The sequence below is a fragment of the Aplidium turbinatum genome, chromosome 11 (assembly GCF_918807975.1).
Source record: "Aplidium turbinatum chromosome 11, kaAplTurb1.1, whole genome shotgun sequence".
In the NCBI taxonomy this organism is placed as follows: Eukaryota; Metazoa; Chordata; class Ascidiacea; order Aplousobranchia; family Polyclinidae; genus Aplidium; species Aplidium turbinatum.
The window spans coordinates 16,633,759-16,705,847 of record NC_137482.1 but is presented as its reverse complement, the minus strand read 5'-3'; the positions used below and the strand labels follow the sequence as shown (position 1 = coordinate 16,705,847).

At 38.1% G+C, this 72,089-nt stretch overlaps 2 protein-coding genes and 1 long non-coding RNA gene across 4 annotated transcripts; 1 reads left to right on the top strand and 2 right to left on the bottom strand.

Moving 5' to 3' along the window:
• Window positions 1–24,630: 24,630 nt before the first annotated feature.
• LOC145779302 (putative oxidoreductase YjmC) lies at window positions 24,631–47,188 on the bottom strand. Of its 2 annotated transcripts, none has more exons than XM_082590849.1 (8): window positions 46,992–47,188; window positions 46,370–46,518; window positions 46,182–46,283; window positions 40,320–40,489; window positions 32,915–33,045; window positions 32,609–32,715; window positions 27,414–27,620; window positions 24,631–25,353 (listed from the first exon to the last, which is right to left on the bottom strand). In XM_082590849.1, the coding sequence occupies exons 1-8, from the start codon at window positions 47,158–47,160 to the stop codon at window positions 25,291–25,293; spliced, it is 1,098 nt and encodes a 365-aa protein (XP_082446975.1). In that variant the 5' UTR covers window positions 47,161–47,188; the 3' UTR covers window positions 24,631–25,290. The 2 variants fall into 2 exon arrangements, with proteins under 2 accessions (XP_082446975.1, XP_082446976.1); XM_082590850.1 differs by lacking the exon at window positions 40,320–40,489 and adding an exon at window positions 33,918–34,087.
• A 4-nt stretch (window positions 47,189–47,192) lies between these two features.
• LOC145779301 (glycosyltransferase 1 domain-containing protein 1-like) lies at window positions 47,193–50,794 on the bottom strand. The gene has a single exon (XM_082590847.1). The coding sequence runs from the start codon at window positions 50,265–50,267 to the stop codon at window positions 49,029–49,031; it is 1,239 nt and encodes a 412-aa protein (XP_082446973.1). The 5' UTR covers window positions 50,268–50,794; the 3' UTR covers window positions 47,193–49,028.
• A 9,476-nt stretch (window positions 50,795–60,270) lies between these two features.
• LOC145780018 (uncharacterized) lies at window positions 60,271–66,169 on the top strand. The gene is made up of 4 exons (XR_014290586.1): window positions 60,271–60,736; window positions 64,251–64,435; window positions 65,358–65,486; window positions 65,990–66,169. It is a non-coding gene; the product is annotated as an uncharacterized LOC145780018 (long non-coding RNA).
• Window positions 66,170–72,089: the final 5,920 nt, after the last annotated feature.

Below are 72,089 nucleotides of genomic sequence, written 5' to 3'. Positions count from 1 at the left end.
GTCTGAAAGTAGCTACTCTACAATACCTGACAACCCCTGAAAATGCTCGACAATCCCTGAAAATGTTCGGCAATGCCTGAAAATGTTCCATAATGACTGCCAAACCTGTCAAACACTGATATTGATCGACAATGCCTGGAAATCCTAGACAATGCCTGGAAATTCCCAACAATGCCTGAAAGTAGCTACTCTACAATGCCTGACAGCCCCTGAAAATGCTCGACAACCCCTGAATATGTTCGACAATGCCTCACAAGCCTGTCAACCACTGATAATGATCGACAATGTCTGTAAATCCTACACAATGCCTAGAAATTCCCAACAATGCCTGAAAGTAGTTAGCCTACTCTACAATACCTGAAACCCCTGAAAATGTTCGACAACCCCTGAAAATGCTCCACAACCCCCCAAAAAGCCGACAATGCCTGACAATGCCCGACAATGCCTACAATGCCAGACAATGGGTATTTAGAGGTACCCTCTGTGACTGTGATTTGTTTTCAATCGCCAGAATCTCCATAAAGCAGTCCATGCGGAACGAGAATGTGACGTCATCACAAGCAATCCATACGTCAACTTGAAAACGAAGAAAGTTTTATTTAAACAAAAACCAAAAAAATATATTAAAAATAAAGTTGTTTTGCTGTGCCAAGTTTGAAGTCAATGTATACAGCCATAGCTACGCTGTTAGCCTTCAAACATCGTTACGCACCACTGAGTTGCATATCTATATATAAGATATCTATGCTCTAACCCTCGCTGATCGCAGTTTCCGCAAACATTTTTCCGCAGTTTCCGCTAACCGCAGTTTCCGCTAACCCCAACCCTCGAGTTTGTTTCAAATTGTTTGGGGAAACTCCGATCAGCAACTTCTGCTTTTTTTTATTTTTTTCTTTCGATCTTTTCAGGGTACGAACTGACTGTACGAATGGTTCAAGGTACGAACTAGGTTGCACCCGTTGGGGATAAACAAACAAAAAGTACATACAAACTGAGTGTCTATCAGCACAACAGGATGGCAACGAAAGACCTGTAAGGTCATTTGACTGATTTGCTGTTTCACTACCACAAACTTACTACACTCAAAAGTCGTCTAATCTTGCATCTTTAAAACTACGTTTGCTAAAGTCGATAAACCAGACGTTTTTGCACCACCGTCATTCCACTTCCAGTGCAGCTCTGCTGCTTTCGCCTTTCATGTCCAGGGTTGTCAGACAGCTTTTGAGAAAAAGAGCCAAACAATGTCGAAAAAAGGGCCAAACTGGGTAAAAAACAGCCAAATTGTTCAATAACGTTAATAACGTTGTTAATAATACATAATAACGTTAACAACGTCAGTAACTTTACAACATTACAACAACATATATATTCATAATATATAATTATTCATAATAACATAATATATTCAAAAAAATAAATTGAATATATTGAAACATGGTTTACATTCTATTATATAAGAACAATTCCAAATCTTCATCTTCTACAGTGTTTCCACTCGAAACTTTGGCATTGGCATAAACATTGTCAGCTAAACACTGTCTAAAAAAGCATAATAGATGCAACCTAGTTCGTACCTTGAACAGTTTGTACCCTCAGTTCGTATCCTGAAAAGATCGAGAAAAAAAATTAAAAAAAGCGGAAGTCGCTGATTGCAGTTTCCGCAAACATTTTAAAATTTTCCCCCTGAAAAGATCGAAAACAAGCAAGCATAAAACCGAAGTTGCTGATGGCAGTTTCTGCTAACCGTAACCCTCACCCTAACGCTAACCCTCACTGATCGCAGTTTCCGTAAACATTTTTCTGCACTTTCCGTCCGGCTTTCCGCTAACCCTAACTCTAACCATAGACTAATCTATGCTCTAGCCCTAACCCTCGCTGATTGCAGTTTTCGCAAACATTTTTCCGTAGTTTCCGCTAACCGTAGATTCCGCTAACCCAACCTTAGAGTAATCTTTGCTCTAACCCTAACCCTCGCTGATCGCAGTTTCCTCAAACATTTTCCGCAGCTTCCGCTAACCCTTACCCAGAGATATCTAAGCTATCTAAGAGATATATAAGAGCTTTTGTTTATCGTAAATAATCTGTGATTATCTTAAAACGACAATTGGCACCGATAGTAGTTTAATAAATCTTGTTATGATAACTTGCATTGCGCTATTAAGGGTGCAACCTAGTTCGTACCCTGAACAGTTCGTACCCTCAGTTCGTACCCTGAAAAGATCGAGAGAAAAAATTAAAAAAGCCGAAGTCGCTGATCGCAGTTTAATAGCACAAAACCGAACTCGCTGATCGGAGTTTGCGCAAACAAACTCTAGGGTTAGGGTTACCGGAAACTGCGGAAAAATAAAACTGCGGAAAAATATTTGCGGAAACTGCAATCAGCGAGGGTTAGGATTAGAGCATAGATTACTCTATGGTTAGGGTAAAGGTTAGCGAAAACTGTGCAAAAATATTTGCGGAGACTGCGATCAGCGAGAGTTATAGGGCTAGAGCATAGATTACTCTATGGTTAGGGTAAAGGTTAGCGAAAACTGCGGAAAAATATTTGCGGAAACTGCGGTCAGCGAGGGTTAGAGTTAGAGCATAGATTACTCTATGGTTAGGGTAAAGGTTAGCGAAAACTGTGCAAAAATGTTTGCGGAGACTGCGATCAGCGAGAGTTATAGGGTTAGAGCATAGATTACTCTATGGTTAGGGTAAAGGTTAGCGAAAACTGCGGAAAAATATTTGCGGAAACTGCGGTCAGCGAGGGTTAGGGTTAGAGCATAGATCACTCTATGGTTAGGGTAAGGGTTAGCAGAAACTACGGAAAATGTTAGGGGAAACTGCGATCAGTGAAGGTTAGGGTTAGAGCATAGATTAGTCTATGGTTAGGGTTAGCGGAAACTGCGATCAGCGACTTCGGCTTTGTGCTACTGTATCTTTCTCTCAATCTTTTCAGGGGGAAAATTTTAAAATGTTTGCGGAAACTGCGATCAGCGACTTCCGCTTTTTTTAATTTTTTTTCTCGATCTTTTCAGGGTACGAACTGTTCAGGGTACGAACTAGGTTGCATCCCGCTATTAACATCAGGCCTGATATTCACAGCATGCTCGTGGTTGCTTGTTAATTCAACTACCCATATACTTGCTTTACATCTAGCCTCCTGCAAAGGCTTTGTTATAAAAAACAGCTTACTGGTAACTTTTCGACTGTCTTTGTAAACAAGTATTCTTTAAATATACTCTACGTAACATTTGCTAACTGTCTTCTGTAGCTCATTGTACCAGCTGCACTACAAACTTCCTACGATTTTAAAAAGAACCACATGTTTAAAGCACTACAAACTACCGCCCTGCTAGTGTCATGAGAATAAGGCAATCACTGCGAGCCTTCATATCCCCTTCTCTAGATATCCCTGCCCTAACCATAGAGTAATCTATGCTCTAACCCTAACCCTCGCTGATCGCAGTTTCCGCAAACCTTTTTCCGCAGTTTCCGCTAACCCTAACCCTCGAGTTGTTTGCGGAAACTTCGATCAGCGACTTCGGCTTTGTGCTATTAAACTGCGATCAGCGACTTCGGCTTTTTTATTTTTTTTTCTTGATATTTTCAGGGTACGAACTGTTCAGGGTACGAACTAGGTTGCACCCAGCGTAATAATGTTTTTTTTTTTTTTTATAATAATGTTATGGTTTTATTTATTGTCACTCTACAACAGCTAAGGTCTTTTAGCGACAGGGCTCATGTTTAATTTTTATATCAGGTTTACGATGTTATCACATTATTATCCGATTTATTCTAACTGCGTAATGCAAGAAAGAACACAATCGGTACCGTTTTTAAAGTCTTCGGTTTGACCCGACCTGGAATCGATCTCAGATCTATCAGCACCAGAGCCGAAGGTGAAACCACTCGGCCACTGAGACTGACGAGACCGGGAGGTCGAAACGATGTGCACTGTCTGCAGTTATATATATATATATACATAGCCTATACATCGACTAAACTCAGCGTAATAACGCTTTTCAGTCTCAATTTCTGAAAGATATTTATTTAAATAGCTACGGTAGTTTGATAGTATGTGCCAACTGTTTCCAAAAAGAGCTAAATATTGAAAACATGACTATGAAAGCTAGTACAGTAGGCTAAAGTACATGGCGAGGAGACATCAAAAAACAGCTACAATTATTTCGGCATTATGATGCTGTGCGTGTACCGTGACGAGAGACCATTCTGACGAGTTAGTCTAGCCGCTCTAGCGAATGTTCGCATTGACGTCACTGGGAAAGCAAGTCTCACCATAACACATCTGATTGGCTAAGCAGCTGGTGACGTTTTGCAAAACGAGTAAGGATTGGATAAAACGAAGGCGTTTTTTAACATTTTTGAATCTGGGGAAAGCAAGTTTGATAGTTGCTTCCCTGGAGCCTCAGTGATTGTTTCTGACAGAAGCGTTTGCGTTAATTGGCATTTATTGGCAAGACATGCGGTTGCAATAACAATGCAAGACAACACAAGCGTTACGAGTAAATCTAGTCACGAATACAGTAATTTTCAAGTTAAAATAGACGTGATAAAAATAATAAGAAGTTAAACCTAGAATTCAGCCATTATATTTTGCATAGTTTTCGCTCAGATAAGCACTGCTTTCCTTGCTTTCCCTCACCGATCGTCACTGCTAACTACTGCTATATAGCCTACTACATAATTTTTCATTCAAGCACGTTTTGAACCTTTCAAGGTTTGCCACCTTTTCCCGTTCGTTAACGTGCTGGTAGGTTTATATCGATTTTTGTAGCTAGTATCTTTTTCGTCCCGGACGCGTTAATGACGAAAAATAAAATGATTGATTGATTGATGTTCCATGCAAGATGTCTATGGTTCCATGATACTTCTATCAGTGTTGCCAACAGGGTTGCCAGATTAAATTTAGCAAGGAGACAACTGCTTGATCAAAAAAGGCTAAAAATAGCCAGCTTCTAAAACAAGAGGCCAAAAAACGGCCAACTCAATTTTTAAGTACAAAGAAGCAATTTCAATGAATTATCAACACATCCTTAGCAATATTGCTACATATTTGACGTTAAAAAAATAATTATATTAATTTATTTATTAATATAGCCTATAATTAATATGATCATCATGATCATTGGCCATGCCTGAATAAAGCGTCGGCTACCGTGAGTCTCCACAATGATCGATTGTCCATACTTCTAATTGGGTTTTCAAAATTTTGGTTTGTCCATGTTGAAACATTTTTGATGATTTACAAACGTGGACGCCCTCGGTGCCTCTGACCAGGAACTAGGGTAATGCTTTTCACACAAAATGTTGTATTGAACAGAAAAATATATTGTTTTGCTAATGCGCATGCATTTATTTGTTGTTGGTCATAGCTTCCGTGAGTGAAGCTGCTTAAACCGGCAATGCTTTTCACACAAAATGTTATATTGAACAAAAAAAAATATATTGTTTTTTTAATGCGCGTGTTCGGCATTTATTTGTTGTACAAATGTAGGCCTACTCATGATTGTGTCAGTAAAAATGCTAGGCTGAAAAACATGCATGGCGCCATATGAGACCTTTTAAACCAGCTATAGTCAGGGGATCTTTAAACCAATGATCAACAAGACGAAGAAATCCTTTCTTAAGAACACAAACATATTGTATTATTGCTAACTAAAACGTTATGATACAAATTTTATGACACGCAATTTTATCAGTTTAGACTGATTTGATGCTACAAGAAGCAATTCTATGTTTAAAATATTGTTTGCATTGTATTTAAACTTAACTATGACTATCTTCTAGTTCTCCATCTATTGCGAATTGGATTTCACCAAAGTGGCTTAAAGATCCCACACGGGTGGTTTGAAGGTCCTACCCCCAGGGTATGGGATGGAATGGAAGACGTTTTTTCCATCTTCCATCCTGAGATTTTTTTCCATTTCATCTTAGAAATCTTCCACTACATCTTCCATTCCATCTCAGAAATCTCTTCCATCTTCACATTTTGTGATCTCGGCGTTGAATATGCCACAAATAAACCTAAAAACTAGAACACAAGTTTCGTATGATGGAATGCTGTCAAACGTCAAAAAGTTTCCTCCTCTTGGGAGAAGTGTGAATCGTTTATTGCTTTCTGATTGGTCTATTCTGCCTAACGACAATAGATTTGACAAATACGCGTCAGGCAACAGTCCCGTTGGTTTAATACGAACTGAAAATCGAATTATTTCAGCAAGCAACGTAATATTTTGCATGTCTTGATAAAGCGTTAGAAAGTGATGGAATTGGGATGGAATGATGGAAGATTGTCTTCCATTCCTTTCCATCCCTAACATTTTCCATCTTTCTTTATTAGGCTACAAAAATACATGGAAAATCAGCAGAGCCCTATTGACATAATTTATGCATTTTGTTCTAACTATAGAGCATCATTAGTGTCTTATTCAAATAGAATTTCAATATTCTACTTGAATTTTGAATAAGGCACTCTACTCTAAAGCAGGGGTGTGCAACGTGCGGCCCGCGGGCCAAATGCGGCCCGCGAAGAAAAATTGTGCGGCCCGCAAAGCTGTGCCAATTTTGAATTGTGTGCGGCCCGCGAAACGTGTTTATAATTTAGTTTAGTCTGGTACGTGTGAACAATTCATTGTGGAGTGAATTATTATAGATTTCGCACCTTCTGTTAACCATTTTAGAAATCTCCCAGCGGCCACCGCTAATCCATTGTGTTTAATTATCTGAAACGTAAAATGTATGGTCACATAAAAGGCTTTATGAACTAATTACGACTTTGGAAAGCTCACCTACAGATAGGAAATCTTTTCCACTTTCCAATTTTGAGAGACTACGGAATGCATTCTGAGAAGAAACCTAAATTAAAAAATTGTTGTATGAATTTTTGGCTCTTCAAGGACTTCAAATCTCATGAACATTTGTTTGACATATTCTCTTCGCCATGCAACACAGACATTGACAAAGCACCAGCTGATATCCAACTTGAACTGATTGATCTTCAAGAGAAAACGGATTTGAAAGCAAAGTATTCAGAAATGAATCTTGGCGATTTTTACCGAAAACATCTCAACCAAGATGACTTTCCACATTGGAAAAATCCATTGCTTCAAAAATGGCTCTTTTTGGCTCAACGTATTTGTGTGAAGATTTTTTTTTCTAAAATGGGCGTCATGAAATCTCCCTATCGATCGGTTCTGACAGACGAAGACTTGGAAAGTAGACTTCGAATTGCCAGCACTTCCATTAAAGTAAATTTGGAAAAAGCCGTCGGGAAAAGAAGCCAGCTGCAAACTTCTCACTGAACTCGGTTAAAGACGGTTTAATAATAAATTGGAATAACAGTTTTCTTCAGAAATTTATGCGTCTTAACTTATTATTTCTGTTAGGAGATAACCCCTAATAATGCCAAAAGAATAACATGAATAACAAAAAAACTACTTTTTTGTGCCTGCAACTACTAGAAAGCATATGTTAAATAAACGTGCGGCCCGCGGTTTCACCCAGATATTTATATCTGGCCCTCCTGTAATAAAGGTTGCACACCCCTGCTCTAAAGCATTCACTCTAAGGCATTCTATTTGAATAAGGCACTAATAATGCTCTATAGTTAGAGCGAAATGCATATGTCAATAGGGCACTGCTGATTTTCCATGTATTTTTGTAATAAAGATTGATTAATTGATAGACTACTTGATGGAAAATCGCTGGCCTGCTGCTTCTTAGTCAGGAGATCCCCTAGCCTATCCTTAATGGAAATCAATATATGCATTTTCCATCTTCCATCCCAAAATCTGTCTTCCATTCCATCACATCACATTCCCTGCCTACCCCAATGGGACCTTCAAACAAGTTTTCTTAAAATCCTTGCAAATTCAATATAAAAGTAGAAAAAAATGTTCAACTGGCTAATGCTTAGGATACTATTGCTACTTATATTGTTGTGTGAATGATTTTTAGAAATTGCTTGAAAAGTAGGCTAAAATTTTAGCTTTGAAAAACCTCCTTTTAGTTTAAAGACCCCACATCTTTCCTATATACAAGGTAGGCCTATAAGTTTTCACCCAACTGGTGTGAAATAAATTATTATTAGGCTATGTTTAATTTCGTATCTTTGTTACCACCAGTAGGCTATAAGTACCGGTACGGTAACGATACCAGTAATTTATATGTTAACTTAATTTACTTGCGTGAGCAATGTTTATAAAGACATATGCCCAAATTCCTACTTCGTAAATCGGCTGCTGGTTTTAAAACAAGAGTAGGCCTACAGCCTACCTTTGCCTTATGCCCCCGGTTAGTTGCCATTCCGTCTAACACAATGTGATTGAGCACACGAGCGTGCCAGAAAATTTATAAGCTTTTTCACTTGGAGTTGGATCCGCCACTTGTTAGGATTCCGCAGCAACAAAAATCATCGAACAACTTTTGACTTGTTCAACAATTCCTGATCAACAAGGCCACTTGTATGGCGCCCTTCGGCTATAGCAGGGAAGCGATTTCATCATAAACAGTCGTTGCCATAAACAATACGGTAGTGATGTTGCCTCTTCGCTTCACTTCACATGTGAAATTTTTGTCGACAGTTTCAGTAGCCCAAGTATGAAATTTTAGAAGTACCTTAATCCGAGTCTGCAAGCTTAACCAAGTGCCCACCTCCTTTCCATAGATCCGCTACTCTACTGCATGCTGGATATCGTTCTCCAACTTGATACGATATCGATACAGGGCCTCTGAGAGAGATTTTCACTGGGAGTACGAACAGTCATTCCGGGCCCCCCTCTCACTCCGGGCCCCCTTTGTCTTGGGCAGAACGCTTGATGTTTGCTTAGGCAATTGCACACCATACAACATTTTACTGCAGAATTGGACGTCTGTGCACAATAATAGTATCAGGCTGCAATAAAACTATTATTATTTAGTGTTTTGTGTTGTGCATATCATGTGATCTGTCCCTCGCCAATTTGTGTAGCCTACTGTTCGTTGGAATGAGATGCTGCAAGTAAGGCAAACCGGGGCTTGTTGTCACAGCAACTTTTTTGTACTTTCACTGACTGCTTCGAGTCTATATTTGTAGCACGTGCTTCGTTAAGAGTTATCTTCATTTTGAGGTTAGCAAAGTTAAGAAAAGATAGCAGGTTTAGCTTAAATTAAATTATTATCAAAAATGTGGTCATCGATTTAAATTTCACTAACTTCTCAAAATTGTGCGACGCTTTCGTAAGAGCAGTCTGATCGCAAGTATGAAATCAGTTTTATAGTTTATTATGTTAAGAGTATAGCTGACACTTTAGAAGTTATATAGCGTGCTTTTTCTAGTCGCCATTAAAACTTTTGTCCGACTGCGTACGTTGGGGCGAGTTGTCACAGCTGTGATGATGGTCACAGCTTATAAGAAGCAAAAGCAAAATTTGGCATAAACTACCGAACCCTTGGTTGATATGTGAAGGCAAGGAAACAAGACCCAAAGCAGTTGTTGAATTAATTTCAACTTGTTTATAAGTGTAAATTCCACGTAATAAAATTTGATTTTGTAACGCAAACCGGGGCGTGTTGTCACAGGTTTGGGGTTTTTCGATTTGTGCTTTTGCTATATACAATGCAAGTTATTTGGTTATATCATTCGTATGCTGTCCACTTACACTTCCTTTTGCCACTAGTTAAACTTTTTAATCGCAAAAGAATTTCAAGAAAATCAAATTTTTGTAAAAAAAAACAAATATTGTGACAACACGCCCCATGCTTTGTGACAACACGCCACGTGCTGGGGCGTGTTGTCACAATTTTTTTTTACAACAATTTGATTTTCTTGAAATCCTTTTGCAATTAAAAAGTTTAACTAGTGGCAAAAGGAAGTGTAAGTTGGCAGCGTACGAATGATATAACCAAATCACTTGCATTGTATATAGCAAAAGCACAAATCGAAAAATCCCAAACCTGTGACAACACGCCCCGGTTTGCCTTACAGCTTTTCGTGGTGAATTTATACATATATGACCAATGACCATTCCACTTTTACATAGTCATTTCATTTCCATTTGTATGACGGTAAATTGTACACGGTATGCCAAGGTCTCCTACAAAATAAGATATTTTATTCTCACCTAAGCAGCCACTAAATAAAAGTTGGTGTCCGACGTTTTCTTCGTAAACAGTTTTTCGTAAAACAATTGTTTGTAAGCAATTGTTCGTAAAATCAATTCTTCGTAAAGCAATTCTTCGTAAAGCAATTCTTCGGGCATGCAATTGACCGTAATACTAATTGTTCGTAAACAAATGTTCATAAAAGTTAGGCTACAGCTGTTTTTAAAAACAACAGTTACAATTGTTTACGAACAATCAATTAGGGTAGCCTATATGCTAGAGATGTGCTAATTGTGCTTAAAGTCGTGCTGTACCTGTAGAGCAGTGTTTCCCAAACTTTTTTTTAATAGCGCCCCCTAGACAACGAACAGAGTATCAAACGCCCCCTTCGACAAAAATAGTAAAACCAAAGCTATTTTCGATTCATCACAGCTTAAAGTCCAACTTCATTGAGACGGATGAGGTTTGTGCAATGTCATCAACCTCTTGACATCGTGTTTTAGTTTAGATAGGAACAATCTTAAGTCTCACCGTGTAACTATGTCGACGGTTTCTTTTGTGATCCAGAAGCGTTGTCACGGCACTGAAAGCATGCTCCACCAAGTATGAGTTGGGAAAGGCAGTGATAAAACTTTGACCAGATTCCACACGTGAGGATATTTCTCTTTGATTTGGTTCTGTAGCAAGAACGATTGATGCGAGATATTGAACTTCGGTTTGAGTGCAAAATCGCTTTGCAATGTTATCAGTTCCTCCTCAAGAATTCCAAGTTCGGAAATATCACAGATGGGATTGATTATCCAGTCAGAGATTTTGGAATCGAACTCCCGCGTCGGTGTACTTCTTGAAGATGATTGCTGTACGTCTCTACAGCAACATCAGATATGCCTCTGTCACTGGTATAAAGTTGATGCAAGCTTGAGAATTGGAAAAATTCTCATCTAGCTAAATTGCGTTGATACAACACGAGCTGATGACTCAACCCAGACAGTGGCGATTTCACCTTGATTAGATTTACTTCGTTACCCTGAAGGGATAAATTCAATTCATTAAATTTGGAAAATATGTCTGACAAGTAGACGATATCATTTCTCACAACCAGGACGTCATTCGCAAGGCCAGGGTCACAACTCAGTAGAAATTCCACGACAGTTTCAAACAGAGAATAAAATCGTGCAAGGCAGTTTCCCTTGAAAAGCAATTGTACTTCGGTGTGGAGTAGTAAGCGCTCAAAAGCTTCATCATTCTCATTGTATACTCGTTTGAACCATGTAGCCTACTTCCAGAAGTAGCCTACATGGTTTGAACAAGCGTGTGTTCAGAGCGTGCGCTTTAATTTTATTCACTGCTTTGATGACAGTCTTCAAAGATAGATTAAGACGAACACTCAACCAAAATACACTCGGATTTGGGTAATCGCAGTGCTTCAAAGTAAGTCATGGTTACTTACGACCTCAACAAACTTGTAAGGCATTGCGAAGCGATGTTGCCAACATAATTGCCACAATATCTGCAACAGAGCTCTTATAGTCACCCTCTTCTTTTGTATTTCTTTGAAGAGAAACATGACAAAAATGCTTTGCAATCCTCTTCTTGTAACTGCCCCGATTTACTCTCAGCGCCCCCCAACCGCCCACTTTATAGCCAGCGCCCCCTTCATGGTCGCAAACGCCCCCAGGGGGGCGCTGGCGCCCACTTTGGGAACCACTGCTGTAGAGTGTAGACGAGCAGACAGAGTGTAGAGTCCCTGATTCAGAATGGCATTACAGTTTGTGAGCAGCGAAAAAGGAAAGCCAAAACTTTTGTATAGTGGCCACCTTTATTACAAAGATTATAGTGCATTTAACGCACAAGGGCAAGAAACTACTTATTGGAAATGTGAGCATTTTAATAAGAAATGTCCTGCACGAGTAACAACTGCTATGACAGCCATTGTACAATCCAGAGGTGAGCACAATCATGCTGGAGATGCTGGTCATGTCGAAGCAGCAAAGGTTATGGAAAATATTCGTTGTGCAGCAAAAGACAGTCGTGATGCCCCAAGTTACCTCGTCTCAGCAAAAACTATTGGACTCAGTCAAGCCACGGCAGCAAAACTGCCAAGTGTGCAGAGCATGAAAAAGGCAGTCACCCAAGTGCGATTGAAGGAAAATGCAGGCCCGGAAATCCCACATTCTCTCCGTGACATTGTGCTTCCAGTAGAGTACAAGCAAACGTTTGCTGGTGTAACATTCTTGGCCTATGATTCTGGCCCTGGAGATAACCGTATGGTCCTCTTTGCCACTGAAAGAAATCTGCAGCTCCTTGCCTGTTCAAAGCACTGGTATGCTGACGGCACCTTCAAGACAGTGCCTTCAATGTTTGAACAGCTTTACACAATACACGGACTGAAGGAAAACACTTCAGTGCCTCTGGTGTATGCCCTGCTGGGGGACAAAAGGAGAGGGACATACATTCATCTGCTGCAAAAGATCAAGGAGTTGTTACCTGCTGTTGCTGTTCCAGAGACAATCATGACTGACTTTGAGATGGCCATGGTCAATGCAGTAAGCAGAGAGTACCCACTTTCAACTCACCGTGGCTGTTTCTTCCATTTGTGCCAGTGCATTTGGAGAAAGACGCAATCAAGTGGCCTGAAGGAGCAGTACGAGACAAGTGCAGAGTTTGCTCTGAGGCTGCGCATGTTGTCGTCTCTGGCCTTTGTGCCTATTGATGAAGTCAGCCGGGCCTTTGACATTCTCATTGATGGGAATGTATTACCAGATGTTGCTCAGCCAGTAATTGACTACTTTGAAGACACTTGGTTTGGGCGCCCAGATCGTCGTCAAGGGCGCCGTCCTCCAAGGTTTCCAATTCAAATGTGGAACTGCTATGATGGCGTCCTCAGTGGCCTTCCCAAAACTAATAATAGCATTGAAGGATGGCACAGAGGGTTCATGTTCCAGGTATCTGCAAATCATCCAGATATTTGGAAGTTCATATCTGCAATCAAGCGAGAGCAAAACCTAAATGAGGTTCGCATTGAACAGTATGTCAGTGGCCAGGCAGGACCCCCTCCAAAGAAGAAGAACAAGGACAGTGCAGAAAGACTAACTAGAGTCGTCCGAACTTGGCGTCAAGACTTTCAAGATGATGAAATTTGTGATTACTTGCGTGGAATTGCACACAATACTTCATACTAAACTTGGCTCGTGGACAATTTGTACGAAGTTACTCAAAGTAGTATTGGTAGTGTAAGCAAAGAATTGCTAAACACAGACAATTGTCGTATTCCAATAAATAACAAAAAATGCGCTTTTTCATTGTGCTTGTTTGTTTGTGTCGTTATAACTTGGTTATTCAGGAAAATTTGCATTACGCACCTTCATCGGAAATTGCAAGACAAACCTTGCTGTTGCGAAAAATTGTTCACGAACAATTGACCTATCACCTGTTTACGAACAATTCACCTATACGAAGAATTGATGTATACGAACAATTGCTTTACGAAGAATTGATTTTACGAACAATTGTTTACGAAAAATTGCTTTACGAACAACTGTTTACGAACAATTCACCTATAACCATAAAAGCTATAGCCTAATGTCGCTTATTTTATGATTACAATTGGACAATAGACCTACCAATAAACCATTTATATTGCTATTTCTTGGTTTGAGTGTGAAGTGAGGATAGTAGGATCGTAATAAGTCACTAGCCTAGTAAAATAAGAAACAAATAAGAAAGAAGATCTCTTTCTCGTAAAAATAAAAACCTGGATTAGCACCTTCAATAACAGTATTCAAAACCGTAAATGTAATTTGCAATGTAAAAAATGACTAATTTGCTTTACTTGGGAATTTTTTTCTGGTTGAAGACATGCGACCTTTTTCTTATAGGTTTGATTGGCCACTTGCGCTGACCCCCAGCTATAATCTACCTCTACGAAAGCTGGCTGCGAAACATGACACACAAAACATCACAAATGCAAGATAACGTGTTTTAATTCAGAGTGGGTGTTGTGTTTCTTATTTCCAGTAAACATCAACAAGTGGGTTATAGGCTTGCAGCCCACATCTAATCGTCTGGAAAGATGATTTGCTCTTGCAATTTAAATATAAAAAAAAGTTAGCTCTAGTTATTTTTGACTACCTCATCACCAAAAAGAAATTCCACCTTATAGTCACAAGGCAACAACACTTCAACAATCGGAAACTTCACTCTGCCAATCTCGGTAGCCGTCCTTGCGTCAAGAGCCTCTACAAGTAGGCTAAGCGAATTACCAGAAATAACTTATCAAGGCTTTGTCACTCTGAGGATAAAGATTCAAAACCAAACCACTGTAAGAGCTTTAATAAAACAGAACACTTTTAAATGTCGTAATTTATTAATCCTGCTGCAAAGTCGAAAACTTTCACAGAACCCTTGAAACTGTATCACGGGTAGGCACTTTAACAAGAAAATATCCAATTCAACCACGAACCAATCAGAACATGTTATAAGAGGCTACCGTCCAATTGTGACCCTTCTAGTACTCTGCCAGAATGTTAATCCTTGTGTTGAGCTTTATTTGGTAGTTACAGAAGAAAAAAATACAGTAGGCCTACCGGTAGGCTAATGGTAGGGGTGGTAATCGAGCCCATGTCATGGAAATGATTACTTTTTAGCCCTAACCCCTCACCAACCAGCTGACAGAGAACCCATCACTTAATTTGCTCTGTATCATCTTCTTTTCGCCCTTTTTCACGTCACGAAAATGTAGCTATGCAATGACATCACGGACAACGTAACATTTGATTGGTTCGTAGTTGAATTGGATATCTTCATTCTTCATGTTGAAGTGCCTACAGTTTCACGGACCTCTTGTGGTCCGCAGACCTCCGGTTGAGATCCGCTGCATTAGACCTTCGAAAAAACATGCCTAGAGAGAGTATGGTTTATATAAACCAGAGCCACTATAGCCTATATATGTATATAGTGGCTCTGTATAAACTTCATCGCTATATATGGACTACGCTACTCTACATTGCAGAAACATGGACACTGTCATCACATATGGTTAAACGACTTGAGGCATTTGAAATGTGGATTTGTAGAAGAATGCTTAAAATTTCATGGAAGGATAAAATCACAAACAAAGATGTACTATCCAGAATACAAACCAACATGGAAGTTCTACAAACAATTAAATCAAAAAAATTGAAATATTTTGGCCACATGATTCGCAATAATTCTATTCAAAGACAACTACTAGAAGGAAAAATGAACGGCAAACGAAATAGGGGCAGACCACCAAGAATTGGACTAATGATACTGAAGACTGGTCAGGACTTAGCCTAACTACAAAACTGCAGTAGAAAAATCTTACAACAGAAAAACTTGGCGTCTCATTGCCTTTTACCCTCGACGAGAGAAAGGAACTTAATGATGATGATGACAAACTTCATAATTTCCTTGAAGGGTGTGACAAAATAATTCAGTCCTTTTTTTTATAAATGTTATTGTTTAGCTGAAAACTACCATTTGGTGAGATAAAATGCAACAATTCTTCCATTTTTTGTGTTTCATATATTTCCTCTAGTCACAAAAAGTGATGTAGACGAGTCAATATACGGAAAAAAGGCACCTAACCCCAAAAAAATTGATACAAAAGGTTTTTCAACGGATTCTGTTACCAATGGGCATACTAAATAACATACTAAAAGTCTACCAAAATCGGACCCCCAGAAAGGGGTCATTTTCAAGGAAATGTACGGCATATTTCTAAATAATTTTGCGTATTGGGTAGATGGTGGTATTCAAGTTTTTATTGTTCTTGTGTTTGTGACATCATAATCACATGAATGCGTGCATAGTCGCATCACAATGCAAGCAAAGTTATCGTTGTTAAAGTCGAAAAGATTTATTCCACCAGCACTTATAAAAGAAGTACCGGTACTAGGGACTCTGAGGGTCTGTTCAATACCAAGACTGATTGCCTTTTCTGCGGAAATAATGTTCATGATGGAAGTGAAGACTATAGTTATGTGAAAACTGATATCTTCGCAAAGGCAATATTGGATTGCAGTGAAAACCGCCATGATGAGTGGTCTTTGAAAGTCAAAGGTAGAATTGAATACTATTGTGGTGATCTACATGCTGCAGACTGCGTATATCACAAAATATGTAGCCGCCATTTCAGGTGTAGCCGTGATGTCCCCTTGCAGTTTCAGACTGATCGCGATTCAAAGCGTAGGAAAGCTGGAAGGCCAAAGAATGAGGATCAAGAGCAAGCCTTCACAAAGATGTGTGCGTACCTAGCCATGAATGATGAAGAACAGCTGACTGTTTCTGATCTAAGGTGTAAAATGACAGAGTATTTATCTGAGGACGGTTCCCTCCCTTATGGCAATCAATACCTAAAAAGTCACCTGAAGAAACGGTATGGAAACTCCATAATTATTGCAGAAGGAAAAGGTTTAGAGGACATAGTGACGCTGAGAGAGAAAACGGGAAGCATCCTCAGGTCATACTTCGCAAGCACAAACCAAGAAGGTGATGAAGAGTCACAGAAGAGAGCATTACTTGAAGCAGCTGCCAGGCTCATAAAGAGTGACATCAAGACACATGTGCCATCCGTTAACGACCAGTACCCGACTACAGAGACACTTAAAATCCAGGCGGCTCTTGATTATATTCCAAAATCACTCTACGTTGTGTTCAATGCCTTGTTTGTAGGTAAAGGCACACAGCGAAAAGTTGCTATTATTGGTCATGCAATCATACAGGCAGTCCGACCACGAGCTGTTATTGCCCCTTTGCAAATTGGCCTTTCAGTGCAACTGCACCATCTAAATCGATCGCGGTTTCTTTTGGATAGCTTGTGTCAGATGGGGTTCTGCTCTTCGTATGGCGAAATGCAGAGGTTTGAAATGAATGCCGCAAATTGTTCTGCACCAAACATGCTTGGTAAGGATATTGATGTGTTGGACAACAACTTGCTATTCGCAGCAGACAATGTAGATCATAACATTCTCACAATTGATGGGAAAGGAACGTTTCACGGGATGGGCATGATAGCCGCCTTGACACCAGGACAGGAAACAGGCCAGATTATCCCAAGGCACGAAACGTTAAAACTGAACATTGTAGAGACGTCCAAGGTTGCGATAATTGAGCATCGTTTTGCAAAACATATTCGACAAGACATCACATTCAGAGAACTTCCGATTCTCACTGCATGTGCCAACATGGTTGATCTGCTTTGGGAGTTGTCATTCAACTTCAAGCAGGCCACGCCAGGCTGGCAGGGGATGATTCACACTATTTATCGGGGAAAGGAACACCCAGGCCAGTCTTTAGTAAGGTATCTGCTAATGATAGACATGTACTCCGGGGACAAGACAGTATAAGGGCCTTTATTTCAGGTCAGACAAGTCCAAAGCTGATGGCAGTACCAAAGTATACAACATCAACCGTTTGAAAAAAATCTTTGGACATGACATGTGTTCTGAGTTGATATTTATCCATGCCATGACTGGTTGTGACACTACGTCTCGGATATTCGGTGTTTGCAAAAAGACTGCTTTTCGGAAACTTGTGCATGGAGATCCTGTTCTTCGGTCTTGTGCTAAAGCATTCACTGCCCCAAACCAGACCACAGAGATAATCGATGACTTTGGGTGCCAAGTTTCAAGTTTCAATAAGTAATGGCTGTCTTCTTTGATGGCCAGAGCACAGATTCCCTTGCGACAATGCGATACAACACCTTCAGCAAGAAAGTTGTCTCTGCTTCATCATTTGTAACGCCCGAGAGTCTGCCACCAACTGAATCTGCTACCCAATTTCACTGTCGTCGAGTTTACTACCAGATAATGGTCTGGATGGGAAAAGCAGAGAGTATGGATGTCATGAATTGGGGGTGGAACCTGCAAAAGAATCGGCTCATCCCACTTATGTCAAAAATGAAGGCTGCTCCAGACAGTCTCTTGAAGGTCATTCATTGCAACTGCTCCACTGCCTGTAAGACACTCCGCTGCTCCTGTAGAGGATACGGATTACCATGTACCGCTGCATGTGGACCATGCCAACTGCAAGAATGTGACAATCCACATAACAAGTTTCTTCTAGACGAGTCGGAAGATGATGAATAGAGACAACCGTAGGCAATAAGACAACAATACCGGTAGATCACCCTGGTTTACGATTTACCTTTGTAGCCTACTGTTGTAATTCCGATAATTTTCTGAATGTGTCTGTGTCCAGACTTTAATGGTACGCCATTCTTTAGAACAGATTAATCCCCTGTATTCATCTGCTGTAGGAGGCCAAGTATGAGCCTCCTGTTGGCTGCAGTTTTTCTTAGATGCCTGTATTGATAGTACCTGTTATGCCGCATGTAATATGCTGTTATGATAATTCCATCTTATTAGGGGAGATTGGGGATACTACGGACGGATTTTCGAGTGTTTTGTTTTCGAAAAAACGTTTTATTTTAAAGTTTACTGGAAACCGTTTTGCACCAATACATATGGAATTTATTCAGATGAAAAGTGAGGAGTTGTCTCTGAAAATTTTACCACTATTCGGCTTATCAAGCTGCCAAAAGTATAGAAACTGGAATGTTGGAAAACCACTTTTCTCAAGCTTGTGTTACATAATGAAAGTCAAGATGATTTTGTTTGCGGTTTATCTCAAGCCTCAAGTGAATTTGCTCATATCGTGCTCTGCTCTGTCTGATGTTGGCCTATCGCTGCGTCCGAAATGTCCCCGGGCTCCTCCAGGCATAAGCGTAGCCAGGGGGGGGGGGGCGAAAGGGGCCATGCCCCCCCCCAAATTTTCCAAGTTTAGATTCCAAAGTTGATTCCTTTGTTGAAAATATAATAAAATTTGTAGAAATTTATAACGTTTTCCAAGACATCTGGCTATTAACACCCCCAACGACTTGTTTTAGACACACAGAAAGACACCAATAAATTTTGCAAATCGTAAATCGCGCAAAATTTACGCGATTTACGTTTCTTTTAACTAATTTGTAAAAGCAATTTCAGAATGGCTTACTCTGTTGGGTTTTTTGTAGTTATTGAGTTTTTGTGTAGCTGAGTTTTTGGTGTTCTCTAATTTTAGCCGCAGTTTTTGCCCGTTTGTGTGTAGGCCTAAGTTAACAAGTTTTTGCCCGTTCGTGTGTAAGTTTCTACCTTTAATAAGTTAATAGCTGTTTATCTGCTAATAAATTTCATACAAATATTACCTTAAAAGTGTTTTCAGAAAGCGCTATTAATCCATTATTTGAGTGTAATTTTGCAAAAATTTAACCTCTAACCTCTAACTGCACGCTCTAACCCCCACCAGCTTTATTGCTTTCCTTGCTCAACCCACCAGGATACACCACTGCACATCAGGTAGCGATGGCTCAAAATAAACACTTTGTCGTTCTCTTCAATTCATCAAATATTTGGCCCCCCCCAAAAATTTTTTCCTGGCTACGCCACTGCCTCCAGGTTGTATATTATATACAAATCATACGTATCTCAGTAGATAGTCAGTCTATCGTAATTTAACCTACTTAATTCGATTGATTGACCACGAAAACCTAGGGATAGACACCTAAACCGCCTTTCTAGCTTAAATAACAATTGAGATATAGGCAATATAACATCTCGGCGGCCATCTTGAAAATTACCCCTTTCTGGAGGTCCGATTTTGGTAGACTTTTAGTATGTTATTTAGTAGGACCATAGGTAACAGAATCCGTTGAAAAACCTTTTGTATCAATTTTTTTGGGGTTCAACCTTATATTGACTCGTCTAATGGCGGCAATATGCTCTGAAAATATTCTAAATTTATACCATAATATGCGTGTTGGCACACAAAAAATCACCAACGCGGCTGAGACAAATTTGTCAGATATTATGCATCATCAAATATGGTAGCCTATCCCTAATTTAACTGAACTGGCAACTCTAATGCTGACCCTTTCCGTGTGGAAGCTATCTAGAAGTGATTCAGTTGCAGCACTGAAAGCAAAAACATGAAAAACTGTTCTCAAAAAAAAGTTTGCTCTTGAAAGAATTTTGTGATCAAATTCCCTCCTATTGTGTCTGTATGGGTGACAACCTCTAGCGTGGCATAAGGATTGCCATCTGGGGTAGTGTGGACTTTGTAGTGTATTTTATTTCATAATTAGTCGTTATCCCTGTGTTCTGGATCGCTGTGCCTTCGTTGTTTTATTTAATCTTAAGCTCTTAAAGGCATACCGTACCATAGCCGTACGAGACCAAACCATTTTGGGGGGGCAGAACGTAAATTTGCCTAAATCTGCACGCTTTTGTAGAAATTGCCCAAATATAATGCAGGGTTGATCTCTAAGTGATCAAAACTGGTTTTGACCACTAAGCGGTTTAAACCTGGTTTTAACCGGTGAAAACTTGATTTAAACCGGTCAAAACCCAGAAAAATATTTTTATGTAGTGAATGGTCGGATGGACGGCTACCTGGGCTATTTAGGAAATATAAAAGCAGTGAGTTGTGACCATTTTGATATGCAGGCCTCTAAATAGCTGGCGGCCATGCCCATGGCCGCCTGAACTTTCATTAATGGCCGCCAATACCGACCTGTCAGGCAGCCACAGATGGCTGCCTGTAAAATTCGTACGAAAGATTATATTAATCTTGGATTTTTCTCTTGTTTCAGCACCGCTAAAAACAAGACATCAAACAGCGTTAAGACTACTACCTTAATTACATGTCGTGCTACGTCTTATGTGCTATGCAACGGGAGGGCAAATGTTGCGCAAATTTTATGGCAAAATTGATGGCAAATGTTTTTTATAAAAAAAAAATTGTTGGAATAAATTCTTGTAGCCTACTTCAGTTGGCTGTGCAAAGGGTTCATCGTTCTACCGTTAATGACGAAAAATAAAATGATTGAAAATGATTGAAATTGAATAACTTATTTTTTGTTCCAAATCCAGCATTTAGGTTATTGTTGATCAAAACAAAATATAGTTGAACATCATTACTAAACATGGTCCACATGGAGGGTACTATTTTTAATTCATTTGAAAAGCAACTTGATTCATACACTAAAGGGGTTTTGACCAGTAATAGGTGGTCAAAACGGCCCGGTTTAATCCAGGTTTTAACCGGTTTAAACCGCCCCGGTTTAAACCGATCAACCCTGATATAATGTAGCCTATGCGGTGCATGATAACAGTGAAAAACTAACATAACATGATCACCAGCTAGCTGGAATTTTTTACCAATGTAATCAAGATTGAACAACTGAATTCATCTTTGAAGATACGCATGCAGCTTGCCAACATTTTTTTTGCAATCAGAAAAAGCAGGTCAAGTTAATGCAAACAACTGGATCTGTCTCCACAGAACAGAAGTCAAGATATTAATGAAAATAAGTGAAGCTACCATGTTTCACACAAGATCTTGCAAAGCAAATATTTTGCCAGCTTGCATGGCAGGTTTTGAGTTTATAAAGCTTTGAAATAAATGAATATATTATGATTGGTTTGAGATTATTTCAGCAGCAGCATTTTAAATGTTGGTGAAATTAACATGACACAGTTGCATAAACAAACTAAACATTTTTTTTTATTTTGGGGCGCAACTGCATCATTTTAATTTGGGTAGTTTTATAAAAGTAGCCTAACCAAACAAAGCTAAGCAACACCACAACGTTAACATTACATTTAACAGGTATAACATTTGTTTGATGTTGTGGTGTTGCTTATAGCTACGTCCGTTTATGGTTGAAAAAGTAAAAAAAGAAAAAAAAAAAAAATGAAAAAGTACCTCTCCACCCGAATTGTTTTATAAAAGTATTCACCAGATTTATATAAATTCATATTTTGTAGTTGCCCAAATCAAGATGATGCATTTATGGATATTATGATAAAAAATTAAAGACTTTGTAAATTTTGATGCCGAGGCCCAACTGCATCATGCCAATTTGGGCAGTTTTATAAATAGACTATGATGAGATAATTTCATATTTTTTTGTTGCCCAAATCTAAACGATACAGTTATGTAAATGGGAAAAATTAATGAATTTGTTCATTTTGTGGAAACTGCTCAAGCTAATTTGGGCAGTTCAGTTGCATAAACAGACTAATCAGTTTCATCACATAATTTCATGTTTTCAGCTGCCCAAATCAACACGATGCATTTGTGAAAATTAATAAAATTAGCTATATAGCAAATTTTGCGTTTTGATTTGGACAGTTTCACAAAAGTATTAGAGACATATTTTAGTGGCTGCCCAAATTGGCATGATGCAGTTGGTTAAATGCATTTCGTACTACAGTTTGATCACCATGCAATACGGGTGTGCCAAATGAAAATTTTGCGGCACATTTCTTGTGCAAATAAGAGGCTGTACTTAGTTTGATAGGTAAAAGATATTAATTTATAGTTTTTCTTAATTCATGCAATTTTGTAGCTTTTCATATAGCAATTTTTGCCCTAATAATTGCAAGATTTTGCCCGAATTCGCGATGTTTTGAAACAACAGGGGGGCAGCTGCCCCCCTGGCTCGTACGGCTATGACGCATACTAAATGAAATTTTCAAACGGGAATTAAGCATTAAAATGAGTAAACTGAACATTCAAGAATAGGCTACATTTCAAAAAAAATTACCGAAAAAAAAAATGTTTTCAATGGCGCTGGCAAGGCCCAAAGTCCACTGTTTCATTTTTTTTCAAAATGACCAAAAAATGCAAACACAGCTCGAGAATACGTCACAAAAGACAGCAATAACAAAAGCCACGTTACAACATCTGATGTTTTAACATCAGATCTGAGGTTTTGAGCAAACTGTCTGATGTTTTGACGTTGAAATTTAATGTTTTGATGTACATACATACATAGCCTACAGTTAAATCGCCGGCAGTAACAACTGTTGCGTGATCAGCTGATTGCTCGTCTTTTGTTACGCAGACTATACAGTCGCACGCTTCGCTGCTCAGGCCCATTCTGGTTTTGAAAGCTCTGACAAAAGTACGCGCGGAATGCTGATCAGACCGCAATGGGGCAAAATTTTATTGAAAATCGTTTTATGGTAGCATGTTAAACACAAAGAACGTGGAAAATCGCCAAGTCAGGTTTTTCCTTTAGTATCCCTTTAACAAGTCGGTATGGGAACTTTGATTGATTGATTGATTGAATCTTTATCCTCGGACTGGGAAAGCTTCTTGCAGAGCTTAATCCTGGCAGTTTCGCATACTTGTAGAGGCTTTGAATCACTGACGCAGGCCCGGTCACCGAGATTGACAGAGTGAAGTTTCCGATTGTTGAAGTCTTGTTGCCGGGGAACTATTCCATCCATTAGATGCCGCTGAATGGAGAGCAGTCCTTAACGTGCGTTGCTCAAGCGCACACCCCGAGAGTCGAACTTGTGTAACTTTGCATTGTGTACATTAATTGCATATTTCAAACAGCTACCTATGTTCCTGTTACTGACAAATAAAACATTGATTGATTGATTGAACAAACGGAAATTGTTGTGTCACTGGACTGCATTCGTATTATTTGATTATTATTCACGTTCCCCTCGATTGGCTTGAGCAATAAGCATGCATTCATGCTGGACGATGGAAATCGAGTAGAAGGTGACAGAGATTGAATGAGGATTTTTCAGAGCGGTCACGCTTGGTAAAACGAAATAGGCCTACGTTACAATGGCTAATGGTCAGAGGTTTAGCCATGTGACACTCGCTGTCAACAGTCGTCAGAGATATGCATTTTTTGTCAAGCGTTTTGTTTTCCGGCACCCTGCTGTAGGCTAATGGAAAAGTCGAATGTTTGTTTTCACGTACGGCGTAGGCCTACATCTCAGATGTAATATGAACCATTAAAGATTAGATAAGGAGGCTCTAGGAAAAGAAGGAAAGATAACTTAAATGATAAAAGAAACAAAGTTGGACCCAGAATGATTTGGACATCAAACATCACTAAATGGACGAAATTAAGTTATGAAAAAGCAGTACGAACAGCTCATGATTGAGAACAATGGCGCATTGTATCCAACCCTCGATACGAGGAAGGAACATAATGATGATGAAGGAGGCTCACAGTGTTTTAATTTATTTTGTGCGAAAGGTATTTATTGACAAGCTGAAACCACTGAAGCAACCATTATTATAGGCCTACGCTATTTATTCGTACAGCTGTTTTAGTTTTACGTAACTTTAATCAAATTTTCATCCTCTGTTGCAGCATCATTTGACCAAGTTTTCCTGATTTAAGCTGAAATTAGCTTACTTTCAGAATCCTCAATTTTAAGATATTTTTTTTACAATTGTTTGGGAGAGCCTCCCAGACCCTTCACGGTGTGTCGCCATCGTCGAGACGACACTGTCACTGACATATGCAATAATACTCATTCACCACCCACCCGCCGAAACTTTGTGCTGGCTACACCCCTGCCTATGGTCCACAGTGACCATGGTAGACCTACCACTTATTTCCGATCTTACAAAGTCACTGAGCCAAAGTCTATCTTTCTTTTGTCAGAGCCATAAATGTATCTATAACTAGGCAAAAACTAAGTCCATTAAAAAATACAATGAATCGATTGTTAAACTTTCGTTTTAATTTTAATAACCACATGAAAAAAGGACTCAAAGGAATAGAAAATCACTTGTATAACAATTATCGTTAAGACTCCTTTATTTAAAAAAAAATTATACACAACATTTTTAATATGAAAAAAACCTGTTGAACTTGAAGCCTTACATCTTATCAGAAATGCAAAAGTAATACGTTTATAGGCCTATGAGTTGCGGAACAAACATATCAGAAAAGTTCCCATTCAGTCTAACGACGTTGAAGCAACAAAGCAAAGGCAACTTTTACTAGCAAGGAAACAAGTATCATACCCTTGATGATGTGTACTTCAGACAGTAAAGCAGTCGTTTTTTACATTGATTTACCGTTGTAATCGCTCAGTCAACGTAAAATAACTGATTTGTTGTCGTCTGGGCAATGAGCATGTGGGCTACCATAGTTTCTCTTGCAAACTTGCAAAATCTGATTATCCACGGCAGCAAGACAAAATTTGGTGCTGGTAAATCGTAAATGTAAAATTAAAACGTTCTTCAGTTTCTTTGAACAAACCTCAATAGTGATCGAAAGAACAGCAGCAAATGTTCCCCACTGGCAGCTTGGACATAAATTAAATTACGACAAGTTTTAATTGGTTGCACTTGTTAATAATTTTAAGAAATAGCTGGTTACTGATCCTTCGGAATTATTTCTTCCATTTGCTCAACATTTAGTTTCTTTCCCACTTCATTCTGCAAAAAAAAAATCAACTTATTCATCCAGTAAGCTTCTTATTCTATCAACTTATTTATCCAGTAAAATACGGATTTTTGTGCACAGTGTAGCAATCCAATATCACGCCAAACAAGATTTCCTTTCTAACAAGTGAACCATTCGTAATTAAAACGTATTGTATCGCTATAACAGTATTCCTTCATTCTTTTTTTGTTCTAAACGTTGATCTTCGTCAACATTTTTTTTTAAAACAATTTAAAAAATCTGTTACTTTGCGCTTTTGCATTGTTGTTGAGTTATGCGTAAAAGCGTTTGCATTGTATTTTTTTGGCAAAAACGTGGTTGCTTTCTAGTTTCGCGAGAGAAATATTTCAATGCCACTCAAAAAACAGGCTAGTAGGGGAGAGTGGGGCACAATTGGACAAAAAATAGTAAAATAGAAGTCCCGTCTATATTAAAAGTGTAACAAAATCCAACTTTTGCACAATAACAAAGTATCACACTGTTAACAAAATGAGACAGTGAAACAACACTTAGGTAATGCATATTAAATACTACAGTCGATTGAAAAAAATATTGTTTTTGTCCAAGTGTGCCCCGGTAATGGGGCACAATTGGACATTTGCAAATATTATCAATGGTTTAGAACTTTAGAAACAACAGTTTAAACCAACACAAAAGTAATCAAGAAACTGACAAGGACTCTAATAAATAGATTTTACTTGTTTATTACAGTAAAATCAGGGACGTTGCCACGGGGGAGGGGGGTATTGGAAAAGCAATTTTACCCCCCCCTAAAATTTTATCTTGTCTCCCAAAATTTTTATTTTTAATGTTATTACAACGTTTAAATGACATTGCGTTGCATGAGACCATGCAATATTAAAAGAACTACTTTTACAGTATGATCTACCATGTGTGTTGCTGTCCAATTGTACCCCAAAATTTGTGTCCAATTGTGCCCCACACACCAACATCGATTTAAAGTTGGGCAGGGACAACCTGTTCTAAAAGTCAGGTCAAAGCAAAGGTAATGAAAAGATACTTTACTGTATATGGCTTGAACAGAAAAAGAAAAAATCTTTACTTTACATAAAAAAATTACGATTAAAACAAAATCCGCTAAAAATACTTTACAGGTGCTAAAAGACTTCCCACCGCCAAACTTAATACACGACCAACACAAACTCTTAGCATTTTCATAGTACAACGACTAATGTGAAACTAATTTTTTGCCAAGGCAGGGACTTCCAGAGTTTCCAATTTTTTCTATAAAATGCGATGTCCAATTGTACCCCACTCTCCCCTAGATATGATAAAATGTCCTCTGAATAGTCATCATGTCTCTCCCACGTATGATAACACCGATTGACAGAAGTTAATTACGAACATTGATAAGTTGATAAGCTATCAAAAAGATGCACATGACGGGGCCAGTACAAATTGTACTAAAAGGAAATCACACTTTTCTGTTAGCTGCATGCATATTTGCACATGGTAGAGATGCCTTTGACGCTTTTGTTTTTGAATCAACACAAGTTTTGGTTATTGCAAATTGGAAGCTAATCCCAGTGCTATGCTTGCCCTTTTTATCTTTAGATTTGACTTGTTTTCCAGCAGAAAATACACTGTTTTCTGGCACACGCATGTACTCCCGAACATTACATACAGTGCGAAATCTTTCATCTAATTCCAGAAAGTTTATGCCAAAGCTATGGAGACGTGAAGATCTTGGCATTCTTAAGAAGATTTAGGAGTCAAGAGTTAAATAATTATGGCCCAGCTCCAAAAGTCTAATCTATACTTATTGATTTCCAAACTCTCTTCTCTTGGATTTCATCATTTGCTTGTTTCCATTTTGAGGACTTCTCTAAGTAATCACTGTGACCAGTAGAGTCTTTCAACGTTTTTGTGACGTAATCATGCTTCCATACTGATCCTACATTTTATTTATAAGACTTCGCTTGCCAGCAAAATTTTAGAAACACAACATGTCTGAAATATCGAAGAAATACTAAGTATTGCGCATAAATTAATAATAAAATCGAGTGTAAAATTATGATTTCTTTCACCATACCATGTGAGTGACAACGTTCCGAGGGTACGGGATTCCACCGAGTAATTCACATTTTTCAATGTGTTGCCTTTCCGGATCGCCAGCCACAATGACTGGCTTATCTGGATCGCTGGCACTCAAGTTACGTTGAGTATCCATAAAGTCTTGCAGTCGACCGTCGAAGCCAGGACAAAACGCTTTCGGATCTACAGCTATGAAACATTGGCCCTAGAAAACAGAAAATACTTATGAAGCAAAATGTAGTTAGAACATATCTGCTAAAAAGAATAATTGTTAAGGAAACAAAGTGAAGTTTAGTTTGAATTCTTCTTCTTCAACAGCTTAATCATATTTGATTAACTGTGGCCTCCCATATGAACTCCCTCCATTTTGCTCTGTTTTTTGTTTTTGCTAGTACTTCTGGCATACGGTACTTTTTGTTCCAGTAATTTGTTTGATGTCAAAATATTTAATTTTTTGTTGCCCAGGGCTTTGTTCGTTTGCCTTGCACTTTTGAATTAGAGCAACCTGTATGTACAGGCCTTGCCAACGTGCAAGCTTTCAAGTTTGACTGTAGACTGACATGCTACGCTTGATAGCAGGCAAAGCCGCCAGTTCACATTGTTAGTCTGGGTAGCAGTAAATACAGTCTTTGTGTATATTTTGAGCTACCGTTAGGCCACGATGCAAATATTGAACTCGATGCTGGAAATCCAAAGAGGACTTGGTAACAATGAGAGATTTTGCCAGTCCGCTCCAATAGCTCAGTCGGCGCTGGTTCGACTCGCGGGGTGTGCACTTTAGGCTTAGCAACGGATTTCTAGAACCGCTCTCCATCCAGCGGCACAAAGTGAATGAAACAATCAGACAAGAGCACTTGAACAAGGGAAACTTTAATCTGTCAATCTTGGAAAACGGGCTTGCGTCGGTGGTTCAAACCCCTTACAAGTGTGCAAAACGGCCAAGATTAGGCTCTCTAAAAAGATCTCTCAGTCCAAGGATAAAAATTCGTGTAATCAATCCATCTTAAAAGAGAAACCAAGAGTTTTGCAGTAGTTTGATATTCAGTGATCCCATTTTGGCAGTTTGGTTTTTCGTAGCTACCATTTCAAGATATGTAAAGCAGAGTTGGGTCAATTACAATTATAATTAAATGTAATCAATTACACACTTTCATGTAATTGAGACTTTTCGTTGTTGTGTAATTGTAATTATAAAAGTAATTTAAAAAAAAATTGGTCCAAATGACAACTAAATTTGACAAGTTGCACGCATGATATCAGTACTGTTGTTGAGCCGCCAGTTGGAGTTAGAAAAAACTTCTGCATTGCAAGAAAATTTTTACGAAATGCAATTCTACTTGTTTTTGATGAATCAATCTTTCAAAATTATCGATAAACATAAATATTGAAACATTTAATTTTTATAACTGAAACATGTAATTAACGAACAAACAATGTCATTGTAATGTGATTAAGCTAAAAATTATGCAACCTATCCACCTCTGATGTAAAGTGCATTTAGCATAGAGTTTGTACGGTAATCAAAGTTATTGTATACCAGGAGTGTCCAAAACCCGGCACGCGATACATTTTTGTATGGCCCGCGCCGGTTGTCGCACAATGTGTTATTTTTAGCCCACAGACAAACACAGAAATCATAACAATTCAACTTGCATTTTTAAAGATTAGTGAAGAGAGTATTTCTCACAGACAAAAGCCATGCGAGTATTGTAAAGATACAGTCGAGCATTCATTCACTTTCTTGCTAGCAATTTAAATGACCGGTTTCGAGATTTTTTCGCAGTTGTAAAGGGCTTATTGCTATTCGCTTATTCTGCTTGAACCTTCATGAGGCTCGAACTCACGTGCCGCTAATAATTTTAATTAATAATTAAGCCTCTTCCAATAATAAGCTCACCTGCAGCTAATAATAATAACTAATAATTAAGCTTCTCTGCGACGCCGAAGCGACAGTGACATCTTTCTCGCCCGCCTTTTTACCAGCTTCTGGATAAAAACAAATTTGCAGAAATGCTAAAGTTTGCAAAGAAAATGTTGAGTCTGTTCGGTTCAACATATTTGTGTGCACAGATGTTCTTGGTTATGAACTTGAACAAGATCCGTTTGTGATCAAAGCGGTGCGACTACTTGGAATTTTACGCCTTTCTGCCACTAACCTCGAACCAGACTTGACCTAGGCATAGAAATCAAGACGTCAGTTTCATCCTTCACACTAACATAGCTGTGTTTTACAAAGTTTCTGAATGTGCTAATTTCCGGTGGAAAAGCAGATAACTTATCACATCCCGTGATATGTAGCCTATATAACAAAATACTTAAGCCTGCATAGTGCTATATTGTATGAAAATGACATTAAATAACACCATATCACTATATGCAATTCTTTTTACGCAAAAAAAGATTGTCAGAGGCTGTTGGCCCGCGGGCATTTCTGCATTATCAAATTTGGCCCGCCTTGGAAAATTTGGACATCCCCGTTGTATACCTATCCAACCTTCGAATTTGGTGTAAGGAATCGGCAATTGCCAAAGTAATGGAACAAAATGTGCATTCGACGGCAAAAAAAAATGCCGAAACAAATTTTAAACTTGTGTTGATCACAAAAACTCAACCACAAATCAACTATTTTTTACTCTGATTTAATACATGCAAATGTTGAATCAACATAAAAAACGGGTGGTGTCGCCAGCAATTGTTTTGCTGAAGCGAAAAAGCGTGTTCACTAATGCTAAAGGAGAACTGTAATTCCTGAAGTAAGCGGTCGTCGACATAGTCGTAGAGCCAGCGACAACTCACCAGGTACATTAAAGCTACTATCCAAGTCAGCAAATGAGATCTTCAGCTAACATCGGAGTTGCTTGGTCATCGCTTGCTATAAACTGAATCTGCTGACATGTGACATGCCCAGTTTCGGCCTGCTCAGTTGTTACTTGCTCTAGATAAGTTTCATCGTTTGCCAACTTCATGTTGCTAGCTCAGTGGTCACTTTCTCAAATCTCAACTGCCATTTGCTCAGTTCACAACTGCTGACTTGTAAAATGTAGGAGTCTGGTCGACGTCATTAAAATCTACTGGAGAACACCGCCTTGAAAAAAGATCAAAACCATTGAATTCAAACAAAACTAGGCCAGTAAAATGTGCGATTAAGACTCCCCATGATGTTATTGTTCAAAGCACAGATACTCGTAATGCATGGGAATTAAATCGAAAGATGATAAAAAAAAATGTTTACACAACCAGTCAAAGTTGCCGTTTAACAATTCAAAAATAGTTACGTGCAAGTTGCTGTTAAAACGATGAAGATCATTGCCGTTGGTAGTGGGTGTATCGCTTTTGACTTTTCGGAGCATATTTAGTTGCTTTCTTAATTTTCTCGTGTTTCTATTCTGTTAATATTGTTATTTATATAGCAGTGGCCTGCATTAACGACCTCTGTTACCGCTATTATTACCCAGCCAACTTTACATCATTGTTTCATGCGGCCGCTAAGTGTTGAGATGGACTGTAGCAATCATGGAATGTTACGTAATAAGAATCAGTGGCGGCTCGTGCCATAGGGCTGCAGCCCCACCTGAAAGAAAGAGAAGAGGTAAGATATGTTTTACCTTGTGTTTGTCCGACCCGCTTATTTTTTTCACTTAAGAATTGGGGAACGAAAATTAAAATATTAGAAGTTTCGTTTGGCAACACCAATTTTGGGCAAACGTCTTTGCAGCCCGAGATTCTGGATTTCAAGCGCTCTGATTGGCTAAAAATTATCCTTGAAGCTCCACCTCTTTTGGTATTTTACAGCAATTTTTGAATCTGTTGGGGCTGCATGAAAAACAGCCCCACCTCACCGAATAACTTTACAAACTTTTTAAAGTTAGTTTTTACTTCGCAGAGTTGCGATGAGCCATGAATGTAGAAGTGTTAGCTGTAGAGTTAGGGTATTCAACAGGTTATAGGAAGTGCTAAGGCATCTCAAAATCACTTGAACCTTGTATGCAACGGTTAGGTTAATCAAGACTAAGCTCAATACTAGTAAAGTTTGTCTCCAAAGCAATACTGTTAGTTTTTTTTAAATACAGCTTAGGAATACATCAACTTTTCAACAAAGTTTGAATGCATTTTTTCAAAAGTTGGGAAAAAAAACAGGCTCAGAACGCACCAAATTTAATGCGACTTTTCAAATTTTGCTGGGGGGAGACCCCCTGAGATATCGTTTGCAGCCCCACCGCTCACAAACAGCACCAGCCGCCACTGATAAGAACAATTATATTATACACGCAAAAATCAAAAAAATTGATAGCTGAAACAGCTCTTTTTGCTTACTGAGTGGTAAATGATTTTTTTCCAAAAAGCAGTTATTTTGTCTCGTGAGCTTTGTATCGTGCGCAACAAGGGCATAGGCTGAAGCTTAAAACCGACAAGAAATGATTAAATTTGAAAATGCACTTTGAATCATAGCACAGAAACGTGTCCAAAATGTTTACTTCGGCAATTGCCAACGCCATTTCACAATTCGTAATTTCACGCAACGATTTTGCCACAGTGAAATATGCTGACTTCGAAGGCTGCCTACGTGACTCCAGTCATTATGTTAAGCTTGCGGGTAGGCAAAACCATGGCTGTGGAATCGTGTGAAAAATATACCACTTCTACTCCTCAATTTATAACTGGCCACTCCGACTCCACCTTCAGTAATGCCAGATTTTTGAGGGTTGCCAGATTTTTTTCATTTAGTTTCACTTAAGTTGTGATCGAACAAACAATCCTATTTTGTGGTAAAGTGTTAGAGTGCAATACGGAAAAGAAACAATATACTGAAAACGAAATGCAAACAAAATTTTTATTGTTAATCGTTTTGTATGAAGCCTGAGTCGGCTTTTTTTAACAACGTCGACTCCGTACACTCTAAAATCCCACCGACTCCGACTCCACAGCCCTGGGCAAAACCTGTTAGTAGAACTATGTTTTGAACATTAAGAGATCAAAGCTAAAAGAAAGCGGTGGGCGCACTGAACTAGCAAACAGACACTGCACGAAACATAAACTCTTGGCAAGAAGCACCAGGTATGGATGCGTGCTATGCGGTTTTACAAACAAACCTCTTTTGTCAAAATGTGGCGTCGAAGTACAGTATATCGATATCGTAAACTTATGAGAAGTTTCACTGCAATTTAATTTCAAGTAAAAATGCAAGATTCGTACCAAATCTGCAATTCTTTCAGTGGTTCCCCACTTACGAATATTTTGCCCATAAGTGGCTCCGCTAAGAATACCGCACATCACTTCAACCATCATTCCAAGACCATAACCTAAAAAAATTGTAACACTGTAAAAAAACGCACCAACATAACAGCAGTGTTATTCTTCGTGTAAAATTTACCCAAATTGTAGCTTTTTAACACGGTAAGGTAGTGAAACGACTCTAGTTTTCTCGACTTAAAAGAATCAATAATCTCCAAATGTCAAACTAAAAGAAATAGTAGCCTATATGAAAACAGCATCAGATACCTTTGTATCCTCCAGAAACCTCACTTCCACCAAGAGGCAACAATCCTCCGTGATCTAGAACCTCTGACGGGTTGTTGGTTTCTCTCCCATGTTTGTCTGCTCCCCATCCACTTGGCATCATTTCTTCTTTTCTGAAAAAATTTATGTTTTGCAACCTGCCCCAAAATGAACTCTAACCTTGCAGCGTGTCTCTGTAACAGTCACCCGAGAACCCTTAAGCAAAACATTTACACCGGAAAGACAAAAGCTACAGCTAGAACATTTGAGGTGATGAGATAGCACAAACACCAGCAAAACGACCATAAAATGCTCCCGTGGCGTTATGGACCCCATATTATAGAATATCCCATGGCCAAGTTTTAAAGGCCATGAGCGATCTGATCCGTCACAAGCCACTCGGATCACAAGTTGCCCAATTGAAGTTTTTCTAAAATACAGGAACGCAACAAGAATTTTGTATTACAATCACAGAAAACATTTCGGAAAGTGTCTTGTCTTGTTCATGGAAAAGGATTCAAAGTATGAGCAAGATATCCAAATTCATAAAAGAGTTAAAGAAACTCAATAAAACATGTCATGGCAAAAAGATAGTATTCAAAGAGAGTTAAGAACTTTAATACTTTTTAATACCCTGTTCCTTTATTTGATTCGTAATCGTGCTTAGTTGTGCAGAATTTTCGATGTGTGGCGCTGATAAACCACTGTAGCTTATGGTTATCGTACAGCAATTTTGGTTGGTTATTTATGACAATATTAAATACTATGCTAACCAACTATTCTATATTCAAACGTAAAAAATATAAAAATAAGCAGGTCAATCCATGCGCAACTATGACCAGTCATGGTGGAGACAACCATGAAACAGTTTATGAATTAAAAGAGTGCTATACTAACCAATTATAGCTTCAATTGTCAAATTTGGTTAAACATTAAAGGGTAGTTTTTCACATAAACAAAAACAGCCATTGCATTCTATAGCGAATTAATTCATTTTAGCTCGCACCTATCACACACTTCAACTTTTCCATAGGCAACCGTGGTTGTCGCCATGTCCAACACAAAAGCATCACCATCTTTGCCAGGGGCAGCGCAGCTCATGGGGTTCGTCCCGTAAGACATCTCGTTACTTCTCGTTGTAAAAACACAGGGAGTGGTATTTGAAAAACAGAATCCCTTTGCAAAGAAGAGAACTTTAAAAACAGAACGAGACTGTTCACAAACCATCTAATGTAAACACATGTTAAGCTCACTGTTTAAGCGATTTATACAGTAAGAAAAAAAGAAACTGTATGTGAGAAACATTGAAAGGCATCAATCATGTGAAATCAAATTCTTCATATAGCATTCCAAAACATTTTAACTTGGTTGTGTTACAGGTTTAAGGCTTTTTTGGTTTCATACTAAATTTTTTTTCGCTTTATACAAATGACGACCAAAGGTTCTCCAACCAAGTGCCACGGCTTGTTTTGGACAGAGGAAGGGCCAGTGGCGTAGCCAAGGGGGGGTTTTTGGGGGTTACAACCCCCCCCTTTGGCACGCGTGTGACGTCACGATATTGAGAATGATGCTTTCAGTCTAAAAAAATTTGCTTAATTTTAAACAAAATTGCATTAAAAGAGCAAGTTTTGCCAATGCCAAACATTTTAGCCAGGAATTAGCAACAAGAAAACATAGAGACTTAGCTTTATTTCCGAAAAATGCCGAAGAAAACATGATCTTATCCTTTTGCTATGCCACCAGACACCACCATTTTACAAGAATATTCGTAACTACATTTTTGTTGAAAATGCTCTCAGAATGCACCAAATTCAAAGTAATTTTTCAAAATTTTCTGGGGGAGGCCCCCCAGACCCCCCGCCGTTGGGTCGTCAAAACCCCCCCCTTTCAAAATTACTGGCTACGCTACTGGGAAGGGCTATATTTGATCTGCAAAGCTTTTAGTTGCAAGGCAGTTGCAGGAAAACAAACAACGAGACAAAATTACAAGTGAGCCGCAAAAGTCACGGAATGGCCCAATTCAGAAATGTCCCAATTCCAAGAGAGCCGATGAAGAAATACTGTTTCATAGAATCACTTTGACCTTCAGGGATTGTAGCTGTAGGCCTACTTAATATTGGCACTCACTCCGGATTGATGAAAAGGCTACCATTTTTCAAGTTTAACATGGAGACCGAAATTTGTTTCGAAATGGCCTGTTTCGGCGAATCAAATTCGGAGACATCCTGTTTCAGTGAGAACCGATTCGGAGAATTTGTAGGAATTATTTGGGCAGGCGGTTTTTGTGTTTACCTTTCCATACCCATGCAAAAGGTTAGACAATTGACTTAACACTGGTCAACAAGAAATTTTTACAAAACAAACAACCATTTCCAACAATCATTTCCAAGGAATTCTGGTGCCCAAGTAAGTATTTCAATACTAATACGCAGCCAGGCTAGGCTTGGTCAAAACTAGTATTGTTTTTGGAAGCTTAAACTGTATGTACAAGGTCGTTTTCAAGTTGCTGTATTTTTGTTATTAGCATAGCTGGTAAGAGCGACTGCAACAAGTATGGGTTCTAGACCAAGTAGCTCAAGAAGAGGTTGATTGAACATTGAAACAAATTTTTACTTCATATGCGGAGAGTAGGTACACATTTACCTTCTGATTCTGTTGGTTGGTTTTGAATCTTTATCCTCGGACTGACAAAGCCTTGATAGGTTAATCCTGGTAGTTTTGGATACTTGTAGAGGCTTTTGACACAGGGCCCGTTACCGGCATTGGCAGAGTGAAATTTCTGCTTGGTGAAGCGTTGTTGCCGGGGAATTATTCCATCCATTAGATGCCGCTGAATAGAGAATAGTCCTTAGAATGCGTTGCTCAAGCACACACCCCGAGAGTCGAACCAGCGCCACTTTTACAGCTGTCCACCAGCCACAAGCTTGCCTGGACTAATAAAGTTAAATTATTACGTTTTAAGAAAACGATTGCCAGATTCGCCACTGATATGTCAACTGTGGTAATGATTCACGCGTAACAAAGTATGGATGGGAATTTTGAATTGGATCTTTGCATGTATGTCTTAAACCATTACGGCTTTGCCACCTTTTCCTTTTGTTGGTTATATCACTGTATTTTATTTCCACAATATCTTCTGCATTCCGACAGAAGAAAAATAAATATCCACAGTGTACAACCGCAAAAAAATGTACGTTTTAATGGTGAGGCTATAATCTGTTGTAGCAAACAAAAAATTGACTTTATTTTATGTTTACTCCATTCCCTATGGCGGAAATATGTCGAATCGGATTCGATGTAGGCCTAAGTAGGCTTTTCTAGCAGGCCTCTAAGCTTGTTTATTTTTCCCGAGTAGGCAAGGTTTACCACTACCAGAGCTGCTTCCTGGTGGCCAAATTCTCGCGCCCGGCAGCCAAAACAAAAAGAGATAAAGGTGAGTCCCATACTTGATCCAAGTATCGGGGGATGAGAAGATAAGGTGCTCTTTACACTAAGGCTTTGGCATTAAAGAGAGTAGGATGGCCTGTTCCTTTCTCTCGGCCGCCTTTCTTTCAGCAACCACGCCCACACAATTTATTACATTCTGGGTAGAGGTGAATGGTGTTTTTCAACAACCGGCCGGAGCCGGGAGTCGAACCAGAATTGCATAATTGGAAAGCGGGTGTCTTATCAACTGCACCATCAGTCACACAGCCAAAACAAAAAATCCTTTAAAACATTGTGTTTATAAAAGTTCGTTAATTGATATCATGTTTTTGCATTCATTCAAGGAATAACGCAAACAAGGACCTGAAACGTATTTGCAATTATATTTAAATGCACTGCTTCCCACGTAGGTGTAGAGCTAGTCTTTGAGTTTTTATAGGTCGACAACGACGCTCATACTTTGCCTTGTTGGTGAAAAAATATTGCGAACCATTGATAACTGTCTGGTGTCTATTTATTTCTTGCTGAGACTTTAATTGAAACTTTTTCACTGACACTCTACTTACTTACTGTAGTGGTTAATTGGCTGAGAGTTTATTTAAGTAACCTTTATTGTTAATCATGAAACGCTGTTTGATAAGTTCCTTTTTTTAGTTGAGCTTTTTTTGGCTGACACTTGGTTAACCTCCCTCTATTATAAGCTAATTCCTTTGGATAAACAGAGGCCGCTGTGGAATTTTAGAATTCTCCGAAAAAGGCTTTCTCCGAAATGGGATTTCTCCAAATCAAAATTTCTCCGAAATGGATTCCTCGAATAGTAGAAGACCGGATTTGTTTGGCCCTCTTGGGTTTTGTCAAATTTAATATAATAATAATTTAATATAATTTATATTAACCATTTTAAACTATGTGTCTTGCTGTTGGTTCAAAATAACTTCCGCTGGTGAGAGCTGCAAATTGGTTTTTATTCAATAAAAGTTTGTCTGAATTTCATTTTTCATGCGGACAAATTAACTATTTCAAAGCAAGAAAACATTTTCTGCAAAAGAAGCATTTTTGGTCGACCAAGGCTAGCAGACTCTACATTAGGGGTGACGAACCTTTTTACGGTCGCGGCCACTTTGTCAATTACAAATGAGTTATCGGGCCACACAACGTTTTAATCATAACCTACTATTAAATCTTTTAAAAGCGAATCAAGATATTATTCATGAAAAGTAACAAAGGGCAGATGAAAGTAATAAAACTCACACAGTTGAAATTATCTTACGCAGAACCGAAACATACAACAGTAAAAAATAAAAACAAATCAACTTGAGCAAAAAGGATGGAGCAACAGTACTAGCACTGATAATGAAGACAGTTTAACTTTCAAAGCGTTTACTTTCATATGAGTATAATTTTTTCTTTTTTGGGCTCTATCCTGCTTGCTCAAGTTGACTAAATGTTTCGACCATTATGCTCCAAAACAACAAATCAGTTAATGAAATTTCTTTTTCAAACAAACAAAAGCCCATGCGAATCATACAGCTGAAGCTATCTAATGCAGCATTGAAGCATAAAATATTAAAAAAATAACATTGAAGCATTGTATTTTTTTGCTTAGTGGGATTTTTGGAAAGTTTTTTGCTTGACTAAGCGAGTAAGCGTTCAATATTAGGTCGAACAAACGATGTGGCAATTCTCAAAATACAAGGTAAAGTTGGTGAATAGTGTTTTCACAACTTTACCTTATATATACAACAACTTTAACTTATACTTTACACAACTTTCCTATTTTCTAACTTTAAACCCTGAAAGTTAATGTTTAGGGCAAGAAAATAGCAGAGGAAAGGTGTACTCACTACTCAGTGACATAAAACAGCTTTGAGATGTCTTTTGTCTTTAATGCATGAGCGATCGTCAAATTGTTTTGCGGGCTGCACAAAATTCTTTGACGGCCGCAGGTTCGTCACCTCTGCTCTACATAAATAGTTTTTTTTTTATAAATCAAATAGCCTATCCAGGTTATGAAGAGAAACGATTGTCAAATGTTTGCTTCAATTTTAACGACCACAGCTTTTTTTCAGAATTCATTTACGTTTGTTAGATTTTATTGTAGTAAATGAACTTCTATCCAAATCCTGCGATATTTGTCTAAAGAAATATGAAATCGCTTTATTCTTGCTTCAATGTGAATTAAAAGCAGGATTGTAGTGGGTAGCCACTCGGGTGGGCTGTTTTTTTCATAAAAAACTTTTTTTTAAAAGGACATGGGTAGATCTACAAAACTAGTGTTGCCAGATGAGGAATTCTGCTGCAATTTGAGAAAACTTCAAAGCTGTTTAAGAAAAAAAAAAAATTATGGCAACACCTGTGACGAAACAAACTTTTTTCTCCAAACATTCAAAAGTTTTATTTTTAACAATTACTGTACAATAATCAAAAAAACACTGCAAAGTTTGGGTGTTCATCGGGATTGTTATCTTTTCTAGCATTAGTTTTGCTGCAACTATAATATTGGCGGAAAGAAAAAAAATTAATCAAATTCTTGATACGTTTAACAGGCTTAGCAACTCACTGTCTCGGAGGATGAAGTTTCACATAAATGTGTATTGCATAAACAATAGTCAACTTATTCTTGAACCAAAAAAATTCCTCAAATAATTTCCTTTTGGATATTTTTAAGTGATAAACCCAGGTTTTTTACCAAAAATCTCGCCTTTGCCCATAAAAACGCGGGCGGACTGGGTTTTATTGAAAAACCTGTTTTTTTTACAACCCTGATTGAAGCGATGCAAAGGTATCATGCGTATTCCGTGTACTGTGTAGGTATGTGGAATGGAGTGATAGCATTGCGCTTAGCACATTTCCTAAAAAGTTTGCCATGACTGAGGAAATGCAAAACTTATTAACTAACCAGAAATCTGACAATAAAAAAGAAACATTTAACTCCAAACGCAGCTTCAGATTGCTAAATAAAGTGCATTCGCTTGGGAATGCTCAATACACAGTAAGTTTTGAATAATCGTTTTAAACTTGCTCATTTGCTGCAACGAATCATGAACGAATGCTGCAACTGTTGGACTCTCGTGCATGATTTGGCACCCAGCCAGAATTTAAATCTTCTTTGCAACTGTATATATGTAGAAAAGGCTTGATTTACAGTTGGTTAGGTGTCAAAGTAAAGTGGTTCATTGATGCAACAAACAACAACAAAACTGTACGAAATAAAAATCTAAACACCCACCTACGACGATCGACAAGCAACAGTAAATGATACATACTGCACTGAATAGGCCTATACACTTATACAGTATCACAAAAATGGAATCAAAACTAAAAAAATATGCTACCAAGAAGGATATTTAAAGGTTTTATTTGGAAAACAAGCAAAAAAAAAAGATACCGGGCAATTTTCATGCGAAACAAAAAAAAGAGATGATTTCACACTTTGGGCATTCTCATACTTGTGTGAGGTTGTGACTTGTGACTATCTATTGTATCTAATCGTCATTCCAAGGCACAATTTTCACCACACAGGAGATCCTCCTTTCTGGGCATCTACTTGCATCCGAGTGCGACACATCAAGATGGATCCGGCCATCCTTCGGTAACATGGACGTTACCGAATTAAAACTGGACATGCACATACATAGGCTACTTGTGTGGCGCAAGATCATTTTTCTTTTCTTTGAACGTGGAAGGTTCAAATATAACTTTATGACTTGGTTACGTCAGGTACCACAAACTTTCTGGCATTATTGCTTATAAAATACTGGCACAAGAAAAATCCAGCACTAATCAGCAATTGTTTGAAATTACAAAGACAAAGTAAACAAATCTGACCACTTTCATGTCCAAAATTATGCTTCCAAAGTACAATGGATTTATGGTTATTGCAAAAATAGCACAGCAATCATCAGTGGGAAATTATACGAAGAACTAAAGCATTCCTCAATGGGAACACAGAGAACAAGACGACATTAACAATAAAGCTCACCTCTTTTGCAACTCAATTTTGCCAACAGCAACAGTAGAAGTGGCCATGTCAAGGCCAAAGTTATCTCCAGATTTACCAGGAGCAACAAAAGACAATGGGTTGGTGCCCAATGTGCACCTTTTAGCTCTTGTGCCAACAACCAAGGGAGAAGTGTTGGTCATGGACATACCCTAAATATTTGGAGAATGTACAGTTGTGCACTATGAGCAAGTTATTAGCCTTAGTATTATAGCTAGTAGTTTACATGCGCATGATCAACATCTTCTGACTTGATTTTCACTAAAAACACGATCCCAATGCAGGCCTCTAAGCTCCTTTATCTATCCAGCGACCAAGCATGGCCTATCAGAGCTTCTTCTGCCAGCCAAATTCTCACACCAGGCAAACAAAATGAAAAATCCGTTAAGAACATTGTTAATTAATATGTATCCTATTTTTGCGTTCACTCAGGTAAGTACAATGCAAATAAGGTCCTGAAACATATTTACTGGAATGGCTGTTTCGGAGAAATCCCAGTTTGGAGACAGCATTTTTAGGAGAAAACTGATTTGCTTTTTTCTTATATCTTGCGGCGGCTTTTGTCTTTTAGAGAATTTGTAGGCTAGGGATCATTCGGCAAAGCGGTTTTTGTGTTTACCTTCCCATACCCATGCAAACGAAAGTTTTTGTTTCAGTGAAGTAGATGTAAATTAGCTCATATCTTGCGAGTATAGGCTATAAAGATATCTAGCAACTTAAGCTGAGACATTTTCGCTGAGACTTTACATATTTGATTAATCATCATTGTTAATCACAAGACGGCGTTTGACAACTGTTTTATTTTTTTCACTGAAACTTTTTTCTGAAATTTTATTTGATTAACCTCTATTATAAGCTAATTTTTTTGATTAAACAGATGCCGCTGATTTTAGAAAAAGGTTGTCTCTGAATAGGGATTTCTCCAAACAGTTGCAGACCACACATTTACACTTACAGTTGTATTTAAATGCACTGCTTCCCAAATAGCCTAGGTGCACAACTGCACAGCTGTCAGCTAGTCTTCTTGTTTTTATAGGTTGATGCTCTGCCTTTTTGGAAAACTTTAATAGCAATATCTCTCATGGGCATGTGAGAGATATAGCCTTGTTTGTAAAAAAAAGGTTGCGATTAGAGAAAACAGTTTCATGTACAAAATGCAAGTGGAGAAAAAAAGTTTGAAATGCCAACGCAGTGGAGAAAATGTTGGCTTGTGAAAGCCGGCGACCAAACATGGCCTACCAGTTTTGGAGGCCACTGAACAACTTCTCGCCGCCCATGGTCCAAGGTGCTTAGAGGCCTGCAATGTCAATTCCACGTTATAGATGACAATGAAAAAGCATTTGTATTATCACAAAGCACAATTTTCAACATTTTTTTAAATATATACTTTATTTATTTTTCCATAACAAAACTTCGTTACTAAACTTTTCATCAAACTTTCTTATGATTTATCTGATGATCCAATAGGATGCGTAGTATGGCAAAACATTTGAAACAAAGTAAACAATATCACACCAAATCAGAAAAATCAATTTATTTAAATTGTCTATTTTGTTTACTTTTAGAACAATCACATACATAACCAAAACGTTGAGTACCAGATCACAACAAGGCAAAAAATCAGCATTAACAGAAATACATGATGCTGGTGATAGGAGGTCTAAAGTTTTGTGGCAGAATCAGTGTGATGCTGACAAGACCAATCTAGATGCCAAAACACAGTGTCACGCTATTCTTTCCATATAAACTCGAGTGCAAAAACCCAAAATGTAGGATCTAACTACACAAAATCATTCACAGCAATGTGTATTGTGTATCCCAACCTTTGGCACTTGGACCAGCAGGTGGCCCATGAAGCTTCTCAGCGGTCCAAAAGAGGTCCATCAATGTCATTACAATTAAATACCAATTCAAAAGCTTCTATGCAGGGCCAGCATTACTGTCAGTGTCAATTGTCAACAATCGTTGACACAGATCATGAGCATTGTTGAGTTTGTTTTATTTTTGTACATAATCATGCAGCTTGCAGACTTACAATCAAGGCTGCTAGATAGTAGGGTGTAACGCTCCGACCAACTTACTTGTTGGCTAGTTATTGTGGTTTGCGAAATGACCTAACTTGATCAATGGAAAAAAAAATTTGGAAAAAAAATATTGTTTAAGCAGGCCACGCTCCCCGTTTTTGTTGCGAAATCCCCATTACCCCACAATTTGCTATATCTCGTATTCTGGTGGAGATAGAGAGCTGCTTTTGCCACCAAAAGATGCAGAATACCAAAGTTTCTATCCGACTTATGAACATGCTACAGCCCTAAAACCTTTACTTCTTTCTATAATTGAGAAAAACTGTTTTGAGAGTAAAATCTGTCATTTTTGAAGCAAAATGCTTGTATTTCAGATCTTGGCTTGCACGATTGTCATTCAGTCATTAAAAACATAACCTTTATAAATCAAACTTGTAAGCTGTATAAGAACAGTGATGTTTTATTCAATAATGAGGCAGGAAACAATCAACACAAAACTATACAATACATGCTAGACCAGTGGTTCTCAACCGGGGGTCCGCGAAAGTTTTCGAGTTTTCAGCATGATTGATAAATTACGAAATTTAAAAATTGTTTGTGCTTTGTTTATGTATCATATTAGCTTACAGTGATTCTCAAACTGTAAGTTGCAACCCACTGGTGCGTCGTTTAAAATTGCAAAGAACATTGCACAAAGGTTTGATTTTTTAACTAAAAAATATCATATAAATGACTTAAACCTTTTAATAAAGCAATGTTGGCTATGTTCAACTTAATTCTTTTGAGACAGCAGATTGTTGATCAATGATTAACTTGGAAATGCAACTCACATATTTTGCAATGACTGTGATTATAACGAATTAATATTGATTACAAATGAAAAAAGAGAGAAATTCTTTGTAACGGTCACAAGTATTCTATTAACTTTTAATAAAATTTATAGAAAAACATCCTCAGCATATAGATTACTGATGTTTGATCCTGTGTGCCAACAAATTATAGCTCATAAGTCATAACATAATTTCATCAATCGTCAAGTGCGTTGCGAATTCAGCAAATTCTTCTCAGTGTGTTCCTTCGAAACTTATATAACATATGATTCCATAAGGAGACGCGATATACCAAAATTTCAAATAGAAATTGTTAGGGGTCTGCGACTGCTTCGAAGGCACCAAAAGGGGTCCCACCAAGACAAAAAGGTTGAGAACCACTGTGCTGGGCAAAGTACATTGTCCTGTTAATTTCTCAATGCGAATAGTATGCATTGTTAATGTAACTCTTTGTCTTTATGTCAACATCACTTGTGTCACGAATTTTTTGCTATTAATTGTTTCCTTCATGTGGCCTATCAATCGATCACAAGAAGTATTGTTGTTTCGAAACACTTCCTAATCATCCTTACTCCCTGGTGTCAGATATAGTGAAAATGCAGAAGTTGCATCCATAAATGCCGCCAGCGGACGGTTTGACCACAACAGAGCTTTGGTGTCTGCTTTATTTGCTGTTGAAATCCTAGATACATCAATGTTGGCATGCAGTGCACCCAACACAGCTGTCTTTGGGTTCAGCCATTTCTCACTGTGGTCAATGAAGCATTTCTTCGCTGGCTCAGAAGCATTACATGCTTTCATGAAGCTTCTCATTTTTAAGACAACTGATGAACCTTGTACGGCACTGGGATGCAAGTCTTTTGTCTGTTAATTTACAAACATTAGAACTCACAAGGTGTGATGATGTTGAAGCAATTTCCTCTTCACTGCCACTCATACACTCAAATTCACTGGATGATGACTTTGGCATTTCCTCTTCAAAAGATGTCTCTAATTCATCACTGTTACCAGTAAGATCAAAATCATCACTAGCGTGTTTATGGCAAGTTCTGAGAGTTCTGTTTTGTATTTGCTTCAAATGTATTTGCTTCAGACAGCCACATCAACACCACCAATCACCATGTTACGTTCTGAGCGCTGATCTAAAAGAAGTCTTAGCTCTTTTGGATGAACTCTTGAAGACATTGGACAAGAGCAAATAACCTTTGTTCTCCAATGGTCTGTGCACTGTGCAGGGGCGAAATGGCCTGTTTCGGCTAGTCCGATTCGGCTAGTCTAGTATATACATTTAAGTAATGCTGAAAGAGTTTCTATCACAGACATATTGCTGAGTATATTTTGATGTGATATTTAACACCAGCAGTTTTAAAACCTGAGGTAATTACTTAACCAGCTTAAAAAGCATTATTTTGGTGACCTGGGGAAAATTCATTATTCGACTTCTTACATCTTTGTAATCAATTTTGAGATAAACATCATAAAATTTTGTATACCAGTGCACAGTGCTGTATATTGGTGAAGGAAACTTGTAAAATTATACTGATTCAATTCTGTGAAAAAGTTTGAGAACAACAATACTGTCTTCTGTTCAATGACTGTACTAGTTACACAGTTGTGAGTTTGAATAAAGGCTATCTGTAATGGCTGAATGACATTCATCTAAGCCATGACCTGAAATACAAGCATTTGGTTACGAAAGATGCAAATTTTACTGTCAAAAACAGTTTTTCTCAATTATAGAAAAAACTAAAGGGTTTAGGGCTATGGTACATTCATAAGTTGGATATAAACTTTTGTATTCTGCATCTTTTGGTGGCAAAATTAGCTCTCTACCTCCATCGTGGGATGAAATATAGCAAATAGTGGGGTTGTTGGGGTTTCGCCACAAAAATGGGGAGCGTGGCCTGCTTAAATGATTTTTTTTTTCAAAAATTTTTTCCCCCTTGATCAAGTTAGGTAATTTTGCAAACCACAATAACTAGCCAGTAGCAATTTGTAAAAAAAGTGTGTAAAGTGTTACACCCTACTAGATAGGTTCAGAGTGTGGTAACAATTGCTTAAAGATCGATTAGAATTTCAGTACCGTACTTTATTCTTATAAAAATTTTACCGTTGCGTTCAACACCTTGTAGTTCTGTCAATTATTCTAAGGCTGTTTAAAACAAATTAATTAGTATATACATTTTGTATATATCAACACAAGATTGTTGGTCTTAAAATAATTTTTTATTGAAAAAAATTGTTACATTTCAACTAAAAAAAAACATCTCTAACAGTCCCACATAATCTTCGATAATATTTTGTCCATTGATAAACTATTGATTGTTATTTGTAACACTGTAAAATACCGTACCAGTATAATTCAAACTGGGAAAATTGATAAAAGCCTTGCCCAACATATTGTGTTTAGTAGCTTAACTGCTTGCAATAGTTTAATTTTATTTGTCGTCACATGCAAAACTAAAGTTTATATTCTATATCACACAAATAAAAACATGCACGGTGCATAAAACTAAAACACACACTATTTCTCATAAATACTGTAGATGGGTGCTTGTGAAAAATCATAGGTTGATGCAAACCAACAGAAACAGCATGACAAAACAACATACTAACCGACTAACAAGTATGTACTACTGATGAAAGTAATTGATCTTTTTGTCACAAACATTGCTGCAAAAAATCAATGAAAGTCATTGTAAGTTGTAACAATACCGTACATTGAAAACGCTCATTCAGCAAAGCAGGTTACAAGAAAAACAGATTTCCTCTCCTGCAAAATCTTAACACACACACAGGTCAGTATGGCACGATAACTCGATATATGTGATTAACTGTTTGTAAACAGGTGTACTTCACTGTTTTGTCAGCGGAAATTATGTTGAACCAACAGCTGCTAACTGTATGTGAAATAGTGAGTGTTGACATATTGACCTATTGACCATACTTAGAAAGAAAGTTGAAATATAATTAAGTATTGCAAAACTCACAATGAGACCTTCATTAGAAGCCATCAGAGCATAGTAACCAGCAATGCTGTAGTGATTTGACTGTCGAGCTGCCACCCAACCCACGCCGCATTCTTTTGCTTTCTAGAAATGGAGACAAACCGTGAATTGTTTTCAATTATAGATAATGTACTTAAGTTAATAATCCATCAAATGAAAACAAAACTTACTTTTATAGCTAATTTCATACAACATTTTCCAACTGCTGGTCCCAGAAGATTTCGACCATCCACCATAGCTGTAGCTGCAGTTTCTTTTTCGATCACAGGTTCACCTTCAGTGCTTGTTATTCCCGTTCGTAAATCATTCACATACATTTCTATAACCGCACAAGGTACCAAAAGTCAACCCAATTACTAAAATTGATGTAGGCCTACTGTATTTCCAAGAAAAAATTTAAGTTGTTGTATTATGACCTAGTCTACAGTACGAAACTTATTACGTTTGATTGATTATTGTCCAATTAGAGCGTGCTTCTGTCACCAACCATTTCAATAAATACAACTCCCTTAAAAAAGTAACAGCTCAACACAAAAATGGTCATACTACAAAGTGACTCAATCGGCAAAACAGTCTAATAAGCTAAAAGTGGCAAAATGACATGGACCTTGCAAAATGCAGCTGAGCAATACACACAAAAGTTGCCTGGCGCGTCTTACCTTTATGTTTATTTGGCATGAACTCGCAAAATTTTTATGTTACGATTGAGTTAGCTCCACAACCCTTTTTTATAAGCTTGAAGTGTTAAGTGTTAGTACGGACCACATACACATAACAATTTGCAAGACTCACCAAGCCTGTTGAGTCCATGACTGAAATGACCACGTTGATCAGCAGTGGCGAGCAAATCAGCCATGTCGCTGGCATGGGAATCAGATGCTCCAGCAGCTGTTATACATTCCTTTATAAACCGTTTAGTCACATGTATGGGAATACAACTAATAGTAGCTTTAGTAGACATGTTGTAATGGTTTGAAAGTAGATAAACGGCAACTGTAAAGAAATTTGTTTATCAAATATAAATTACAATGTCAAATTTGTTTAACTACCAGTAACTCAAACACATGCTACAAAGCACAAATTCACAACACTACTGTACAGTTTACATTAAGGAAGCAGATCCCAACCCTTGGAAGTCACTGACACTTTTTGAAAAATTGTTAATGTTGCAAATTTCCCTTAATGAAAAGTTTGCAAAAACACTGTGTTCATCTGTAGATGCTAGGTTGGGAACCACACCATTGTAGTATAATTAACATGAAACAATTACATAGCACGAAACTGCCAAAATGTGTAAATTAAGACCATATATATAATTCAACTACAGATTGAACAATAATTGCTTTCATTAGTAGTGTTTTGCATAAATGTTCAAATATTTCTCCACTGAATAAAACCAAAACAGAATTGTGAATCACAACGTAATATAAATTCAACTAAGGTAATATAAATTAAATACATAGCTGTTTACTAAATATAATAAAAACATTAAAACAAAAATAATCTATCCAACCACAGTATACATATATTATACATTATACAAGTGTGAGAAAAACATTCGAGGCACACATACGTCAGTAAGAAACCAACAGTGGAGTATTTATTGGTGCTAGACCAGAACAATTCAATATACCACTATGGCATTTACAAGACTACAGTATATATTTAAAAAAACAGGTTATTATATACTAATTTCATATCACTTCACACTTCACAGTTTACAGTTTATATTCGAAAGTGGATTAGGATAAAGTGAGGCTTCGTATTCCTATCGAACAAAAATTTCATCACAAATGCAAAGTAACTTTAAAAACTTGTTATATTATATATATGAACTGCACTTCAAAAAATCGAGATGCTTTTTATATATTAAACTGTAAAACACAAGTAGTCATAAAGACTATTCATTATCTTTCACATTTTCTTTTGTTGTTTGCACTTTTGCTCGATCCAAGTAGCACTCCTTAGATTGCATAAAAGGATAACAATTATAAAAATATAAAATAGAGCTCAATCAAATTGTAGTGATACATTAGGCTACACCCAAAACATGTTATAGAATGGACCGTGCCATTGAACATAAAACATATGACAACCTTAAAGATAAAACACTGTACTGCCATGGATGAATAAAAAAAACTTTTCAAAAATCAACAAATAAGACACAAAGCAGTAATTTTTCATCCTACTAAACTTGAAACACACTTTAAATATTCAGATGCTCCTTAGACTTTTTGTAAAAACAGTTGATTGCTTATATATAATACAAATAATCATTGAACATATGTCAATTATATCATGTTTTACTATATGTACGGTGTCGATGCACATTGAAAGCATTTTCATTGCAATCGACAAAGTTCACAACATGTTAATGCTTGTTTCCTTACTAAATGTCAATTACCATAATGCTATTGAATCAATAGTACAGCAGTGGTGCTTATTTGCATTCATTTTTATTTTTTATAGTTCTAACTGACTGGCATTTGCATGAACAAGCAAATATCATAAGATTATTTACTGCTTAAGAATCAATCTTGCCATAGTAACAGTATTTTCAGCTAGTACATACAATTACAAATTATTTGTTGAAGTAAAAAAAATACAACAGACCAACAATAAAAAAACATTGCCAGTACGATAATCATTTATAAAGCACCTTGAATATATACTTCTAATGTTTAAATAAATGTGTAGGGTGCATGCACTTTGTAAAACCTCTAATATTGCAACTGTGTGATGCATGTTGACTTGGCTACACTATTTAAGCTAGGGTGACATGTTTTTGATTTGATCTTTGCAACTATTTAAAACTAATACGATTATTGATTACTTGGAAATAGTTTGTTCTTGAACAAAAGATGAACAAAAGTGTTGCTCAATCAAAGATACATAAAATTTAGCTTCGTTGAAAGGGTTATGTTGCTTGAGCACATAGGATTTTGCATTAGACGTGATACTCTCCACCAAATCAGGATTCCTAAGAAGTTCAGCAGCTTTTGAAACAAACTCACTAGGGGTGGAAAAGAGCAATCCATTTTCCTGGTCTTTAACTATTGCTTTGTTGCCAGGTATATCTCTTGCTATGACAGGAATACCTAAAGCCATAGCTTCCAATAAAGATGATGCCATGCCTTCACTCAAGGAAGTGTTTAAAAGAGCAAAAAATACTCTCTCTTTTAGTAATGACAAGTACTTGTCTTGAGGAAGAGCAGGAAAAAACTGTAAATTGGTTCCATGTGAATTTGATATCCAACTTTTCATATTATCACATAGATTTCCATTGTCAGACACTGTGGGTATAGGATATGGAGAATTCAAGAAGTTGTCTCTGTCGAACACTTTATTTTGGTCAGCACATAATCTATCAAAAAATGTCATGCCATACTTAGAATCAGTAACAGGGCCAATAACAAGCAGACGTATCTTGGTAACTTTAGAAAAATGATTCTCTAGTTTGATGAACTCATCAATGAGAAACAACGGATCTTTTACTGGTCGAATGCTACATGGCAATACAAACACAATTACAGGCTTGCTGATGCAGGGAAATGTTGAACTTGCTGAAACAAATGTGTTGCTATTGTATTTGCAAACATTATACAATGCATAATCCAATGCCTGAGGTTGTATGTAACCCTGTGTGTTTGGAAAAAGTTCACACGCTTTGAGCATCATTGTTTCATTAAAAGCGACATAAAACAAAGCATTATCGACACACTGCTTCATGACACAAAGTTTAACACTATCATTCACATCCTCATTGATATCAGTTCCGCCAAATATAATACCATATGGAACATGAACAAGACATTGTTTCGTGCAAGAACACACAACACTGAAACCACTTTTAACTGCATGAATTAAGACAATACCCTTGGATTGCTTTTCTGTTACTATAGCATTGATTTCATTGACACTACATGGTAACTTCTTCTTTAACAAATTTTCAGAGCATTGAAATACGGCTGAAACATTGTTTTTAGTGAAATGGTCTTTTAGACGATTTACAGTTGATGTGTTACCAGTAGCAGGCAATAAGGGAGATATCACCAGCACAGTTGCCATAAAAATGTGTCTGGGTTTATGAAATCACAACGCAAGTGCTTTTAAATATGAAAATGTTTACAAATACAAACAACATAGTAAATACAACCTACAATATTGCCAATGGGGGCCTACCAGTTTTTGCAGTTTGAACTTGAAAGTGCTACCGTACACAAAATCAAACCAAGTGCGCTCTAACTGGCAAACATATAAGCTAATGCATACCAATAAAAGTAGAAAATTTAACTTCTGGTGAGTAAACAATTGCATATAGAGTAGAATGATTAAGCAGATTTGAATAAACTACTTCAAGTTTTATTTGAATTGAGATGGAATAATGTAAAATTTAATGACAACCACCATAAGCCTAACAGTGAAGGTACCGTACAAAACAATAAATGGTATGAACAAAGCTACAATGTCTCAATAGCGTGGTTGTTTAAACTAAGAGCAATTGATATCCGTTATTTTTAAAACATTTTTTGAAAAATTCCAACCACCGTCTCTCCACAATTCCCCAGCCAGGCAAAAGCAAAGTCCAAACTGCTGATTGCACTTTGCAGTTTGCAGAATAAATTAGCAAGTGAGAAAATACCACCGTCATTCTGGCAGAATAATCTTTCCGCTTTCCGCCTAAAAAAGTTATCCGTGAATAAGTGTGAGGCATAAAGTGCGACGTGATATACTTTCGAAAAAACTTAAATAAAACTATATTCCGCAACACGTGCCACTTAAATTTTGCATGCATCGGATTCAGTATTAAATTACCTTTCCAGGGATGTGCATCAATAGGTGGGCATTTGGGAGGAACGTCCAGCAGAACGGTTCAAAGATGGAGGATATTTTTACGATATTCAAGAAAATAATAGATTTTTCATAAAAAACACATCTCCAAACATCTTCAAATAGAACTATATTCCGCATTACGTGCCACTTAAATTTTGCATGCATCGGATTTAGTATTAAAGTACCTTTCCAGGGATGTGCATCAATAGGTGGGCATTTGGGAGGAACGTCCAGCAGAACGGTTCAAAGATGGAGGATATTTTTACGATATTCAAGAAAATAATACGACTTTTTCATAAAAAACACATCTTCAAACATCTTCGAATAGAACTATATTCCGCAACACGTGCCACTTAAATTTTGCATGCATCGGATTCAGTATTAAATTACCTTTCCAGAGATGTGCATCAATAGATGGGCATTTGGGAGGAACGTCCAGCAGAACGGTTCAAAGATGGAGGATATTTTTACGATATTCAAGAAAATAATAGATTTTGTATAAAAAACACATCTCCAAACATCTTCGAATAGAACTATATTCCGCAACACGTGCCACTTAAATTTTGCATGCATCGGATTCAGTATTAAAGTACCTTTCCAGGGATGTGCATCAATAGGTGGGCATTTAGGAGGAACGTCCAGCAGAACGGTTCAAAGATGGAGGATATTTTTACGATATTCAAGAAAATAATAGATTTTGTATAAAAAACATATCTCCAAACATCTTCGAATAGAACTATATTCCGCAACACGTGCCACTTAAATTTTGCATGCATCGGATTTAGTATTAAATTACCTTTCCAGGGATGTGCATCAATAGGTGGGCATTTGGGAGGAACGTCCAGCAGAACGGTTCAAAGATGGAGGATATTTTTACGATATTCAAGAAAATAATAGATTTTGCATAAAAAACATATCTCCAAACATCTTCGAATAGAACTATATTCCGCAACACGTGCTACTTAAATTTTGCATGCATCGGATTCAGTATTAAATTACCTTTCCAGGGATGTGCATCAATAGGTGGGCATTTGGGAGGAACGTCCAGCAGAACGGTTCAAAGATGGAGGATATTTTTGCGATATTCAAGAAAATAATACGACTTTTGCATAAAAAACACCTCTCCAAACATCTTCGAATAGAACTATATTCCGCAACACGCAGGGGCGCCGGAACAATTTTTGACTGGGGGAACAAGATTACGGAAAAAGGGCACTTTTGTTTACTAAAAGACCAATTTGTTTTCAAGTTTTAAGATAAGATATAGCGATAATTCTAATCTATCAGCTCACTTTGTATTGAGTAATGATAGCCTACAAGTGTCCGTTATACAAAGAAGGGCATCATGCTGTGTTATAATGATGTAACCTACTGTCAAGCCTTAAAGCAGCCTGCGGCCATGGCCGCTAAGTAGTGCTTGAATGACCGCCGGTGCTACCTTTTCAATCGGCCAAGTTTGGCCGCCGGTCTCTTCTAGCTAATTATTTAATTTCGCAATAGAATGATCGTGGATTAACTGTCGTAATATGTAGTGTCAAAGAGTGACGCAAAATTAGGTTAGCGCGTCATAATCGCCACTGTTGCATTGTGCGGGAATATTTGTTATTGATGGAATATATCCATTTGCGATCACCAGCGCTGTAAGTCTTTGTTTGTAATTCCCGACGTTTATTTTAACAAAGTCTTCCGAAGTGCTAATTTACGTGGACTGGCAATATTGTCGTTTTTCTAGGGGAGTGACGAACTTCTTTAAAAGGATTCTAGGGGAGTGACGAACTTCTTTAAAATTAGCCACATTGGAGACACTCGTGCGAGTGTCGTTAGATCAGGGGTTCCCAACTTGTGGTACGCGTACCACTAGTGGTACGCGAAGGTTTTTCAGGTGGTACGCGGGTATAGCTTCCATTTTTTTCACTAAAACCTGTATTCACAACTTTATATTTTGTTTATCTGGTTTTGTTTATAATTTTTTTTCCACGAGGCCTATACTTATTGTTACGTAACTATTCTTGTTGTTTGTACGTAGCCTACGTTGTTTGTACGTACGTACGTAACTATTCTTGTTGTTTGTACGTAGCCTACGTTGTTTGTACGTACGTACGTAACTATTCTTGTTGCAAAATACAGGTCATGTCAATTGTCAACACAGAGCACAGTTGCTTTGGAAAGCCGTACAACGCTGTGGGACAGTGGGCATTAATTATGTCAAATGATTGCTCTCGATAAATATCATCTACTATTTTATAGCTTAAGCTACAAATAGCTTTGAATAATGCTATAGTTGTAAGCTAAAAATAGGTCCGAATAAAATGTTCATTAACAGTTACAAGGAATGTTCTCCAATAAACTTCTTGCTCAGATGGCCTCTTCATATTCACCGCTAGCTTCCGATGCTGTTCCACAGCTACCGGTACTCATTTTCCCTTCCACGTGGGAATGCCAGCAGGGATTTTCAGTCATGATGAACAAAAAGTCGAAACCGACTAGGTGCGCCAGAAATGACTTTCGATGCGCTGTTAGCAAATTTACACCGCGAATCGACCAACTGGTGGACAGTAAATAAAAATCTCATTAAATTTAGTTGTGGTGCTTTAGTGTTATTTTAGTACGCCAATATTATTCTTCTGAATAAAATATGATTCGACCAAATTAGTTGTTCTGCAAGAATTGGTACGCTTAGCAGTAGGCTACAGAGCGTCCAAGTGTTACGAGATCGTAAAAAGTTTGGGAACCCCTGCGTTAGATGGTCCCGCAGTAGTGGATTACAATCCCGATAAAGCAGTTATTACGTGTTGCAACGATTTTATTGTAGGACGTCGCCCAGCCCCAGACTTCAACAACGCTAAGTGATCATTTTAGCATTGTTGCACGTATAAACTGAATCCGATGCATGTAAAATTTAAGTGGCACGTATTGCGGAATATAATTCTATTCGAAGATGTTTAGAGAGGTGTTTTTTATGCAAAATCGCATTATTTGAAAAATATCCTCCATTTTTGAACCGTTCTGCTGGACGTTCCTCCCAAATGCCCACCTATTGATGCACATCCCTGGAAAGGTAATTGAATACTAAATCCGAGGCATGTAAAATTTAAGTGGCACGTGTTGCGGAATATAGTTCTATTCGAAGATGTTTGGAGATGTGTTTTTTTTGCAAAATCTATTATTTTCTTGAATATCGTAAAAATATCCTCCATCTTTGAACCGTTCTGCTGGACGTTCCTCCCAAATGCCCACCTATTGATGCACATCCCTGGAAAGGTAATTTAATACTAAATCCGATGCATGCAAAATTTAAGTGGCACGTAATGCGGAATATAGTTCTATTTGAAGATGTTTGGAGATGTGTTTTTTATGAAAAAGTCGTATTATTTTCTTGAAATTCGTAAAAATATCCTCCATTTTTGAACCGTTCTGCTGGACGTTCCTCCCAAATGCCCATCTATTGATGCACATCCCTGGAAAGGTACTTTAATACTGAATCCGATGCATGCAAAATTTAAGTGGCACGTGTTGCGGAATATAGTTCTATTCGAAGATGTTTGGAGATGTGTTTTTTATGCAAAATCGTATTATTTTCTTGAATATCGTAAAAATATCCTCCATCTTTGAACCGTTCTGCTGGACGTTCCTCCCAAATGCCCACCTATTGATGCATATCCCTGGAAAGGTAATTTAATACTGAATCCGATGCATGCAAAATTTAAGTGGCACGTGTTGCGGAATCTAATTTTATTCGAAGATGTTTGGAGATGTGTTTTTTATGCAAAATCTATTATTTTCTTGAATATCGTAAAAATATCCTCCATCTTTGAACCGTTCTGCTGGACGTTCCTCCCAAATGCCCACCTATTGATGCACATCCCTGGAAAGGTAATTTAATACTGAATCCGATGCATGCAAAATTTAAGTGGCACGTGTTGCGGAATATAATTCTATTCGAAGATGCTTGGAGATGTGTTTTTTATGCAAAATCTAATATTTTCTTGAATACCGCAAAAATATCCTCCATCTTTGAACCGTTCTGCTGAACGTTCCTCCCAAATGCCCACCTATTGATGCACATCCTTGGAATGAATCCGATGCATGCAAAATTTAAGTGGCACGTGTTGCGGAATATAGTTTTATTTAAGATTTTTCGAAAGTATGTCACGTCGCACTTTACGCCTCGCACTTATTCACGGATAACTTTTTTAGGCGGAAAGCGGAAAAACTATTCTGCCAGAATGACGGTGGTGAGAAAATGACTGACGCCCAAAGTTGCCAGATGTTCAATTCAATTTAAAAAATTTTAAAATTCAAAAATTTCTAGCCAAATTGCTACTGAAAAGTAGCACAATCATCATTCGTCACAAGAGAGAAAAATTGTTATTTCATTTTTTATAGTACGGTAAAAAAAACGAACAAGATAACATCAAAGCAAACTAGATTCCACAAAAGACAAGAAGCAGTGAAAAACTATAACAGTTATCGAGTCAGCTGATTCCTGTGTTCTTATAAAACAAGACCAAACATGGCCTAAAATATGACAAATTTGAGCAAAATGTAGTCAAAATTGAAAAAAATGGTAAAAATGAAAAAATTAAACAAAAAAAACCATAACTGCTAAAATTTTACCTCGATTCTAAACCAATACTAGCCCAATTCTGCGGACTGGCAACTTTGCTGCTTTCAAAGTCAGAGATAGAGTTGCCAGGTGTCCAAAGAGTGGTTGAATAAAACAGCAAATTTCAATTCAGTTTAATTCCTCATTGCTAGTGCGAACATGTAGAGAACGACTAAGTAAACACACGAGTGTGACACCAAAAAAGGAAAACATAGCAGCCAATTGGTGGCAGTATGCATCGATAAAACGGTGTTCGAAATCAACATCGGAATGGTTTTTGTCCACAGAAGTTCTACAGAGTCTTCAGAAGTTTCTCCATCCTCTTCGACCAATCGCCATCTTTCGGTGAAGCGGTGGCCATGTGCTCCAACCAGTTGTTTTTTATATCAATATCTTGGACTGGATCGTCATGCTATTGTCTGATTATTTATCTATTTTTCTAACATGCCAAATTGGATTTCTTTATCACTTTTGTTATGGTTTAACGTGTAAAACATATACACGGTAACCCAAATTTATCATATTTCTGTGACATGCCACTACTACTTCCCAGGAATCCCAGCTAGCGATGCCTGCCGTTTTTGCATTAATTCAACGTTTTCTAACGTTGGATCAGTGTGGAAGTGACGAGTTTAGCTGACTGGGGTTTAAAATTATCGCTTTATCAACGCAACTTTTATCAAAGCACGCTTGATATCTTCAAGACATAACTTCCCTGGGTATAATTGAATTTCCGAAAGATGATGATGTTGTTTTTGCTAGTTTGTTTTATTTGTTTTCGTCATTGTTTTCAGTGTCGTCAAGTTATAGCCTATCTATTTTGTGAGTCGTGCAAGGCCTATGGTGCGTTGCGCTTGAAATGGCTTTGCCCGTGGTAGGATTTCTTTGTGGGGTTTTCTTTGCCTGCCTTGCTATGAGCTAAACGCATCAAGACGTGTTCCCCTTACGACCATCAGCACTCTTGATAACGCACCATGGCCGATCTTCATAGCAACTGTCCATACAAATCTTAAATATATCAGCTAAAGCTATGTGGGCTAATTAAGCTATAGCCTAAATATATGTTGTTTATTTGTTTGTTTTTTTTTTGTAACATTTTCTTTTTTTATTTCCCCTTTATATCTTAAATTTTTCTGAAGGTGTTGCGACCGTGCCAAATTTCTTTCAAATCAATAACTTACTTCGGTCTCAAGCACGTTTTAACGTTCGCGTTTTGTCGCTTCTACCCTTTTCTCGACCTTTGCTATGTTGACGTGTATTGTTTTGATATGATGGTCAGAAATAAAAACAACTGAACTGAACTGAACTGAACAATATCAATTTATAATCGGCAGCAGTGGCCGAGTGGTTGGCTCGTTGGGCTCGGTCGAGAGCCTGCATGTTCGACTCCAGCCACCCGCACTTGTTGTTGTTTCTCTGGGCAAGAAACTTTACGATAATTGCCTCTACCCAGTGATCGAGTAATGGGTAGTACCAAATTTAAGTCATAAGTAGAGTAGACAACCGGAAACAGACATTGCAGTCGGCTGCAGCGTGGGTCAGGTGTACGTCGGAAGGCGTACACCGATGCATAGCGCTCAAGTCCGCTTTCCCGCAATGCAGGATAAAGATAACAAAACAAACAAACAAAACCTTTGATTTGCACAGCCACCAACTTTCATCCTAAAAGAGGCCTGCAGCCGCCACATTCGTTTACAATGCAATTTCAACGTCGTCATGGAAAACAAATTCTAGCTTCCAAATGAAATTTTATTTTCATGTTTCAGTGTTTCCATGAAAAATCTACCTGTTGTTATTATATAAATACCAGTTATTACCAGTAACCTCTATAAACATGCGAAACTATCAGGAATAACGTATCAAGGCTTTGTCAGTCCGAGGATAAAGATTTAAAACCAAAGCAGAATTTTAATGTAAATCGCTGCTTGGTAATTCGTTTGGCATTGAACAGTTTTTGTAGTATTAATAACATTTATTGTTGAATTGTCTTTAGAGATTTTTGATTGAAACACTGGAGGATAAGAGTAAAATGTCACCAAGCTGGATAGAACATGTTTTCCATAGATACCGATGTCGAAGTGGCAGTGTAGAAGAATGTGGCATCATACTTCAGGGATATCTAAAGAAGGGGATGCGAAGGCTCACATTGCCTTATTCTTATGACACTACCAAGGCGGTAGTTTATAGTGCGTTAAACATGCGATTCTTTTCAATATTGCAGAAAGTTTTGTAGTGCAGCTGGTACAGTCGGTCCCACGAATTACCCATAAGTACCCATAAGCACCATAAGTACCCATAAGCCCCATAAGTCGCGTCGAATTACCCATAAGTACCCATAAGTCGCGTCGAATTACCCATAAGCCCCATAAGTCGCGTCGAATTACCCATAAGCCCCGTAAGTCGCGTCGAATTACCCATAAGCCCCATAAGTCGCGTCGAATTACCCATAGGCACCATAAGTAGCATTGAATTACATAGAAGTAACGTCGAATTACCCATAAGCCTGTATAGTGTAGAGTGTAGTCTATAGCTGTCTAGAAGCCTAGTAGTCGGCTGCATAGCCGAGTGGTGAGGAGCACGGGCTGGGCGTTCCAAAATATAGTTCGACACCGCTCAAGAGCAGGACACTTGAAGGCATGCCTAAAGGTGGACACGAAGATTGGCTTCGTTGCCTTCCCGTCCGCTTATGTGTAATCTGCAGTTTGCTGCAGCAGATGGAGTGTTTTGTCCGATAAAACACCTTAACATTGGGCAATTTTCCGTATGAACCAGGTGACTGCAGCATAGCAATCGTTCTCGCACTCAGCCAGAGACTTAATTCTTGCTTTAAACTTGATAATTAAAGAAAAAAAAGAACAATGGCAAGGGTGGGAATCAAACCCGTGTCACCAAATTCAATAGCCTTTGCCTTAACCACTCAGCCACGCAAGCGCTCGTGAAATCGTTGCTTAATTTGTTTATATGGGTAATGTTTCGAGAACGCTCACAATATTATCAGTTTAGTTTGTTTTTATTTCTGACCATCACAACGAAAAAACAATACACGACAAACTTAGCACAGATCTATAAAAGGTAGAAGCGACAAAACGCGGACGTTATAACGTGCACGATACCAAAGCCTGCCCAGTAAACATTTTTCCTTGGCCCAACGTTGGCTGACGGTTGTTCGGGTTGGCTGAGGGTAGTGTAGTTTTGCCAACTTTGCCAACTTTTGAAATATTTTAATTGAAGATACCTTCGAAGAATTGTTTAAGTTTGCTTCATCGTATTCCTTTTACAATTGTAATGGGACAATGAAAATGCAAAAAAACTTAGAATTAGAAAGTCGGTTTTTCCAATGTTGGTGTGCAGTTGTACGGAACGTTGGGCCAACGTCATTATTTGCGGGCGAACTACGGTAACCCCTCAATTTTTTTACGTTATTGCTATAAGTAAAAAAAAAATTTGAAATGTTTTTCTAAATCATGCATCACTATGAGGATCACTAATTCTGAAAAAAAAACACTAATTTGCAAATTTAGCTGCAGTTTTTCAAGTTTGTTAGCAGCAGCTAGTTTTTTTAGTGTTCTACTATGGCTCTATATAACTATACTCTGCCTTCTTAAAATTGATCAGGGCTGTAGTTTCATCTCGCAATTTTTACGTGCTCCGTTCATTTTTGTTTTCGAAGTTTTCATTTTATTTTCGAAAAAAATTATGACAACACTGAGCTGAATAATTGGACACAGTTTCCCGTACCATGTGTTTCAGGCAAGCACTTTAAAAAAACCATAAACATCTTATAACAACTAGACAGCGCATCTCGATTGAAGAAATTAAAAAAAGGCATTCGCCATTGTTACTGTCTCAAATTTGCGTGAAAGCTGCGCTGTTACAGCCAAGCCATACAACAAAATCTGTCATTTTTACACTGATTCAACGTCTACAGACGTTTGTTAAGACAGAATTTTTGTTAAGCGTTTTACGAACCAATTTAGCTTGTATTTGCTTGCAAGTTTTCTTACCAATGCGGTAAAACCTAATTTTTAAATAACATTTGTACACAGTTTTGACTAGTGTAAAAATATGATTATTGGTAACGGTGCATTCAAACACATGATCCGAGAGATTGGTAAATATCTTGGAATAATATTTACTCCTTTTATCATCTGAATTGTATTTTCTTCGTTTTCTACATCCATATGCACAGCACACCATATCTAAAGCATTGACAAACGCGAGTAATTGGTACATTGTAAAAAATGGCGGACATCTGAACGTGCTTTTTCAAAATTCGCTAAAAAGAGATGACGATGCGCATGCGCAGTCAGAAACTACAATTGTCTGTGACGTGATTCGTAAAAAACGCGCGAAAACCCAGATGGAGTTGGACGCCATTTGCATTTGCAGTTTTGTCTTGTTCGCTTGCAGAATCAATGGAAGTTTATTTGTCAAGTTTTCTTCCGTATTTGAGTTCATAGCAAAGTAGTCACTTGCCTAATGTCCCTACCATGTTTAAATGCCCCAGTTGAATGACTTTTTAGTACGGATAGCTTGAAGAACATTAAAACTGACTACAGGAACAGTTTAAAGTCAGAAAGTTTTGTTGGTTTGCTACACACCCAAGGTATGAAGTCAGCTGACAAACTGGGATTAAGGGATCGAGCTAAATTGTTGCAGTTGGCAAGGGCTCATGAAGAGTTCAGCTACAGATGCTGAAGCACATGAACTAATCAACTAATTACTAGTCGAATTAGCTCTCATGAATAAGTCGATAGTCGTGCACAGTTTATGTCATTTTTAGCATGTGATAAGCATTGGGAAATCTTCACTGTATCCCTGTAATGTTAAACATCACTGTAATTTAACATACCGTACTGCTTTTTGCTGTGAGACTTTGCCCACTAATACAACAAAGTTATGTAGAATGGTTTTTGCTAGTGTTGTTGTTTAAACCGCTTAACTCTTGCTTTTTGTTTCAGAACGTGAAACTGTTTGAATGTAATAATGATTTAGGGAACTTTGATGTAATCTAGGAATTTTTAGACGTAGCTTTGGGGACTTTCAGGTTTTCATTTATGAGAGCACTGCCCAAATGAATGATCATCATGAAACTCAGGTAAGGTTTATTTCAGTTGACTCTAATCTATTCTTCAGGGTAAACTATTTAATACTTTTTACGGCAATTACGTGACCTGTTTATTGGTTTTGAAGTAACATTTTTAGAAGTAGCCTACTCGATTTTTTCAAAAAGTGGTATCTTCACTTTTAAGTGGCATAAAAATGACTATTATGTCAACGAGAAGTTTTTTATCAGGATTCGAATGTTGCTACTATCACCGCATTATGTATATACCACAAGTTTTTTGCAGATTGTTTTATGAAGTAGATTGCGCAGCATCGGATGCAACCTAATTAGTACCACCATGAACAATTCGTACCGTCAGTTCGTACCTTGAAAAGATCGAAAAAAAAATTAAAAAAAGCCGAAGTCGCTGATCACAGTTTCTGCAAATATTTTAAAATTTTTCCGCAAACAAACAAAAACTCTTAGGATCATTTAAAGAAATTTTTAAATGTTTGCGGAAACTTTGATCAACCCTAATCCCGAACCCTTTTAAAATGTTTGCGGAAACTCTAATCAAGCCTAACCATAGGCGCCAACTTTTATTTTTGCATGGGGTGGCGGATAGCACAATATGGCAACCTAAAAACTTTCAAACTGCATGTTTTTGTTTGATTTTTACTAAGCGTGTTTCGTAGATGCAATTGTCTTTTCACACCTGATTTGTAGCTCGATAATTTACAAAGCAACTTTAAAACAAAGCACAGGAGGTATGTCGTGAATTTTATTGCTATGTTTCTGCTCTTGACATTTAACATTTGGCAAAAGTATTTTTGCGAACAGCAGCTCTGTCAATCCAACTGTTAATCAACTGGTCAAGTTGTAACCGTAAAGCTTCAGCTTGGTAAACATTTAAAATTAGGACGTGGTTCAATCGCTGTTGCGTCATGGTAGATCGCAAGTAGGTTTTTATGCGCCTGAGTGCACTAAACGATCGCTCCGTCTCGCAGGTGGTGGAAGGCAACGATAAGTATATTTTCACAATGCAGACCACGTTTGGAAGCATTAATGAAATTGTTTCATTATATTGATTAAGAAATCCCATTGTAAACCTAACAAATGTAACAATGACTTATGACAAGTAACAAATAAAACGATCGCAACAACAACAAGGAAAAAAACTCGTAGCCACGTGTTGCGTAATCTTCACGTAGCTTGCTTGATGTTACGCGAGTATCATGCTTGTGACAAAAACAATCATTTTCTTCGCAATACTGGATTGGTTCACCTCTTGCTTTACGTTGACTTGAAGCGAAAACCAATGATCAAAAAAAGATTTAAACGTCCGTTCAAATTACATTTATTTGCAGTAAGTAATGTAACCTAAACGGGGTGGCTGCCACCCCGCCAATGCGGTTACGGGGTGGCGTGGCCACCCCGTAACCCCGTAAGTCGGCGCCAGTGAGCCTAACCCTTTTAAAACGGTAGGCCTACCTCTAAATACCCATTGTCAGGCATAGTAGGCTTTTTGGGGGTTTGTGGAGCATTTTCAGGGGTTGTCAGGTATTGTGGAGTAGGCTAACTACTTTCAGGCATTGTTGGGAATTTCCAGGCATTGTCGATCATTATCAGTGGTTGACGGGTTTGTTAGGCATTATAGCATTTTCAGGGGTTGTCAGGCATTGTAGAGTAGCTACTTTTAGGCATTGTCGGTAATTTCAAGGCATTGTCTAGGATTTGTCTAATGCCTGACAATGGGTATTTAGAGGTACCCCTTTTTAAATGTTTGCGGAAACTGCGAGTGCGATCGGCGACTTCAGCAAGCTCTTAGGATCATTACCAGAAATTTTAAAATGTTTGCGGAAACTGTGGAAAAATGGAAACTGCGATCAGCAACTTCGGCTTTGTTCTATTTTTTTTTCACTCGATCTTTTCAGTTTGTTTGTTTGCGGAAACACCCTAAACCTTAACCCTTTTAAAATGTTTGCGGAAACTGCGTTCAGCGACTTCGGCAAACTCTTAGAATTGCGATCAGCAATGTTCTATTTTTTTCTCTCAATCTTTTCAGTTTGTTTGTTTGCGGATACCGATGCCTAGCTAATCGATATCTAATCCTTTTAAAATGTTTGCGGAAACTACGATCAGCGACTGCTTTTTTAATTTTTTCTCTTGATCTTTTCAAGGTAACTGAGGGTACGAATTGTTCATTAGGGTGGAGTGAAAAATAAAAAAAATTGAATTTCAAAAAGTGGTCTTGATATATGGCCCCAAATATCAAATGAAATACTTCTATCATAATTTTGGGTTCTTGCACCCTCTAGTGGCCGTGCAATTTCACCAAACGAGCTGAAAATAGCTAATTTTGCCATATCTTGATAACTGCTTATACTAGAAAGTTAGTTTTTGGCTTAAATGCTGCAGAAGTAACATGTTTCTATCTTATTTCCAAAGAACTTTCTCTTAAAAATGTACAGAAAAAAGTTACAAGCAAATTACTGATTTTTTAAAGTAAAATCAAGCACTGATGCAGTGGGTGCGATGTCAAAAGTGTATAATGATTGATCTTATGACTGTGAAACATACCCCATCAAGTAGAACTACTTTTAAAAACTTACTCAAACAAATGAAGTCCTCTTCTAGTATAAATACACTTGATCTTAGCAATCAAAGAATCAATAAAACAGTCTAGTTTCAAAGTGGACTTCGAGTAACCCACTATTTTTATGGCTGATTCACACTGTCACAGTTCGGCTTCAATGAGGCAGAATATAGTTTTGTTTTAGAAATTCTTAAATAAACTGAATTCATTGTGTGCATATTTAATTTGTATTTCAAATGTCATATTGGAGTCAAAACGCTTAGTGTGAATCAGTCCTTCACATTCTTACAGACATGCTGTTGTATGGTTTGTATCACACAACTCCATATTGAAAACACAAAAATGTCAAAGCTGGTTTCAGCATCACACAGTATTAGTCTGCACAAACATTAAAATCGTGTTTGGTATTGAAGAATTTCATCAGCTTTCGGGACTTTAGTTTTTGTCTGATAGTGATGAGGCCATCTCTACGTTTTAATCCAAATACATGAGCAGATGCTTGATATCTTTGAGGTTTAAGTTGACAACTTGGTGAAAATATTTAGCCTTGATGTTAATAACTGGAATTTGGAACAATCTGATGTTGGTATCAATGTTACTGTTTGGAGGTTTGGGTTCATTTACATACCCACCTTCAAAGTTGTCAATTGGAATGTGGTATTGTGCGTTTGATTTACGCATATCTGTGATCTTGTTTATTGCAAGTCTTCAGAGGTTACACTGCAGTTGGTTGGATAATTCAGCTAAAAACAAAAACGGAAATAATTGTAACGAACACTTCATAGGTGTCATGAAAACAGGGTGGGCAAAACATATTTTGTTAAAATAAAGCCCACCCGGCCCACCCTATTTCGACACCTATGTACGCTGGTAGCCTGGTACGCACCGCGACTGTTTGAAGGGACTGCTTTCTATGCTGTTTTAACGATCTCGGCTTATGCATTTCAACATCCATCTGTTCTATTGCAGTTCAAACAACTGTGTCGTATCTAGGAGGAAAAAGCCTATACGACACGGTTAATCGATTGATGCCTCAGGTGATGTTAAACGAAGTCGCAAGTTACGTCTCGCGGACCGGGAAGGGGAAAATACATTAAGTGGAGAGAAAAAGTTTTCTTTTGATTCCATGCAAAACTTAAAGAACATGGTCGTAGGTAAGTGTTTGTTTAAGTTTTGTATTCACCTCTTGTTGGTATGATATCGTCTCCAGAAAGAATACTTACTGTTCATGATTAATTTTCAATAAAATAACAACCTTGGATATATCATAAGTTTTGCAGCATCTGAAGTTTACCTTTTTCGTAATCTTTTTTGTCAATTTGCTGTTTACTATCCCTGATTAATGCCTCAGTCTAGATCTAGTTGAAAAACACCTGCTGTTTACTCGTGTGCAGTAAAAAAGATGAGATTAGAAAGTTGATCTGGCCGATTTCGCAGGGAAGAGTGGCCTTCTCTGCGAAAAGATCAGGAAGGCCGACCTTCCTGGGTTTGGCGGCTATGCTTATGGTGATGTCCTCGCTTTTATTTTTATTACAGCTCTCCTGATGATCGTGCCATGCACGTGAAACAGACTGTAGACTCTGTAGAGCAACGTTCTTAACCTTTTCTGACCCGTTACCCCACTTTAAGCAATTAAGCATGTTGGGCATCTTAAATCTATTATTTGTCTATTAAATCCCATAACCTTGTCCATTTGCCCTGCAAGCAGTTCAAGGCGTTTATGTCAGAGAAAAAGTCGCACAAATAAGCAACCTTCGACAAGAACACGTTGTTCTGCATCTTCTCGTGAAGACTTCCAAACAGCAGCATAAAATTAATTCCATTCGTACCAATTTTATTAGTCTTTGGCAATCAATTGAATGAAATAGCCAAAGCCAAACCCAACAATGATTTAAGTTTGATTAAAAATTGGTAATAATTTGCACTGTCCTGCTCATTGCCCTCTGGAAGACCTCAAACTTCCCCAGATTGAGTAATTACCCACAGGTTAAGAGCCGCTGGCCACTGCTGTAGATGATTGTGTAAAAATAAAAATCGATGTAACATTATTTGTTTACAAAACTGCTTTACTTATAGATGTTGTCCAGAGCAATACGAAATCATGCACTCTACAAGAAATCGACCACAAACTGGGCGACTGGTTTAAGACGTGGGAAGACCGCGATGGGGGCCGGCTTAAACGTCTTGCTACAAAAAGTACTGCGGGTATGTTCATTTGTTCTCTCCGTCACTGACAAATCGTTACTATTCTCTCAATAAGGGCAATAAAAGCATTTTTATTTACTTAACCAGCGATTAGTTTGGAGCAGAACTTCAAGAAATATACACACATTTTAAGACTTGACTTCGAAGATTTATCAAACGATAACAATAATAATTTGCACTGGTTAGAGAAGGCAAACTGCATTAACACGATTAACGAATGTGCATTAATGTTAGAGGTTGATAGAACATAACGGTATACCCATTCCCCACCCCATCGTATAGGCTACGAATTACAGAATTAAAACATACTGAGGAATGTTAGGATGTATTAAAAAAATGCTTGTTATTGTAACATAACCGGGTGTTGCATACACATATCCATGGGATATGTAGCAATTAGAGTCTGTTCTTTCACGGTGCTGTAAACACGACCTAATTTGCACTGCACAGTATATTTTCTTTCATCCCTGCTTTCTTTACAAATGTTGCATATTGTTTTATAGGTACTTGCGTTTGAGCCGCCACAGATCACGTTGTTACATCCAGGCGCAGTCTTCTGATGAGGCATGAAGTACCTCAGTCCACTGTGTTTTTAGACTTTTATGCATGTCTTGTCGTAGCTGTGAATTGTGCATGGGTGGTGCATTTTACCATTCGAATAAATGTATTTTTCAACAACTTTACGTTTGTTTACATCATTGACTTAAATTTGCTCAGTATAAGAAGATGGTCATCGTATTGGCATATTGGATCATCAGGACAGTGTCAACTTGAAATTGCAGGTTAAGTTTAACCAACGTTGCTCAACTACAACGATTAGTGCAAAATATGTATGGCCAACTGCGACGAAAAGTGCAAAGTGCGTTTGGCCAGCGTAGGTACCAACGATGAACTACGTTGGCAGTAGAGTTGGGATTACGTAGGCCCAAAGATTTTAAAATAAGTCGGCTCAACTGCGACGAATGGTGCAAAATACGTTGGGCCATCGTAGGGTACCAACGATGAACTACGTTGGGTGCAGAGTTGGGATAACGTTGGTCCAAACATTTTAAAGAAGTTGTCCCAACTGCGATGAATGGTGCAAAATACGTTGGGCCATCGTAGGGTACCAACGATGAACTACGTTGGGTGCAGAGTTGGGATAACGTTGGCCCAAACATTTTGAAGAAGTTGTCTCAACTGCGACGAATGGTGCAAGATACGTTGGGTCAACTTCGGCCACAACGTAGTGCCAACGGAGGAGCATTATTTTACCAACTGTCACACTACGTTGGGCCGAAGTACAATGTTTGCTGGGTGCAGATTACATATACGCTGACATGAGGCGTAAGTAATTCCACGTTGCTTATGGGTAATTCGATGCGACTTATGGGGCATTTGGGTAATTTGACGCGACTTATGGGGCTTATGGGTAATTCGACGCGACTTATGGGGCTTATGGGTAATTCGACTCGCGTCGAATTACCCATAAGTCGCGTCGAATTACCCATAAGCAACGTGGAATTACTTACGCCTTCATGTCAGCGTATATATAATCTGCAAGTCGCTGTTGCGACTTGCGATCGTGTAACTTAAACTGATTGTCCTGCTTTGGTATCATGCACGTTATAACGTCCGCGTTTTGTTGCTTCTACCTTTTATAGACCTCTGCTAAGTTTGTCGTATATTGTTTTTTCGTTGTGATGGTCAGAAATAAAAACAAACTAAACTGATAATATTGTGAACGTTCTCGAAACATTACCCATATAAACCAAGTTAAGCAACGATTTCACGAGCGCTTGGGTGGCTGAGTGGTTAAGGCAAAGGCTATTGAATTTGGTGACACGGGTTTGATTCCCACCCTTGCCATTATTCTTTTTTTCTTTAATTATCAAGTTCAAAGCAAGAATTAAGTCTCTAGCTGAGTGCGAGAACGATTGCTATGCTGCAGTCACCTGGTTCATAGGTCTATAAAAGGTAGAAGCGACAAAACGTGGACGTTATAACGTGCATGATACCAAAGCAGGACAATCAGTTTAAGTGACACGATCGCAAGTCGCAACAGCGACTTGCAGATTACATATACGCTGACATGAAAGCGTAAGTAATTCCACGTTGCTTATGGGTAATTCGACGCGACTTATGGGTAATTCGACGCGAGTCGAATTACCCATAAGCCCCATAAGTCGCGTCGAATTACCCAAATGCCCCATAAGTCGCGTCGAATTACCCATAAGCAACGTGGAATTACTTACGCCTCATGTCAGCGTATATGTAATCTGCAGGCTTTGGTATCGTGCACGTTATAACGTCCGCGTTTTGTCGCTTCTACCTTTTATAGATCTGTGCTAAGTTTGTCGTGTATTGTTTTTTCGTTGTGATGGTCAGAAATAAAAACAAACTAAACTGATAATATTGTGAGCGTTCTCGAAACATTACCCATATAAACCAAATTAAGCGACAATTTCACGAGCGCTTGCGTGGCTGAGTGGTTAAGGCAAAGGCTATTGAATTTGGTGACACGGGTTTGATTCCCACCCTTGCCATTATTCTTTTTTTTCTTTAATTATCAAGTTTAAAGCAAGAATTAAGTCTCTGGCTGAGTGCGAGAACGATTGCTATGCTGCAGTCACCTGGTTCATACGGAAAATTGCCCAATGTTAAGGTGTTTTATCGGACAAAACACTCCATCTGCTGCAGCAAACTGCAGATTACACATAAGCGGACGGGAAGGCAACGAAGCCAATCTTCGTGTCCACCTTTAGGCATGCCTTCAAGTGTCCTGCTCTTGAGCGGTGTCGAACTATATTTTGGAACGCCCAGCCCGTGCTCCTCATCACTCGGCTATGCAGCCGACTACTAGGCTTCTAGACAGCTATAGACTACACTCTACACTATACAGGCTTATGGGTAATTCGACGTTACTTCTATGTAATTCAATGCTACTTATGGTGCCTATGGGTAATTTGACGCGACTTATGGGGCTTATGGGTAATTCGACGCGACTTACGGGGCTTATGGGTAATTCGACGCGACTTATGGGGCTTATGGGTAATTCGACGCGACTTATGGGGCTTATGGGTAATTCGACGCTACTTATGGGGCTTATGGGTAATTCGACGCGACTTATGGGGCTTATGGGTAATTCGACGCGACTTATGGGTAATTCGACGCGACTTATGGTGCTTATGGGTACTTATGGGTACTTATGGGGCTTATGGGTAATTCGTGGGACCCGGTACAGTCAACTACAGAAGACAGTCAGTAAATGTTATGTATGTATACATAGTAAATGTTTATTTAGAGCATATTTAAAGAATACTTGTTTGGAAAAACAGTTGAAAAGTTACCAGTAAGCTGTTTTCCTTAACAAAGCCTATGCAGTAAGCTAGATGTAAAGCCAGTACCGTATATGGGTAGTTAAATTAACAAGTAGTAACTATATGAGCATGCAGTGAGTATCCAGACCTGATACTAATAGTGCAAAGCAGGTATCATAACAAGATTTATTAAACTACATTGATTCCAATTGTCATTTTAGGCTAAACAAAGATTATTTGCGATAAACAAAAGCCCTTCTACTGTCAGACGTATTAAAAGCCTTCGTATCCCCTTCTTTAGATACCGTATCCCTGGAAAGATTATGATATCAATATCATCATTCATTTTCAAGGTCATTTTGGTTTTACAAGGTACTTGATTACAGCTTTGCAGTGTTAGTTTAATACAAAAGTAGTGTGTAGAAGTATTGCTACTTTTGTTTCGATTAGTGGTAAGCGTGTTACATTTCGTCGAGTGCTACTTAGTGTAGCGAGCGCTGCTTTCAATGCAGTGGAAGCCCACCGCTGTGTAGCATGCTACTGCTCACCTCTCGGTGGTTCAAAGCCTTTGCAAATATGCAAAACTGCTAGGCTTAAGCTCTCAAAGCTGGGTTTTTTTTTTCGCTGACACTTTTCGGTCATTTGTCCGAAATGACTCGAAAAAATTCGGTCATTTTTTATTTATTTCGGTTATTTTTACTGATGAAAATATTTCCTTTCAAGTAGCTGATACAAACCAAAATTTGCACTTCCTGACTAGCTACAACATAGGCGCCAACTTTTTTATGCTGTATTGATACATAAAACAATAGATGAACTAGCGATCGGCAGCAGGACAACACTTTTTGAAAGCAAACCGCAACAGCTTCGCGATAAATAATCACTAGAACGAGTAGGATGCTACAATTCCACACCAGACAAAATCTGTCATTTTTACATTGATTTAACGTCTGCAGACGTTGAATCAATGTAAAAATGACTGATTTTGCTGCCAGCGACATAGCAAAAATTTACCATTTTGTGTCGATTCAATGTCATCAGATGTTGAATCATTGAATGCACCCAAAAACAACATAATTTGCTACGTAGACGGAGCGTGCGTTTAGCTTTATGCGCTTGCAAACAGACTCGATGTTGCTTTCGAGTCGAAACCTCTGCAGTGAATTGTTGTGGCAGTGAATCGCTCGCTGTGAAAATGAACTTGAAGTCTGGGCACGACGTAACCACTAACCAACGCAAGTTACGCAACAAGGGCTGGTTCAAACCGCATTGCGCACACACGACATAATCAACGCAGTAACGGACTCGCGCAAACTGCATGGCGCACACACGACCGTTGCCATAGAAACCCGATCATAGGCGGCGAATATGCGCATCTTTTGTTTCATCTGCAACGCAAAAACAGGTCAGTCATAAAGTTGAAAGCAGGTCAGTCATAAGTTGCGATATTGTAGTCAAAAGGGAGCTATGTCAAGTCGAAAACTTAATCAAACGTCTCTCCGTAACTATTTTTCAAGGGCTGTTTACGGATGTCAGCAACTTCTAAATTTATTCAAGGTGACGTGCTGTTGAATTGATGTAAACGTGAATGATTTTACTTTCAACAGGTATATTTTCAAGCGTATAATCAAGTTAGCATTTGCATTCCATTTTCAAGACATTGTCATTCATGATTCCATTTACAGTATACCTTTTACTTTTTAGTAAACCTTTTCGTCTCTTGTTTCATGGTAATAAATCTAATTCGTTGCTAAACTTTATGTTGTGCTTAGCTTAAGAGTCGCAGTCCATCAACCGCTAGCCTACGCAAATGCAGACGCATGGCATGTGTTTGCTTAACCGAAGTGGTCGAGTTTGTTTATAATAATTAACGGTAGGTCGAACGTAGCGATAACTCCGAGTGTGGCAATAAAAGCAATCCTAGTGTGACGACATAATTATGGGTCATTCCATGTCAAAACACCGAAATTTCAAAAAAGTTCCCACCCAACCCTCCCAGATTTTGCTCAAACTTTATTAGAATGTTGGTAAACATAATTAAGCAACATATGCAAAATTTTAGCTCTTTATCACTTTTCGTTTAAAAGTTATGCCCCCTCAAACTTTTGCATCCCCCCGAATCACTCGTTTTCATCTCATTTTATAGCGTTTTTGAAGGATCATATCTTCAGATTGAAGTGAGCTACAGTGCTGAAACCGAGAATTATGGTAGACATTTTTCCACTGATTTCAGACATGTATTAGGTAAAAACGTAGTGTGTTGCAAATTTGAGTTACATTTCTTTGAAAATGGCCCTTTCTACACATGCGGACGTATTTTTTGCAAACTTTGGAGACCTGTATCTCCCGCAACAAGTATGACAATGCAACGAAACTACTGTTGGTTTTCACTCATATATGTAAGATTACTCTGATAAAGTTTGAGGCTTCTAACTGCAGTGACTTTGCAGTAATGAACTTGAACAAACCAGACATTTTGCGAAAATGGTGAAATTGCGCCATCTTGTGTGGACCATTTCATAATGTGGGCAACATTTCCGAAATTTGAAAATTTCACAAGAGTGTGTCTTTGACCCAAGCTTCAGCATATACAAATTTTAAGAATGTGTCTCAACTATAAAGTTGTTTTTTGAGGTCATGAAAGTCCACCTATTTTGCAGAATTCGCTTGCAAATTTTCCCTAGCAACGACCATAGCAACGACACTCTGCTTGCTGTAAACCCCCACTATCGTTACATTTTTGGAATTTATATTGAAAATTCAGCAACTTGCACCTGCTATGAAGAAAATTCTCATCAAAATGAACAACATGTATGATTGTATGTACTGATTGTTTTCCTATACCCCAAACATAACCTGGAGGCTTGCACACTATGTTATGCAGGATCAAAACTGGCATTCCAGTTTGTGTTGTATGTAAACATTAAACTCAAGCATTGCAGCATCACATTCATATTAATTGAAAACAACTGTGTAAATATATATATAATACCTTCATGGCCATTCCAGTGTAAACACTGCACTGACGAGACCAGAAGGTCGAAACGGTGTGCACTGTCTGCAGTTATATATATATATAAATATGCAAAAATTAATCCCTTCAATGCCAGTGCCCAGCATGCATTAAACTCAGCCCCTCATTATATTGCCAGCCTAATAAAATACGGATTAGCTATTCTTGCTACATTATTTTAATCATCATGTGTCAACCCATTCTTACTCTCGCATAGTCTCTGAATTGCAGCTCAGGTAATAGCCTACAGGAAACACAACATTCCCATATGATCACTTAAAGTCAGTTAGT

Coding starts and splice junctions, on each gene's coding strand:
- LOC145779301 (XM_082590847.1), bottom strand. CDS start 50,267: ATGGCAACTGTGCTGGTGATATCTCCCTTATTGCCTGCTACTGGTAAC.
- LOC145779302 (XM_082590849.1), bottom strand. CDS start 47,160: ATGTCTACTAAAGCTACTATTAGTTGTATTCCCATACATGTGACTAAA. Junction 46,519..46,991: donor TCATGGACTCAACAGGCTTG/GTGAGTCTTGCA, acceptor GTGCGGTTATAG/AAATGTATGTGAATGATTTA. Junction 27,621..32,608: donor CTGAAAGAATTGCAGATTTG/GTACGAATCTTG, acceptor TCTGTTTTCTAG/GGCCAATGTTTCATAGCTGT.